The following is a 72089-nucleotide window of genomic DNA, read 5'->3' as shown; positions in this document are numbered from 1 at the left end:
TTGGAAATACTCACGGGGGAATGTTTGCTTCAGAGATTGTCCTCCAACCCAAATTACATTTCAACATAGTCTTGGAATAGTGGATGGAAAAATGATTCTTTATTATATTGGGCTCAGACTGATGTCCTAAAAGCCAAGCCTATATTTTGGTGCAGTAGGGAACATTCCTGCTCATCATGAGGAAGAACAGATGGGCAATGAATGGAGTAACTGCCTAAGAAATGTCCTGCTTTTCTTAAAAGTGACAATTTGGGAAAAAAGGCTGCTGAGTGAGGAGGCAACACCAGAAGGAAAAATTCCTGTCTTATGATTGTGTACAAGCACCACTGGCAGCAGAGGCATTCACCCATCCTACCAGTCTAGCTTGGAGTCAGGCTGCATCGTATAACCTCCTTTCTCAGTGACAGTTCCGGGGTTAAAGCCTGTAAGATTTCAGTAGACCATAGCAGCATCTTCACCAATGCCTAAATACTTTCCTCAGTAGCCAGGCAATGCCCAGGCACTCAAAACTGGTGAAACACTACTGCAGTGATTGGATTTTTTGGGAATGTAGAAGAGGAATGAGCCTCATGTGCTTCAGCATCTGATGCCCAGCTGGAGACAAGGAGTTTGGTGAACAATTCTCCTCAGGTTATGGTAAACCTACGCAGCTGTAGTACCCCCATTTCACTGGAGGTGAAACAGGGCTGACAGTGGAAGTGGTTATAGGAAATATATAGTGAAGAGAAGGTGGCCCAAACAATGTTTTAAACTTCTGCAGGAGAGCATTACATCCAGGCATTACATACAAGCAAAACTATAAATTACACTTTCCAGGCTAGCTCTAAACAACCAGATTATCAAAGAAGCAGTAATAACAGTTAACTCACCTCTTCAGGTCTCATTACCCAGTGGCTGGCAAAGTGGAAGCCCTTTTTTTGGAGCTTTGTTCCCCAGATACATTTTAAAAGCAATCTGCCTAATTAATACTAGTTTGTTTTCTGTGTAGATAACATTGAAAGGCTTGAGGCTTCTCAGCCAGAATATGTTAATTAGAAACTGAAGGGGCATTTTGCAAGGCATGATTCACTATGCTTGTATAGTGAGTGATAGTGTGCATTGGCAGAATGTATGAAATTTGGCAGCAAAAAGGAATTTGTGCCTGTGCTATCTTCCCCCAAGTATTCTCAAATTCAGGAAGGTCAGAAATGATAGAATTAGAGATCTGGAAGACCAGTGATACATCATCAGATAAAGGGATACAATCCAACATTGCAGTATACTTTCATGAGGATGATATTATTTGCTAACTCAAGGACCCATGGGTCAGAGAGCCAGGATTGTGCATCCCATTCTGCAGCCTGCTTCACACTGAAGGGAGATGGGTGCACTACCCATTCAAGAGAGTGCTGAGCTAAATGGATAGACTACTGCAATGAAGACACCAAAGTCAGCAGATCTTCATAAACCTCTTAGGATCCAGGTTTTATATAAAAGCAATAGCAAGCCATATAAAAAGTCACAAGCTGTAGCGGACTCTGAGCCACTGAATAAGAAATTACAAGGTTGAAGATGAAAATACACAGAACATGTCTTATATAAAACAAGTATCTTATTTTGAATGACTTACCTATTTTTGAATGACCTACCTCCTCCTTCCTCCAGTGAGCTCCAGCTGACTGTTGCCTATTCCCTACCCATAACATCCAGAACCTTCTCTGAACTGTCTCTCTAGGTATATATGGACAGGTTCATCCAAACCCAGAAAAGGGAGGAAAATAGTAGTGCCTCCAGACATGATATGGTGCCCTAACACTTGGGCGGGAAGCATGTGCTATGCTGAGTAGTATTGGTGACAGGAGGTGGGGGAGAACAGTCTTAGTTTTTCCCAGAAAATTCATGTCTAATGTATAGAGACATCTCTTGCTGACAGAGCAGTTTGTGCCGCCCCAGACAGAATAAAAGCCTCATCAAGGCTAGGACATGCTCCTTCACCCGCAGCCATCTTGGAACTGCTCTCTTTTCCTTTCTGTAGCCTCACACACCACTGGAAACAAAGAGATAATCAGGAGGACAATGTCTTCATTTAGAGATTGATAGTTCCCCCTCCTTTCTGGTAAAGGCTTAGGCTTGTGGCTGAAGGTCAGCTGGGATCCAAGGGCAGCCAAGTAGCTCTTTCAATCCACAACGGGATGGAGCAGCCATTTTAATAAAAGGGAGAAAGAACTGTTTCCTCTGTGGCTGCAAAAGCTTGTAATTGACCTGGCAGAGCATGCAAGCCCTGGTTTGCATGGGAAATGCTCTCTTTTCCCTTACACACGTGCTCCTTTGTAATACTGCTGGGGGCTGCTATGTTGCTGTCTGAAGTATCCAGCTCTTAATTAAGTGCAGCAGGGTCTGTCGACAAAGTGAGACTGAACAGGAGGCTGGTGGTAAAGCTCTCACCAAAGACAGCTCAGACAATGCATCCAAACCTGGGAGAAAAAGCAGCTAAACCAGGGTCTTGTCTTCTCACCCCCCAAGCACGCTAGAAGAAGACTAAGAAATCCATGAATCCAAATTGCTCCCTCCTCTGTTTTTGCTCCCCACATAGCCTGGAAAATGACCTGGAAGAGGCTGCAAAAGTGACATACAGAGAGCTGCAGATCAAGGTGAATGATACCTTTAAAAAGAGGAATTGTTAGTAAGACTTTTGTGTTATGATTAGCCCTTTACTGGGCTCCCCTCCTTCTTGTTTGCTAAAGGCTGGACAGACACAGAGGTGAGAAAAGGCATCCTGTCCAAAGAGCTAAGTATTAGATGCAGTGGACAGGTGTATATAGTAACAAAAGGACACAAGGATAGTTTCTTGTTCTGTAGCCCTGATAGTACTGAAATTCAACCGTAATGAAAAGTTTAAGTGCACTGAAATGGAGATGGAGGAGGGAGCATAAACTCTCAGTATGGGGAAAATGAGCATGAATTACCTGGTAAAGAGACACTGACTGTGCCAACTCAGCATTAGATGCTTACAGACCCTTACATGGAAACTGCTGACTCAAAGGAGGTGAATCTGAGAAGTTTCTAAGTCAGTGTGTTAGAATTCAGCATTCATTAGATCCTGGCTTTGCTGAGTCCTTTCATTGTGGGGAGAGGCATCACTGCTTTGATTCCAAGAGCTACTCAGGAATCTAATTTCCACTTATTTCTTCTTCCTCATTTCTTTTTCTCTGATGCCTCACTTCCTCTTCAACTCCTCTCCTATTTATTTTCTCACCATCTGTCCCCAAACACTACTGTTGTTTGCCTGCTGAAAAAAAAAATGATGCAAACGTTGACAATTTATGCGTATGTATCTTTTCTTCCTTTCTCTTTGTGATATACTGAGTCATGTAAAACAGAGCTGGAAGAATGCGCCTGCCTCAAGGCAGGATTGTCTTTACCTAAATGATTTGTCTAACTTGCTATTAAAACTGTACAGTGATAGAGATTCCACAACTTCCCTAGGCAAATCTATTGCCTAAAAATAGACTTCTGTTTAATAAACAGGAGTCTACAAACTATGATCTGTAGCAAAGAATTATCTTATGTGCTCTACAGTATCAAGGCTGGGACAAACAAAGAGGCCAAAGTAATCTTCTGCCATCATTCGGGATCGGAAGAAGTCCTTAGAGCATAATCTTACGGGCTTAGTCACAGCAAGTCTCCTGGCAGCTCTGTGTACTGAAGTTAAACTGCTTGAGCTGGTTCTGATATGTATATGTAAGACCTCACAGTAAACAAAAAAATCAGTATCTTATTTACTAAGATTACAGTTCTGAGTTGTGGCTACCTCCCTCCACTCTCAGACATCTACAACCACACCCACACCTTCCTTGGAGATGATCTGGGGTTTCAGTTCCAGAGGAGCAAAATCTGGGACAAGATGAGATAGGTTTTCTGGCAGAAGACTGGATTTGGTGGGTGGTTGGGATTACTTTTACCCCAACATAGACAATTAGAGGCCTTCAGATTCTTTGGCATTCCTAAAGAAAGCTATTATCTGACAGTCCAGAACACTGTGAAGGGCAGGAGGCTGAAATGCCTGCATTTGAAGGCCTGACTCAGACAACAGGAGGCATCAATAGAAACATGGCTTTGCAGAGGCTCATGGAGCCTGTCTAAACTTTTTTATCAACAAATGTTTATCTGCAAATATAACAGGAGATCTCCTCTTCTCTGGGCTGAACAAACCAAGTGACCTCAGCTGCTCCTCTTATGTCTTGTCTTGCAGACCCTTCACCATCTTTGTAGCTCTGCTTTGGACACAGGTTTGTGAGGTCTCCTGGAACCCTGTCTTCTTTATGACTTCCTGAGTATTCTGCTCCACAGCAGTGTCTAATTCCTGACTTGAGCTGTATTGCTCAGGTTACATGAGGTACGACCTCCAGGCATCATGGTGGGTTAGAACCACAGCATCACTGATGATTTAGGAATAAAATATGAAGCATTTCCTGCACCCAGTGTTATAGAGAACACGGTCTTTCCTAGGTGAAAACTTTTCTAATGCCTTCCCCCATATCATTCTGCTGTTTAAAAGCATCAAGACTCCATGTGCCATTGGTCCTCGATCCTTTTAAAAGATATTTTTTTTTCCTGCACAATTCAACCAAGCATCAAAGGTGAACTGTGGTTTCATGTGCTATGAGTATTTCAATCCTTATATGTAGTGTTCTGTCCTGTTATAAAAGAAGTTAAAAACAAATCCATATTTTCAAAGAAAATGACTCCAGTTCCTATGTACATGGTCTATGCCTTGCTTAGCCCAGGATTGTGCAGCAATTCTAGAGATACTCAGAAGCATCCCCTCATTAAGTGCCTAGGTCAAATACTTAATGTGGTAAAATGAAATCAAACCCCATCCTGCTCATTAGTCATAGGTGTGGGTCTTAGACAAAGTGTGACCAATGAGATGACCACCAGGTCCTAATTTATAGGGTCTTTATTCCCATTCCATGTGATTCACAAAGTTGTATGACAATCTATACTGTTCACGAACATATATCCATTTAAATGAAAGCCCTATGTTTATTAAAGATAATGACCTTTGCCTTAGAAACCTTGCTTTCTTTTTTGGCAAAGCCATTTAACCCACCCTCAGTGAGGTGCAGGATTGCTTTTGGCTGACTTAGAATCATAGAACCATAGACTTACTTTATACTTTTGGGCTATGGAATGCAGGTAGGTTTCTAGGATGAAAATGGCTGACACTTTCTCTACATATATACCACTGGCTCCATTGCTAGCATCAGTGATGGTGGAACCATTGACCTCAGCGGAGTTTTTCCCATTTACTTTAGCAGCAAATTTGGCTCTCTTTCTATGCATATAGAGTTACAAACCTCAGAGTGGCCTGAATTCACCTTGACTTTCACTGCACTTAAATGAACATCCATAAAGGGAACTTAAGAGGAGTCAGTGCATTTTCCTGTCCAGAATAAATGATTAGCTCCTTTCACCCAAAGGAACCAAAGACCGTACAAGAGCTCAATGATGTCTGCCTAGTAACAATTGTAACAGATGCTGTCAAACAGTAAGTCTTTTTGGAATCACAGACTGAAGTTTCCATCCAGGTATTTCATTTTCCAAACAAAACCAAAATTCAATAGATAAATAAAAGACAAGCAAATATATCATTCTTGTAATTATTATTATCCGTCATTCTAGATCATATCTTGCCATCAATGTTGTTAAATCTTCAGCCTCCTGTCCGAACATGAGGGAAGTGTATTGGAATATTTATGGCAGCTGTTAAGATAAGGCAAAAGGCATCCAGCTGTGAGTCTGAATGGCTTTTTTTTTGCACATGGCATTGCTGAGATGGCCTTGATATGCTGCTTAGTGTTCCCAAATTAGCTCCCAGCAAAGAAGTTAAGCCTCTAAGCTGAATGATGGTGAGTGTCTCAATGTTCTAACTTTTGCTTATCCTGGGAATTGAGGTAAACACTTCTGGCTGCTTGGACTGTGAAAAATACGATTTGCCATTGAAATGTGTCTGGGTTAATTATCTTGAGGCCAACATTCCTAGCTCCAGAGTGATGTGATCCTCCAAAGGGTGTGATCTCAGACATATCCCTTTCCCCATAAAAAGAGTACTGAGGATCTGAGCCTCATATAAATAACAGTGCAGTGTCCTATGCCTAATGCTGTTGGAAGAGGCTCTTTGGTCTCTGAGAACTTGGATCCCATGAGGAAAAGTTGTCTGTTTGGCTGATGTCCAATGCCAATCAAGTTTGCACAGGCTGGGAGGAATCTGGCACAGCTCATGACTGATCCTGAAGAGGAAGATTATTGCCTAGGAAAGGGTGTTGTGTTGGGCCAATGATGCATGGCCAAGTCTGATGAATTAATAGGATGAGGAGGAGCTTAGTTGAGTCTCTCTGAAATATTTCAGTCTGTAGACTAAGGTAGTTGCTTTCCATGGTGCTCTAAGCCTGTAAATTCCTTCTGGCCTGAATATTATTATTATTTTTAAGCATGTAGACTAAACACAATCCATACATTTCAGGGCTGCCCAATGAGCTATTTTCCCTGCATTGGGAAAACTGGGCCCTTTGGATTGTTTATAGCCAACTTTGTGCTTTGGATGGCTGACTTTGCAGGACCTCTCTTGTTTTTTGGTGACACAAGAGAGGCAGCAAGGAGGTCACTGCATCCCCAACATGCCGTACTTTATTCTTAGTGACTTGAATGAGCACCACACATAAACTCTGCTGGGACAGCTAGTTTCTGAGAAGACAAACTCCTATTTTGCATGGAGTGGCACAAATCCAGAGTCAATTCACTGAAATCAGCAGAGTTATTTTGGAACAGGACTGTTGTCACCAAAGAGAACGTAGCCTTAGGTCAGAATCTGAGTCAAACAATCCTCAGAAGATGCAGAGACTAGACAGTATTTACTTGGAAAGCCAAAGCATATTTGAAGATAGTTAGACTTAAGCTGTCTGACCTGACACAGTTGAAAGTAGCACCAGTTGTTAGCTCCAATCTGACAAGAGACATATAGGTTCTCCAGCTAATTAACAAAAACATTGATCAATTCACCATCTACCTCTAATGACTCCCTTAATAGCTCTCACAGGGTCACTAGGATCATCTGTTTTCCTGCTTTTATTACTGGGGCCAGGACAGGACATTTTCTATGACAGACAGAGCCTTAGGTAGAGACAGGAACTGACTATGGATGAATGAATAAATGGGCATACGGGTGGTGAAAAGGAACAGAAAGAACAAGAGAGAAATCAATCCCTTCCACAATGCTTTCAAAAGGCTCTTCTTTGCATAAAGATAACCTGTCCCTAATACATCCCCTCAAAAAACAATACACAGACAAAGAAACAAACAAAAGAACAACCAAACCAACACATCAGAGGGAAGAATTTTCCATTCTGTTATCATATTCATGATGCACATGGAAAAGAAATAATCTCGTTTCACCTTGGCAGTATTATTTCTTTCCAAGTACTTTTCTGATATGTCTCCTATATTTGGTTCCACACTGTTTGTGTGACTTCTGGACATCTCTGTAGCTAGAAAATCTTACGTAGTCATGTTGTCTTCTGCAGCAGAAGATCTTACTTGGCTTCAGACAGTTATAACTCATACCAAGGTTTGCCCTAGTTCAGACAATGACTTTCAGAGTGTAACAAAATATTCCCCATGAATTTTTTAATTGGATGGGCTTGAATTTTTTATTTGAGTATCATCCACATGTCACAGAGGTTTCTAGGAAAACATTCACTTTTACACCTTTTTGTTAGTACATTGACTTTAGGGTTGATGAAATTCTTACTCAAACCATCTCTATCCAGGAAGAGGGTGTCTACATCACTCCCACCCAAACAACTCAGGAATCTATGGCTGAGGGTGATATCTGGTGTCCATAGTGTCCCTCATTTGTCTTTTCATATCTTTGTTTTGGAGCATCAAAGACTCAGGGGATGTCCATGACATTAAGCAGTGTTTGGTTCAAACCAAACTGGAATGATTACCAGAGGAAATGCAGCAGAAAAGAGGATCTGGAAGCTGATGTTGTGAATCTAAAGGACTCCAGTGGATAAAATGAGGCAGAAACATCAAGATCTGAAAGATACAGGGTAAGAAGAAGGAAGGATACAGAGACAAATAGACAATGCTATGTAATCTGCTACAGTATAACAGAATATACTTCTTCTAGTGTGGCTGTTTGTGGTGAGCAGGGTGGAAGTAGAATGCTTTGAGCTGTCCCAAATAAATGGGTTTGTTCTGTTGAATGGGTAACTATCTGATGGCCAAAAGCATCTCACAGTTCTAAAATCTGCTTGCTTGCAATTTCCATATTTACTCCTAATCACGGAAATATGGATCAGAGGGGCAACTATAGGTCAAAGGAATAAGAATCCTCTATGCTTTTATGAACTGTCTTCAAATACTTATGGAAAATTAAAGCTGTGATTTCAGTCACCTAACAACTTATCTCCTGTCCTATTTATCATTTCATAACAACTGACCCCAAAGACTGGTGTCATGTAAGGTAAAGATTCCACAGTACGTGGCACATATATGAAGAACTGTTATGAACTTGGAGTACCATGAGTCTATCTCTCTTCTTCACAGTGAATGGTCCTAGACTATATGAAAGTAGTGGAGAAACTGATCAGTAGAAACCATCATATGTGTGCATTGCATTATTAAGTTCATACAATTACATACCCCTCCACACAATACATCCAGCTACCCACCAGCAGTTATACTACAGAATAACTGTCACTTCTTGACAACATCTGTTCAAGCATGTTTTCTCCAGCACAGATGACTTTGCCCATTAAGCTTGGCCCCAGGCTTTGAGAAATCCTATATCCATCTCCAGCTCCACCTCAGTTTTCCTGAACAGCCTCAGAAAAATCATTTAATCTACAAGGATCTCCCATCTGTGATACTTATTTCTAGCCTCCTAGAAGCTATGCCAGGATGCTGGATGTGTGAGAGAGTTTTTGCAGTGGTACAGTATGCAGAGGTTATTGTGACCTGGACCTATCAAGGTTTTGCAGGTGAAACTTGGCTGTGTTTACACCTGGCCTGAAAACTGCTGAACAGGATGAGATTGGGTAAAATTTGAGTTCAGAACTGGATGGCAAAGTGTTTTTCTTCTGGTAGTCCATTATGCACCCCTCAGGGCTCACTCCTACATTTTCCAGAGCTGTTCCCAGATGTTTATAAAAATCCCATGAAGTACAAAATTGACACAGCAAAGCTGGCTGTACAACTCCCTTTAAAAACCATTTTAAAACTGTGTCACATTAGAAATGGACAGCAAGACAAGATTGCAGAAACTTTTTAAAAGATTTTCCTCTTCTCCCTGCCCCTATGAGGAATGCCTCTTTCTCAGATATTAAATATCTCTGGTTCTGGAAGGCTTAGGCTAGAAATTTACAGGAAGGAAAAAACATGTCCTTTGGGTTATAAAGTACTTAGTAGGGACAGGCAGACATTTCTTCTCATTGGGTACCTGCTTGGCTTAAAATAAAAACAAAATATTTCAGATGATTTTAAAGTGAGATATTTTGAATGAACTGAAATTATTATTAAAGTATTTTTCAAATAATTCAAGTATTTTTCAAAGTAATAAATAATAACGGATTTTTTTTTTAGGAACAATGTTCAAATTTTTTTCAGATTTTGAGTGTAATCAGAAAACCTATATTTAAGTAAAACCTATTACTTTTCTTCATCTTCTAGTGAAGTTGATATGGACTCTTTAGGTACCACTGCAAATCCCTGATCAGATCAATGAGTAATTTTTATTGTCAAATTAGGAACATTCTTAATGTCTTAATAAACAGAAGTATTAAAAAAAAAAAAATTAGTAAAAACTGTCCTCATTAGCACCTAAGTATCAGGTCTTCACATTTTGTCCAAAGGCTTACAACAAAATGCTTGCAGCTTGATTTCTAGATTCATACTGAACATATTCAGTACACACATCAGTAGGTGTTGGATCTTTGTAAGTCAGGCCACCTTCTGTAGGCATTCAAATATGGACATGAATGCCTACTTGTAACACTCACGTCAAAAGCTATATACTCATGCTTAAAAAGAATTCCCTAGAGCCCATGTAAAAGAAAACAAGCAAACAAAACAAACAACAACAAAACTCCCACAAATTAGGAGAGAAGAAATCAAAAAACATCCAAAAAATCAAAGCAGAGTGGTGACTAATGTCAATTCTGGAAGTGCCAAGAGGTAAAGAGTGATGTCCAAGCCAGAGACTTGTTATTTGCTCTGTTGCAAAGGTGAAGATAAAGTTGATCCAGTTTTGCTTAAAAATTATTTTAATAAAACCCATTCACTTGCTGGCCTGTTGGCTTGGCAGCCACTGCTTAATGCTGTCAACTGGAACATCTAAGTTTGGAAATAAACTGAAGTTCCCAGGACCTAGGCTGGCAGAGGGTAAGTGCATTTGGAGATGCTGCGCTTGAGTCCCTTGAGGGGGGAAAATGCCTGTAAAGATCTTCAGAGCAAGGAGATTCATGGAGTCTTGTTACAGTAGGCTCCCTTATGACTCATTTGTCTGCCTTTCTGGCTATGGGGAATGGCTTGACTGGATTGGGCCATGAAGGAAAACAAGGGCAAGAAACTAGGTTTTATTCTGGGCAGTAGGCTCTAGACAGGCATTTTATGCCAGACTATGGGAGAGAAAGAATAGTTCTTAAAAGAGGGAAATGAATTAGGGTTACAAATAACTCAAGAAGGACTTGTGTGTTAACCCTGTGGATGCTGTCATCACTGGAAGCGTCTAACTGAAGTGTAGATCTTGCTCTCTGTGACTGCAGGTGTTGGAAAGTTGTTCTGTCATAGTGTGACATTAATGACCCAGATTTTAAGAAATGGAGGCTGTTGAATGACACTTTGTGTCAATGTGGTTACCCATCCCTTAGGAACCCAATCAAGATTCACTACCTCGTTATGCTGAGGGCTCCCTGGAGTCCTTGGGTGGAAATGCTATTGGCTTACACTGGGCATGGGACTAATGTGAAACATTGCATTCAATTCAGCCAGATTGCAATGAACCACTTTTCAGTAAGCTGTGAAATTCTTGCTGGATTCTTCTCATGAATGGGACTTTGGTCCAACCACAAGAAACTCTCTGAAAAGAGAGACTCTCTCTGCCTTTTTCTAGGTCATCCAGCTAATTGCATTAATTTTAAACTGTGGCCCTGTTTGTAAAGAGGCAGCAAAGACAGTGATTGTTTTTTGCCAGCAAGATTTCTCAGTTTCTCTTTCAGGAGAGCCATCTGGACTCCAGTTCATATTTTCAGTGCCACTTCCTGGCATCTTACCTATCCCCACTGCTGGGTTTCTGTGGAAGTGAAAATCTTTGGCATGATTCATAATGTTAACATTAAACCCATCAGTGGTACTTGGGGCAACCCCGTATGTCTTTCCTTCTATTGCAAATTTTGTTTCCTCCCTTACAGTCTGAAATATCAAAGCCATTGCACTCCAGCATTTCTTCAGAGAAATATCATTCTAAAAGGGCTGGAAACCACTCCACCTTCTAGTGCTGATATTCCAGGGTCACTCATTATCTCTTTTTTTTCTCCCTCAGTGGTCAAATAAGAGTCTGTAAAAGAGAAGGAAAGAATCCCAATATCTTTTGATGCCAACTATAAAAAATAAAGGTCAGTTGCATCCAGATATTTCCCTTCCTATCACGTTCAAGGCCTCCCTTGCACAAGGACCTGGCCTTGCTCTCTGTTTCTGTGCTTGTAACCTACAATTACAGCCTCTGACCTCAGGCCACTCAAGAGAAATGAAGCAAGAAGGGACATCTTGCCCGAAATTTGGTAGCATTGAGGTTGGTGGCTTGGGGCCTTATCGGAATGTCTCAAAAACATTTCAGAAATTTAATAGCAGGAGCTGAGTTTCTGGGGTCGGTGTGAGAAATAAGACACTTTCCTATGAAAATCAGCCTCTGAGGCAGAAGTCAGGAGATGGGATGGATTGTTTGCAGCATTATTCTGTAGGATTTGGTGGGGTTACCCAGAAGGAACTGGCCTCAAAACTGGCCCTGTGTTTCTTGCAGAAAGATTTCACCACTAACACTTTGCAGAATTACATCTACCAGTTATTGGCTGCCATTTCCTAGCAGAAGTAATTTATACCTTTTTTTCCCTTCTAAAAAAAAAAAAAAAAAAAGAAAGAAAAGAAAAACCACTGCCTTTCTGAAGGAACATCAGAATGTTTAACCAATAAAGCATTTTCTTTCCTTCAGGGGAAAAAATTACCCTTCTATTTCATATAGATTTTATGTGCATTTTAACCTTTCCAGGCTTATATTATAGAGCCTGCAGTCCTACTATGATAAAGCTGACTTGTATCCTGGAGTTAAGGATAATACTGTAAGACTAGGAGCTCTGAAGTCCTTGACTCATTTTGTTGAGGTTAATGAAGTGTGTCCCTTTAATGTCAGCTCAAGTATGGCTAATGGGGAAAAAATAATGTCAAAATTAAGCAAATTACAGGAAGAGTGACACTTAGTAGCAATGTGAGGCTTATCCTCGAGACAAACATCAAAACCTGCTGTTTGTCATTTATGCTATGTGTTATTTCAAGTTGTTCTGAGATAAGTACATGACCAGATCAGATTCTTCTATACTCTGTCATAACAGGATATCAAGCCTCCACGTAAATCTTTCATTTAAATACATACCCCTAACAATTGTAGTTCTATGAGTCCACTCAGGACTGTGCTTATGAAAAGACAGGTCCAAATGAGGCATATTCATCGATGTGTGAAAACCTTGTTATCTAAAGTCTGTCTCATGTTAGCTTTTCCTTGTTATTGTTTCAGCAAGGACACAGAAGGGGTGATCTGGGTATTGGCATGTCCTATTTTTTGAGCACTCTGCAGGTTATATTCTTTCAACATACCTAAACTAGAGTATCTGTGTGAACAAAAAGGTTGTAAAATTAAATAGCATAAAGTAGAGTTCCCAACATTTCCCACAAAGCCTCAGCAGATGGCAGGAGTCAGGTTGCTCTCGATGCAACAAGAAAAAGATGATTGTCATTTTATTTTCCAAGAGATTCCTCCTTATTTTCAGTTTACAGTGAGCAAGTTGGATTTATCCAGGGCCTCTCTCTCTTGGATGAGTCATACACATGGATTTTTGTGCATACAGTTTTGGATTAATCAGCAATTTCACTTTGACTCACTCCCTTTCTGTTCTCTCCTCATTAAACATTCCGGCAAATGACTTTGGGTTCAATCCTGTGCTTGTCCAATCCCACAAATTTTGGCATTCTCTTAAATGGTGAAAAGATGAAACCCATTTCAGGCTGCAAACAAGTTAATTTAGAGAGAATGCTTATGAAGACCAAATTTAAAATGAACCATGTGGAAAAGCTGCCCAATCAGAATGGATAAGTCCCAGCAACAAATAGCCCATGAACAGGCTAGGGAAAAGGGCCATTTATTTGAATGACTTCACAGCTGGACTCACACAATATGTATATTTGAAGGCAAAAATGAAATACAAGTCATCCAAGAAACAACCTGCTATGAATCATTGACAAAGAAATGCATTTGCAACAAAGAGTCTCAAATAGCAAAATTTTTGCACTAGGCAGTGTGTTGTAGATTCAAATCTTACATGAGACCAATGCTTCTGAATGGACCAAGAATCTAAAACATAGAAAAAAAGCAACTCCCATACCTTTTAGCTGCATTGTATTTTGGGAAAAACTCAGGTATTAACTCTTTCCTTTATGTGATCTCTCTGACAATTTTTTTGAAATGGCACTTTTGCAAAACCAGTGTCCTTTTTTCTCCTTAGGAAAGGCCTGGGCAGCAGTGGCTGATGCAGTCCAAGAAGTGCAAGCAGAATGACTAAAATCCTGTACATAGCTCTGAACACATAATCTAGACTCTAAGTCACTGAGCTGGCTTGCCAAAAGGACACAAATGAAAACCAACTTCAGTTCCTGCTGGCAGCAAGCTTGGAGGAAAGATGATCTGTTTAAGTCTAGTCTCTTTCCTTGGGCAGTCCCTTGTTCAAAATAAAAAAATTAAAATAATGTCACAGTGCCAATATGTTTACTGAAGAACCCTGCATGGCGCAAGCACTGTGCGGTCCAGGTGACTATGAGCCAGAGTCTGCACTTAGAGCCATGGCAGGCTATTCCAAAATCTTGCTCTCCCTGCACACTCCTCTTCTAGAGTCTCTGTACTTCCACAGTCTTCTGTGATGCAGTAGGAATGGCCCTAATGACCCAAAAACCTCCAGTTTAGATTTCAACCAAATACATTTCTCCCAAGAAAGCAAAGGAAGGAGCCATTCAAAACCAGTTTATCCTTTTTAGTCCACTTTTATAAAGCAATCTATCTCTCTACCTTGTTCATCTTGAAGGAAGGTTAGGGTTAAGGCTGGATGTCATTTCAGGTCCATTTCTAAAATCTCATGGTCACTTGGGAGCCCAGTATATATTTATTTATTTATTTTGGACTGGGAAAATGCAATGTGTTTTTTCCCAATAGATTGAGGATTTTTCTGGGAATGAGAGGGTGTTGGGTTGAAATGTCACGGATTTCATGGTAAGTTACCCAGGTTTTCTTTGTTAGGGATATCTGATATATTTGTGTGTCTACGGAATATTTGCCATCCTCTTCTATGAGGCATTGAAGCCAGGCTTCCAAATGCTGAGTAAATTTTTATTCCTTTTTCATGCCCAGCTTAATTTATTCCGTCAGCATTGGCTACATAAAGACATAAATCTTCTTATGGAACAGTACAAAACAACCAGCATCAATTTGTAATTTCTAATGATTGAGCTGCAACTGGCAGATGGCCAGGAATTAGTGCATTTCATCTTTTCCTCAGGCTTCATATAATAAAGTGAAATAATTGGGGTAATCAATTTTGAGGAGAAAAAAAAAAAAAAAACCTGCACCTGTTTTGCTCACAGCAGAATTTGGAGACCGGAACCCACCAGTTGGACTCCAACATCCTGGTCAGTAAGAGGCCATGATTTAATTGAAAATAAAGAGAGGTCTTGAAGTTCATAGGGAAAGGAAACATCTTGAATGTTCACCAATGTCTCCAGAGCTGCCCTCAGTCATTTGTCACTGGAGATCTGCTGAAGGACAAGGTCTTTCATGAGGTTTCCAGCTCCATCAACTGGGTAGTGAGACAGGAAAAAAAAAAAAAGAAAAAAAAAAAAGGGAGAGAGAGAAGAATCAGGTGTCATTCTTTCTAGCTTTGATCTTCAAACTCTGTGTAGTGCTAAGAACTTTAGCTACTCCAAACATTTGCTTCAGTGGAGGGTGGGATTTTATGAATTCAGGATGTTTGAGGGAAGAGACATTTCTAAAATAAACATCTTCCTAACAAAAGTTCTCTTGAAGTAGTCTGGATTACCTTCTACCCTCTCCTCTTTCATGCCTCCCTATGAGAAACTACACCAGAGGGAACAAGCCTATATTGGGAGTGGCTTCCTCATGGTATTCAGACGGTGGCTGTGGGGAAGCAGTAGCTTGAAATAGAAGAGTCTCTGGTTAACATGCTGAGGAACTAATCCAGAATGGATGTGAGAACACATTCAGATCCTCCTCTCCTATACTGGCTGGCAGACTCAACAGGCTGCAGTAGACTTAGGTCTTTAATTCCTCTGGGTAAGTACATGCTATTGGGGGTGGGAAGGGTGTGCATGAGTCTCCTGCATCAGTTAGAGAGCTCACTACCTTTGAATGTACATTGCATATCCACCGCGTGAATTGGAGGTGCAACTGGCAGAGGTAACATGCTGTTACTGTACAAGAACAGATGGTTAAAGAGAGATGTGATACATTTACATCTCTTTGCTTGCCAGCAAAAATATACGGATATTCAAAATCCTGGCTCTTCTTCCTGGTTCTGGGAGGAAACGTGGCCTAAGCCAGTACACTCAACATGATCAATCACTTAGATTTAGTATGTAATCTTTCTAAAAGGCAGATTGTCATAAAAGAGATCTTAGCTCTGTATACATCTCTTATAAAACCTTTCCATAAACTTATTTTTAAAATGTATAAATGGGTTCTTATCTGCCTCCTCAGGCGGTGATATGGGGCTCCCTTAAATAGAAAACTGCAAAAATGAAGAGTTGAGACTAATAACCATGACCTTCACTTAGGCTGGCAGCTCACTGCACTTTTTTTTTATCTCAGAGAACAAACACTGCTGTGACCACCTATATTGCTGTTGTTTGCAGTTATGTCTTTCTGTTTAGGGTTTCAACTTATCCGCCTGCCACATAAGAAATTTACAGAAACATTTTGGACACAATGTTCAGAGATTTTAATGTCTGGGTGACATTCAATTTTTATAAACTTTAAGGACCATAAGGACATTGCCATATCCAGGGGTTTAACCCCAACATAACAGCACCTTCCTCTTCCCCAGCTCATTCCCTCTCAAGTTTCTTCCTGAAAGCATTAAGATTTCAGACTGTTTCAAGAAAAACAGTTAGGGAAAAAATGTCTGGTTTAGAAGAGTAATTTATTTTCCTTCATTTCGTTTTCAGAAATGGCCAGACATAATGTTAAAACATTAATTAAAGAAAAAAAAAAAAAAAAAAAGGAAAACCAAAGGAAAACCAGCCTGAGTCACAGCATAAACATGGAAAGTTTCAGTCCAAATGATTAAAATTTGACAAAGTAATAAATCCATGAAAAGAAGACCTTACACTGGAGAGTGTTAAGAAAAGTTTAACACCCATATTGTTATTCTCAGAGTTAATTACATAATGCATTAATAAATGGGTAGAGGTTGTTATTCACATAGGTGTGTTTGGCCAGTACTGCACTTAATGACCCTTAGGAATTCACTTTCTTACAGCAGCTGCTGGAAGAAATGCTATCTGCTGGGCAGACACTGCTGTGTTGTTTGGAATTGTAAGAAAGGAGTAAGATCCCATGTAAGGTTATGAACCCCTTTTCACCTTGTGTTATGCATCATCAATCTTTAAACATGATGTTCCTGTTCATAGTCAAGCAAATACCATACTGCTTTAAAAGTTTCTTAAAAAAATAATCATCAAACCAGTTATAAAGGTAGTGAACAGAGAAGCCAATTCATTGTAATAAGCTCAAATGAGAGATAATGATCTAAATACCTCCACATTTTAGGAAAATGTGCACCTGGAATCTACCCAGGGCTTTCACAATGGGCTGAACCAGCTCCTTCAGACTCTGGGAAAGTTCAGACCCACATTCCCACTCCCTAGCTCGGAACCATCTCAGCTTTGATCTTGTATATATTTCATCAAGTTGCACACCACTGGTTCCCAATTGTGGCTCAGGTCAATTGCGTCATTTAAGGAAAGTGTTACAGAAGGTGTGGGGAAAACAAACATGTAGAGAGTCCACACTCTCTACAAACATCCACCCCCCCACCCCAAAAAAAAAAAAAAAAAAAAAAGGGTAAAGAAAAGAAAGAGAGAAAGAGGGAGGGAGGAGGCAGCATGTGATATCATGTGAACCATTTTCAACCAAGCCGTGTTGCTGCAAGGGTGAAAAAATGCTGCCTTCTTAAGATCTATTCATTCTCAGCCAGAAGTTATGGGCCCAAAGAGGGGATTTCCCAATGAAATTCTGTGGCTTGTGTTATGCAGGAAGTAAGACCCTATGAGTTTTAATGGTCACTGAAAACTTTAAAGACATTTCAGCATGCTTGCAAGATACATAGTTTTACTGAGCAGGCCACTCCAACCTACGTTCTGGCAGCTGGATAATTTCCATTGGCCTCACATTTGCTTGAGTGAAAATGAAGATTTGGGCTTCTGATTCCCAGTTCAGACTAGAACCAGCTTGAGTCTGTGGCGTTGTTTCCAACAACATTATTTTTTTGGTTCTCTCAATGAGTTCAGCCCACATACTGGTGATTTGGAAAAATGAGCCAGAACAAATGGCCCAGCTTGGGAGTGTTTTATAAGTACTGATATGACACACAGGAACAGGAGTTTACATGCCTGGAGAAGCATTAGCACCATAAGAGATCTTCCAGCAAATTTGCCTTCTATCTCTTCAGGGTACTGTGATTATGTTTCATGGGGCTCCTGTCAAGACCTCTAAATTGGCCAGTTAACCTAGACATAATCCCACCAGAAAAACAAACAAACAAACAAACAAACAAACAAACAAACAAAAATAATAAAACCATTAAATTTTAGAATTCAAATATTTCACAGTTTGAACTCAAAAGAAGGAGAAAGAGTTCAAAGAAGTGATTTTTAGAACCATCCACCCAATTTGTTATGTCATTTCAAGAAATACTTTAGGTCATTGTTTTCAATAGACAACAGAGGAGATGGACCCTTCACTGGTAAGCACTGATCACTCTCTGTCTGTGCTGTGCTTCTGTTTCTGCAAATGAGGCCATGAATGTTTACTAACATCTGAGGAGCTTGTGGAGCTGCACCGGGAAGGGCCACAGTGGCAGAGCTCTTCTTCCTCATTTCATTCATCTGGATCCCATCATAGAGCATACTGTGGGCAGTATGCTCCCTGTGCTGTTATTTCAAAGGAAGGTAGCCCTGCATTCATAGTACAACCCAGCTCTAATGACTCCTTGGTAAAAAAGCAATGGGAGTTTCTTAGTGGTAAACAGCATTAATCACAATTTCCCATCGGTGCAGACTATTATGAAGCGATTAAAGACTGTTACAAAGAAGGAGGGAGGGTGTCATGGGGGTGGTATTTGTTTTGACAACCATTCATTTCCCAAAATCTCTGGGAACCATGTTCCTGGTTTAAGTACATGGAAGTCTCTGAGGTCAAAGGACTGAGGCAAAATATTAATAGTTTCTCACTCCCTTGTGTTACAATCTTCTTTCTCTGTCTCCATTAGCCAGCGTCAAAAAGTGACACTGTTAAGGGTCTTTCATAGACCCTTACCTTTCCCCCAGAAGGTTGTGTCTGTCTACTGCTGGGACCTCACAGCCCATGGGAAGCTTTTGGAATTAGAGTAAGCAAATGGTTTCTTCAAAATTTGTTTGCCCAAGTGCATTTAATTCTTTTGGCTTTGGTACAATCTTGTATCACTGTTGTCATTCCTCTGTTACCTGATATAAACATTTTGAGACAGTTTCTTTGTCTAATAAAATGCCTACAGACACTGCAGGTTGTTTTGTTCATGCCTGGCAAGTCTCCAACAGCTAACCCATGTCCTGCTCTTTTTCCAGGAACCTTCCTCAAATAAAATTAATTGTTGCTTAGGTGTACTTTTGTCATCAAGCCAAAACTATAGGGATCAGAGCCAATTAATGATCAGAAGTAAACAGAGCCACAGTGATAATATTAAGTTCATTCCACTGTTGTTTGGTACTTCCTGGTTGCCACAATATGGAGTCAGGGATTTCCTACCCTTCCTAGCCCTTCATATTCTTTTCTTGTTGCAAATACTTCTTTAGCCCTATAGTTTTTCCAATAATAATAATAATAATAATAATAATAATAATACTTAAAAGCACAAAATTGCATTTTACTTCTTCTCCAAATATGGAATGTATCAGTTTGGGTGTGGTGGTATTCAGCAATTTTACATGGTTTTGGTGGTAGTGGTACTTAGCAGTGCTTGCAAGCAACTTGGTATAAGGAAGACTCTGTATGGAGGCTATCCCACTGTGGTATTAGTAAGTAATTAGGATAAGTAACTTCTCACTGTGCAGGAGATGTTGTCTTCCTAGACATGCTGGGGGAGGCACTGGGGGGAGAATAGAGACAAAAATGCTATTTTCATCTTACAGAAAAGCAAACAAGACAGGAATGTGATATAAGATGTCTGAAATGGGGCTTAGAAATCACAGTTAGAACTCATGAAATATAGGAAAAGGCATGATCCACATATGTACTCTTCCTCTGGGATCTCCAGCCAACAGCAGGAGTTGAAGATAGTCAGCATATTGTAGGATTTAGCTCAGACTCTGTTTTCCAGAAAAGTAAAGGGGATTGAATATGAAATTTGTAATACGTGTTTTACCACTGCAGGAAAAGTGCAGAGGACACTGCCATGCAGGCAGGTCTTGCAGGGAGTGACTGTGGAGGAAAAAACATAATTGTGAATAGGTGTAATACACAAAATCAGGAACAATTAGCAGCAGGGGCAAGATTTAATGGCTTTTTAAAGTTTCCATCACTCAGTCATAGGGAGGTTTTTCTAACATAAACCAGTGACAAATTGCTAGTGAGAACAGAGCCAAAGGAATGGTTCTGTTTCAACATCAGGAGTTAATCGACCCAGCATAATCACACACTTTGGTTATATTTATCTAATATAATTCACTGAGAAAAATTCTTGAGTCAAAATAGCAGGTTTCCAGAGTCAGTCAGGGAGCCTGTTAAATAAATACCATGTTTTGAGGGGAAATATATCAAAAGGAAGTTTCACGTTTCTCAAGCGAAAGGTCTGAGCCCTGGCATTTTTCTCTCTGCTGTTCAATTCCACAAACATCTGAAATAAGACAGTCTGCTTGCTACTGAAAACTCCCAATGAAACTTGAAACTGAGGGAATATCCTACAAGGAAAAGACTGGATGCTCTGGTGTGAAAAGCTGTCTTCAGCTTGAGGACAGCACAAAATCTGCCTCTTGCATGGCCTTCTTCTGATTTTCTGCTCCAGGGCAAATTTCAGTTCTGAATTACTGAGTTTAGCCAGTTAGGCCAAACTAAGGACATGAAAAAGACTTATAACAATCAAATGGCTTAGCCAAGAAAGAGTGTTCTTTAGATTTTTTTTTCTGGTTTTAAAAGTTTATTTCCCTAAATGATCAACTCTCACCATCTCTGCTTCCAGAGTTGTTTCTGAGTGAACCCGATCAGATACTGGGAATTATTGCGGGAGTTATAAGAAATTCCTTGTGATAATTCACACTCTTTTTCTCAGGCACCTGAGCTAGCATGAATATCTTGTCCTGCACCAGATTAATATATATGCTTTGAGTCTCCCAAGTAGAGATAAATGACCACTTTTCTGCCAGGCACTTTTCCAGATACATTTATCTTCAAGAATCACTATCAAAAGATGCAAAAAGAGAAGGTTCTTTCCTTCATTTAGGGGAGCAGTGTTTATTCTGAGAGCATTTTTGGTGGTTGGTTGCTTCTTACTATTTAGAATTTATGAACAATTAGTCCAGTGAAGCTGGCTTGTCGAGATCACTATTTCATCAGTCCCATTGGAGTCAGTGGCTGAAAGGGCACAACCAAAGACAAAAACACTCCATGTAGCATCTCTGTGTTTTAACTCCTTTCATAAACTCAGATTATGTCCAAATTCAGAGATGGGATTTAGGAGTCCTGGACCTTTAACCTGGTCATTTCTATGTTTTTATGAATTATATGTTTCTGTTGAGAAAAAGACATCTCTTCTGCTGGGATTTCTGAAATGTTTGACTGTAATCAAGATGTTTTTGCATAGGTATTATTTGAAAGATTCCCTGAAATGTCTATCCTCCACCCTGAACCTAAGGTAGTGCCTAAAATTTCAGACCAATTTCCTCTGCTGGAAAGTATTCACATCCAGAATAAATATGATCTCTTGTCTGAAGGATTTTCTAGGAGCAATGCAAGTGAAAGCTGAGCAGATGATTATTTCCAATGGTGTCTTAGATCTTGTACAAAACAGAATAACAGAGTGAAAGGAATTTTGGAGAGATTAGGAAAGAAGTATCACTAAAGGCTCCAAATGAAGACAAATGGAGTGGGGAAAAGCACTATCTGGGAGACTGACAAGGATACCAGAGGGAATGGAAAACAAGAGAGACAGCCAAATCAAGTAACAGAGAGAGTGTGCTACTGATGATCCAAGGACTTTGTCAAAAGGTTGCCAAGGTCAGAGAGACCTGGAACAAAGGGTCCAAGGGAGAACCCTCCAAAGCACTGACAAGAAGGGAGAAAGATCTGTAATTCAGGGAGACACTGCAGGGAGTCTTGCCTTGGACTCCACAACAAGGAATACAAATGATGTCCAGGTTACTTTAAGAAATACAAGAAACCTGTTTGGAGAGGAGAACTGTTTTTTTTTTTTTTTTTTTTTTTTTTTTTTTTTTTTGAAAAAAAAAAAAAAAAGAAAAGTGGTAAGAAAATAAATGGTTTTGTCAAATGCATCCTTTGGCAAATTTGCATTTGAGAAAGATATATTCAGAATGTTTTACCTCTCCCAAATTCTTGCACAGTTCCTGAGCAGCAACTAACCTGAGGGCCTCTTGCCCATCAAACTTGGAAATAAATGCCTCCTTCAGTGGAAACAAAATGTTTTTTTCTCCCCTCCTCTGAGTTATCTCAGTAGGTTTATTGCTATGAAAGGACTGAAACACATGTCTTTTCAGCTTTTACTTAATTTTGCACTTGCTGTTTGAGAGCTTGTTGTGTGAGTAAAGGATAGCCAAGGAGCCTTGCCCGAGGCTTGGTCCTTTGCCCTTTTTGCTCATGGTGAAGACCAACGTGGTGTGCAAAGGGCTACCTAGAGAGAGGTCTTTGGCTGATGCAAACTCCTCAGCAAATGCTGTAAAGGGTTAAATGCAACCCAGTGGGGAAGGAGAAAAGAAGAGAAGGCTAGCCAAGCTGTTTCTTATGCAGCAGTGCCAAAGCAGTTATTTATAGCATCCTGGACCAGAGGCTGCCATTTTCCCTTTTCTCACTCCCTGTGAGGTGAGAGGCATTTTCACTCTCCCCTGCTCCCTCTCTCATAATTTTGGCAGCTCTGCTCCTTGAACTTGACCAAACGCAGCCAACCTCAACACAGCTGTTTGATAAACAGAAACAGGGGCAGCAGGCTGGGCTTTGAAGAGGCTTTTGCAGAGCAATAACTGAAGGTTTGAATAATGGTGCACAGTTGGCTGAAGGCTCCTCTAGTTTGGAAGGACATCAGGCAAAGCAAGAGTTTGTCAAATAATTAACAAAAATTGAGAGGAGAAATACGCCAAGACAAACAGGGGCCTTTGAAATGGTGCTCACTTCATGGCCTCTCTTCTAAACATTTGGTTATGCACATGCACACACACTCATACTGAAGGAATCGCCTCATACATGTGTGTTTAAACAAGCTTGGTACCATGGTGAGACCTCAGAGGAAGTTCTTGACAGACCCTGTCAGAGAAGAAAACATGACACTGGTGAGAAAAATTGGCTCTTTACACAGAAATCTAAACATTTCACCCACCTTTTTGCTACCACATTTTGCCTGCCTTCCCATGCACAATCTACAGACATAAAATGGGGCAACAGTAATGAAGGGAAAAAATGAGCAAGCACCCAAAGTTAGAGGGAAGTGAAAAAAGTAAATGATATGCTAATACCTCCAGCCCCCTTAGAAATATGAAAGACTTAAGAGGATTTGCTAGCTTACCTGTGAGTATACATGTTCCTGTTCTCTGATGTGGGGAGTATTCAAGAAAAGGAAATGTCTTCCAGTGTGATGGGCAGTATGGCTGTATTTTTTTTAAGATATTCCTTTCATGAGCTGGGCTTTTGGGATTACACCAGGATGTGGAAAATGTTTAAGAGGAAAGGCTGATGCTCTCAAGATGGGTCAATACCTATATTCTGGAGCCTTTGGGACATTTACCTCAGAGTTCAGTTCTAATTTGATAAATTGGCTGGCCTTTTGTTTTAGATCTGGCCTTGGACATCTGCTTCTAAGTGAGTTTCAGCCCCATTCATTTAGACATCATTCTTTAAAGGTGAAAAAGATCTGATGAAACCCAAAGCTCATGTTAAGCCATATTACCCCAAAGAAAGCTTGTTCCTAAATAAGTACTGTTGTACATTGCCTGGTCTTTTTTTTTCAGTATCTCAGGAAGTGGATTTCTATTCTCCCCTTTATAGCATTTCCCACTGATCCAGGCCCCGACACCAGAAGCTTTGGCAGACTGTTTTTCCCCCTATTCACCTACATATATAAATATAAATATATATATATATATTTTTTTTTTTCATTGGAGGGTACAGGAGGAATGAAGGAATAACAGACTACCCCAAGGCTGTACTTTTTCCTCAGCTTCTAGCACACGCAGGACTTCACAGTTCCACAAGCAGCTAGAACAATTGCCTTCTGTGAACTCAACTGGGGATTAATTTTGCACAAGGTGTTTCTGAAGGCTTGCAAATAGTTCCTGAATTTCAGTGTCAGTGAGTGCCTCTGGCAATAGGTTAACAAGAGTGTTAAAGAGAGAAGGCTTGTCTTTCCTCACCAGGCTGACAGAGTATGGTCGTTAGCAGTGCCTGCTCTCCACCTACGCAGACCTGCTCTGGAGTTCTGTCTCCTTCACCCAATCAGCCTGTTTCTTTGAAGGCATTTATTTCTGTACTCATACTGGGGCATGCCAAGTAGGTAGGACTCTGTCCATGATGCAAACATTTTAGTTGAGACCCCTCTGGGTTATACTAAATGCTTCGCCTGCTGAGGAAGCACAGGCATGTGTTGATGCACAGCAGAACCTGGGATCAGGCTGTGCATGGATGAGAGCCTGGCAGCTAGGCTTCCATTTTCTCCAACCAGTGATGTTTAAAAGTGTGATCAGAACTTGCAAATGTTTGGGGCCCAATGGGATTCTGGGAGACTTGCCCCTGTACTGTTTGCTCTGGCAAGAGAAACGCAGCACCTGCCATCTGCACTGGTGGCATGGTGCCAAGAAAGGTTTTGTGGGGTGGCACCTAAGGGAAAGACAAAGTTTTACCCCTTTCTCAGGCCTCAGCATTGGGTGTGGACACAGGCTGTGCTGACAGAAGGCAGCTTTTACTGGCACAACAGGTAGTGCAGACGAGGCCTGACACTGGCAGAAAAGATCTGAATTAGTGCCAGCAACAATGGTGGTTTTTTGGACATTCATCTCAAAGGAAGGGGACCAGAGACCAGTGATTTGCCAAGAAGCCCTCAGATGCTAACCGCTTTCAACACCTCTAGGCATGAGTTGGATTTAATCTGGCAATTTCTGAAGTAAAGCACTCCAAAACCCATTACCTCCTCTCTTCACAATCTCATCAATAAATAGTAACTAGAGGTGCAGCCCAGCATGAGGGACCAAGCCTGTGACATGCAAGAAGGGGCTGTTGCTTCATGACAAGTCTGATAGTGCCATGTTTTTGGACTGACTCCATTAATATGACAAGGGACTAGCAAAAAGGATGTCTAAGTGCTTTCCCTCTCTCCCAGATTTATCCTGGGGGCAATTTTTTTCATCCACAAGAACCCTGTCTATGAAAACATGTGAAACAAATGTGTCATTTCTCTCTTCTCTCTCTCCCCAGTCTCCTCACTGTAGTCTGGCAAAAGTCTTTTTATGAATTTAAAAAAAAAAATAAAAAATTGGTGCACTTATTTGGATATGCTTTTATAAGCAGTATTCCTTTCTAGGGCAGGTGCCATACAGTGTAGATTTTTCAATGTGATTTCTTTTTGCCCTTGTCACAAGGAAAATTAGACTCCAGGCACCTACAGAGGTGGTGATGTGCTTTCTTTACAGTGGTTAAACAAAAATCTTTCACAAAATTTCAATTCAGTGGTTACAAGACTGAAATCAAAGCCTAGTGTTGAACCAGAGGGGGCTCCAGCGTGGCTTGGAGTAAGTAAATGAGCCAGTTGGGAAACTTGATTGAAGACAGTGAATTCACAAGCAAAACAATTACATGGAGCTCTTATCACTTACATGTGAAACGTGCTGGCCTTGGAGCCCTCTCAGCAGGGAAACAAAGGTAGACACCTAAAGCATACTTCTCTAGGGAGATACATTGGAGCACCTATAGAGGACTGCCAGCCCTGGAGGATAAGTGTAAAAAACCCCACCTGTCTGTAAGTCATGAGGTGGATATGTGGTATTCAGCACTGCCAAGAGACAAGTACAAGTGTGGTTCTCTGTTTATGTATGTTAACAAATAGCAAACGGAGTCATAAAACCATGAAAACATAAAGAGACTCAGTCCCTGCTCATGTGTGAACTGGTAGCTGAGAAGTAGAGAGAAGACCTCTAAATCTTTAACTGCCTTTCCCCCAAAGCTGTTGCAGCTTCTGCAAAGTCACCACTGTTGACAGAGCCTAAATCACACCTGCATTTGTGTCCCCAATGGCTAATGGCTAAATGTTTCCTAGTGGTGCTAACATGAATTCACCTGCTTCTGGGCAGCTGAGGAGCTTGCTGAGGACCATGGCAGAGACACCCCATTTCTTTCTCTCTCAATACTATGACGAATTTGTCTGAAGAGGACATGACACAAAACGTTGTTATGTGCATGGGAAACATTGTGGGGGTATATTCCACTATTCCAGGTTTAGCCCTTCCTAAACCCAAGCTTGGGCATTTCAATCTTGAATCTTGACTCAGGGAGAATGCTTAATTCTCTTCTCAAACTGTTTTCCCCCTGCGGTGTAGCCCTAACCTGTTTACAGGCAGTTGTCTCAGAGCATCTGTAGGAGACTCCTGGGCACCGATGGGCTGAAGAATTTTTGAAACACGAGATGTGTGTATGGCAGGGGAGCAGCAGAGCAAGCCTGGCCAGACTGGTGCTTCCTTTGGGTCAGCGTGGGGACTGTGGCTGCAACGTGTTGGAAGCCCACCAGCCAGGCTGTCAGTGACCAGTTGGAAGGAACAGAAGGATCTGAAGGGTTTGTTCATGGGGTTTGTTGCACTGTGGAGCTGCTGGCTGCAGAAACAGCTGGCCTTAAGGCAGGGTCATCCAACTGGCTGTTCAGCACAGCCAGCTCTTGGAGCAGAGGTTTCCTCGGAGAGCAACCCTGGCTAGCGAAGTCTATCTGATACTGCTTGCTCTGGATAATCACTGAACCTGGATTTCAGGTTGGATTATGTGTTTCCCATTAAATTTGTTCTGTCTTGCGCTTTCTTACATGAATGGCACTGCAAACGGTACCTCTTTTTCTTAAATGCCTTTCCAGATTTGCACCCTCCCACCCCTGCAGGCAGGCTGCCTACTCATATTTAAAGGCACAGCACTCAGAAACCCGAATTAGAGCTGTGCAGCCCACGCAGTCATGTCTGCAGGACAAACATGTGCATCAGTAAAGTACAGAAGGCAATGAATAACTTTTTTCCTTCCTTTTTTTTTTTTTTTCTTTTTCTTTTTCTTTTTCTTTTTTTTTTTCTTTTCTTCCCTTTCAGGTGCTATACGATGAAATGAAGATATCTAAGAACCACAGGAAGCATTTATTTTAAGTACAGGCTAATGCCATGAATGTTATTTGCATGACAGCCCAGTGAACCGCAATATGAATAAAGAAAGGAAAAACTAGTGTTTTCCTGACCAGTAAATCTCTCTGTTGCTTTCTCAGGCGTCCTATCAATGCCAATTTGCATTTCTTTGCAGACCGTTAGTTATGTCAGTAAGTAACAGACAGCATCAGTGAGGGTTCAGAATTGCGTGAGGGTTTGTGAATAGACGCTGACATATTTCTGGGGGGCAGGAGCTGGGGGGTGCAGGAGCTGGGAAAGGAGGTGTTGGTCTGGCTGATATCTTTCCCTTGATATATAGCTGGTAATTTAAGCCCATCAAAGTGAACTCAGTTTTGATATCCTGGAAACAATGCTCTCTTTGTTCAGCTGCAAAAGAAAGACAAGCAAGCAGAAGCAAAATATTCTAGCACAAATATCCTGCTGGTTATCAGGCTGATAGAGAGAATCAGGCAGAGGATAACCTCTGTCTGAAATGGTCAGTGTCCTGGCAAATATCAACAGAAGTAACTCGAGTTCATCAGCCTGCATTTAGGAGCAGATGCAGAAAGCCCTGCCCAGACACAGAGTGTTGTCTTGCATTAAACTCTCAACCACCTGAGTACCTCAAGTGAAGTGTGATTAAGTGTCCTGCTGACCAGCTGCTCCGTCCAGCTGAGAGTAAGCTGCTTTTCAGTAGCGGGTACAATCTCTTCTGCATAATGTCAGGTAGGCATCCTGCCAGGAAGCTGAAGATAACCATCCCTCCTCTTGCTGAGCGGGTCACAGACCCTCTCTCAGCATTTATGGCTGGGAGCCTTGCTGGGTCTTGCTTCTCATCTGAAAACTACTGTCAGCCACTGCTGGTCTAGGGATGCCATAAGCTCCTATTCTCACTGTCAAGGTTTTCCTTGAAGGGTTGTCTGGTTGTCTGCTCACACCTTGCCCCAGTTTCACTCAGCCTGTCCTAGGAGAGGGAATTTGACAAGATCCCAAGTGGCTGGTGTCTCTGTAAGGATCACGGAGAAAGTGAGCCAAGAGTGGCCACCAGCTCTACTAGCTCATCCAGAGCAGGTGATTTGGAAGGCCAAATGGTACTTTCATGCTGAAATGTCAAAAAACAGATGATGAGTTGGTTCTGTACGGGATAGGCATGCAGGGAAGTTAAAAGGCAACCCTCAAAATGATATAGGGTTTTTCACATGAGCAAGAATCCCTAAAAAAAAAGGCCACCCACAGAGAAACAGAAGGCATCATTTCCATTAACCAGAGTGCTAGTTTAGTTTCTAATGTTCAAATTGGATGACAATTTCTTCTGCATCCTAAATTACAGAGAGGATGTAACTTCTGGAGGAACTGGATTTTGACATCCCCACCCCATTGTTCACCCCTTTCCTTCAGGCAAGGAAGACAGCAGCAAGCACCACTCAGCTCATGCGTGAAGGGTCATCCGATACGAGGAAGGTCCGTAGCTGTGTGAACGTGGTTTCTCTGGTATGAAAGAAGAGGCCCATTAAGATTCAAGCCAGTGTCAACATGACTCATTGGCTAATACATCCTTCACTGCAGGGCTCAGGAGGTCACTGTAGGTTCAAGTCTCACACTGGGACTTGGACTAGTGCTTCCTTCTGTGGGGAGGGGAAGGGAGGTGCTGCAATTCTGGAGGTGCTTCTCATTGGAGGAGAGAGAGATTTTAATCAGATATCCCTGCTGGCAACTATTCCAAAGGGGAATTAATTAGACCAGGACAAATTCATCTCTGGTGGAGGCTCCCTTAGCTTCAATGGAGCTGTGTTGGAAATGATTGTGTTGGTATTTTGGAGAAAGGCTGAGTGCTATTTCTTTCATTTTGTTGTTGTTGGTTTGGGGTTCTTTTTTTTTTCTTTTTTTTTTTTTTTTCTGGGTGACCTGGTCTTCTGGCTTGTGTCCCCCCTGGCAGACAAAGAGGTTCAAGTAGCCAGAGGTGTATGTGTTTGTATGAGTCCTTGCAGAACTGCTGCACAAGCTTCTGGCCTGGATAAATTACCACTTCATTGCTTTGTAGATCTCTTTCCTTCACCTTTCTGCTAGGACCCAGGGTTGTGGGGAAAGGGGTATACTGTCCATCTGTCTCTTTCTCCATTTCCCAGCCATGCAAACCCCTAACATGGATGAAGTGATGGGACAGCCACATATGTCTCCTGTTCCCTGCACAGCTAGCTTTTTTATGCTTTTCCATCAGCAACTCTGTTTTTAACACTGCTCTGTCTTTGCAGAGAAATACATGAAGTTGCAGCGTCTTGGGGAACTGTGCACCAATAGCCATGGGCTCAGCAGGGGATAATATCAGAGCAGGTATATCCTTCTTTCCTGTAATTTCAAACATCTTGCTGGAGCTTGGTTAAATGGTCTTTTGCAGAGTGATGACAGCTGAGGAACACACAGAAAAGACAGAGTTCTTCCACAGCCAGCTTCTAAAGGCTTAAATCCCTTTTTCTTGCTGAAGCAGAAAGGAGTATTCATCCCTTATGATCAGCTCAATTGGAAGTGAAATACAGCCGCCTCTGTGGTGAAAACACAGCGCTGTGGACCAGAGAGGGAGGAGAGTCCTCATTGTGAAGAAAAACTAGTAGCAAATTTAAGGGAAGGTGAATGTCAGTGTTGTCTGAGCACAGCTGGGCTCATTCTCCTCTCAGAAAGAGGCCTCTGTGGAGGTCTTTAATTCCAAAAAGTGTGCAGCACCTGGTCTGAGGGCATCATCTAAAATGTGAGAAAAGTGGAAGCTGTCAGAATCTCTCTTTGTGGAAATATTCTGAAGTATGAAACAGGCTTCCTTACAGACACAACATCTTGGTGTAGAGTAACCAGTAAAAAGTATCCAGCCCATAGCTTTTTGCTTCTTTCTCCTGAGTGGCCCCTTTTATCTATCCCCTCTAAATGATCTGAGCAAGCTGCTTCCACGATCAGTTTGAATTTTCTTCTTTCCCATTTTTCAAGCAAAAAACATCCACCCTCGCTGTCAGTTACCCACTAATAACCTCGAATCGTCTGCTGATCAAGTTTGACAGAGGGTGAAAAGCAGTATTGCATTCCTACTGGTATTGTGAAAATAGGCAACTAGGGCAGAGGGAAGAGAAACCCTCTGAAGGGGAAAGTTACAGCAGGGAAAACACTATTTTTAAACAACACAAAATCCAGCCAAATAACATTATGCCCCAGAGTCCACACAGTCTGTTCTGCTCTTCACAGGACTGATTGTTTCTGAATCAGATGCGCAGCAGATTTGACTGGTTGCTGCCTGTCTCATTCGTCATCTTCCTTCTAAAAATCACTTTTGTAGGACCAGGAGAACAGAAATAGTTCAAGAGAGCAATCCAAGGGGCTACCACTCTGGGAGAGACGTTGTGTTAACCTAGCTGGCAGCTAGCTCATTTAAGGGAACAATGAAGTGGGTCAAGTCATCAGCTCTGAGGTCATTTGAGCGCAAAGAAGTAAAGATGGGTCAAGTCATTTATTTGCATTCAATTTGTCAGCACATACAGGTGATACTGACTGGATAGTTTTAAAATCTCCCTTTTAAATCATCAGAACTGAAGGTACATAAACAGCCTGATGATGTTAGTGTAAAAAGACTCATTCTAAGGCTTTGGCAGACCCTGCTGTCCTGTCTGATTTTCCACAGTATGGATAAAGGAGGATCTTCAGCAAGGCTTGCTCTGAAAGAGTTAATATATTTTACAAGGAAAGCTGCCATCCCTCAAGGTCATTTTATCTCTTAGTTACATGAATTCTAGGAAAGCAAAGATTCCTTCCAAGTAAGTTGCTGGTTTATCCAAGTGATGCTGTTACAGAAATTGTTGTATAAGATCCAGGTTTTTCCAGGGTATAGCGAGCATGTGTGGTGTTTAGATTTAGGCTGTGTGCTGCCAAGCTACTGACTCCCTTTTTTCTTCCCTTTTTCCTCCTCCCACCTCTCTGCACCAAATCACACGCTTAAGAATAATTAATAAGAATAATAAATAAACAGATCAAAGTGGAAACATTCCCAAAACCTGTTATCACACAAGCAGTTTCAGCCCAGACCATGCTAGTTTCACATCAAGCCTTGGAATTGTCAATTCTCATTACTTGCCAGTGTTGAGTGCGGGAGGAGAGAATTTCAATCTCTGTTTTCCAGAATCAAACCCTCTGTTTAATGCGGTGGGGAAAGTTGAGATGAAATATAGGTCTCAGGGGACTCTCCCTGTGTGAAAGCTTATTACAGCTGTAACAAAACCTTCTAATCGGAACGGATTCTGTTACATGCATGATATTCTGGTCTTGGGTGCAGGGGGTTGGGAGGTGGACAGGGAAGAAGAGGAATAGAAGACAAAAAGCTTTAAAAGCAAATAAATGAGAAGTGCATTCTTTCCCTTCCTCCTCCTCACTGCCTGCATTTGCTGTTTACACAGAACATTTTCTCTTTTGCATTTTGCCAGGGGTCTTGTGAGATCTGTAGGAGTTTTGCTGGGTCAGGCTATTGAATGGTACTGTACAGCAAAGCAAAATTTGCAAACTTGGATTCACCTACAGGAGTGGAAAATAGTTTAGTGGTGTTTAAAATATAGAATCCATATTATCATAGTAAGAGAGCCTAATGAGCTATCAAAAAACAATATTAATTTACAGCTGAAGACAGGGAACTACTTAAAATGTGTCATGATATCCAATACAATAATAAAGCTGCAGACAGAATAAACCCAAAGGTACAGTCCCTGCCCAAAACAAAGTATCTCTGAGTCTGTCTTGGCAATATATAATGCTTTCTCAGTTGTTTCACTAAAGCAACTGATATAACAATTAGTGCCAATCTCTGATGTAGACATGTACAAGTTATTTTCCCATGGTTTGCTTCAATGAAGCTATAAAAGAGATGCAGAGAAAGTGTGAGAGGAGAAAGAGGAAGGTATAGAAAGATGAAATACCTTGCTCAAGATCTGGGATTAAGGCACTATTCAGTGCTATGTCCACTGGTTTGCACTACCTCAGAGCATCAGTTTCTCGTTGCTTGTAATGATCTAACAGGATGATGTACACCTGAAAAATTACTTTGGGTATATTGAAATGCTGTAAGTTCTCTGAAGCAGGATGTAGTCCACAGATCAGAGATAGCTTGTCCTCAGCTAGAAGAGTGTGTAAAGGGACTGCATCACATAGGGACTCCTGTTAGGACTTGGAGAAAAGAGGTGTTAGACAGACCCTTCGCTTCTGTATACCTCCCTGTCCACAATTTGCTGAATGAGGCTGAGTGTACTTTTGCCTGCTAGTGGTGAAGTAACTACTCAGTGATCACAGTACAAGGTGCTGGTCAATTTGAACACCGTGGGAGCACTGGGTGATTGGAGCTGGATTAAGGGTGTGCTTTTCAAATTCCATTTACACCATGCTAGAGGCTTGGTGAGCCACTTCAGCTGGTGACAGAGATGTCTGAGACAAAGATGTCTTAGCACATGAGTCAGGGTTTTCTCTCCCCAAGCCAGTCGGTGTGTTTCTTCTGGAGAGGCTTGTCATCATGGGACAAAGGCTGGCATAGACTTTGTCACTGTCAGATTTCCTTTCAGAAGGGGCTTGCATTCAAGTCTTGTGCTCAAGCCTTCGCAAGTAAGAAACAAGATATCAGGCTTAATACCCCTAACGGTTTTCCTTCCTCTCTTATTTGGCTTAATGTGATGTTTATCTGAATATTCAGGATTTTTCTGCAAAACTTTTCTGGGGCAATTCCACCTCCCTGCTCTTTCTTTGTTTAGACATTTTATTGGAAAAAAACATGCCACAACATCAGTAATGTTTATCCCAGCAATGAAAAGGTGTTTCCTAACTGTTAAGATTTGGATTCCCGTCTGCCCCTACTCGTCTATGGTTAGCTCTTCTGGACATGGATCTTCTCTTGTTTCTCATAGGTCTTTTGGTTTGCGTGAATTTGGGGAAAGTTTAGGAAGGTCCCTCTCCAAAGGGTTCATGTGACGTTGCCAAAATAACAGCAAAAAGTACTCTGGTTTCAACAGCAATCTTGCAGTGATGGTGATCCAAGGAGGAGATCAGAAAACATCTGTTTATGTGCAGTAGCTTGAAGGAAGAGATCTCATCTTCAGTTCTCCCATGAACAAAGCTTCATTTTAAAGTTGCTCTCTGCTGTGAAATGAAGCTCAGATAATGAACCTTTCCAGCCCAGCCAGAGCACTTTCCAAGGTATATTTTTAGCTCTACAGTGCCAGAGATTAACTGTACATTTGTCTTAATGGTATCACCCTTTAGTGTTAATGGAAGCTATGTGTGTAAATCCCTGACCATCCAAATGAGAATACACTTTGAATGATCACAATAAATCAAAGTAAATGGAAGACCCCTGCAGGCCAAATTCATCCCTAGAGCAGCTCCTGAGGCTTTTAGGAACCTCATGCCAATCAGGCACTGTAGCACAGCAAGGACAAACACAGTAATCATGTCACCTGCTGTATGATTTTAAGGTAGTCATGATGATGATCCTTCTAACTGAAGTACAGTAATTTACCCCTTAAAAATGACTTGCAAAGAAAAAAAAAAAAACAAAACTTATTTTGTTCATACATGGAGAAACAGACTTAGTTGTTTCTTTTTGAATAAGTTTATTGGCATGTTTATACTTCCCAAACAAATGCTCTTTCTGGTCTATTTTCCTCTCAAGAAAACAAGATTATGGCAAGATTATGAAAATGAAGGTATCAAGAAAGTGACACCTACTGAAGAAGGGAAAATATATTTACTTTCAGCTGCTTAGATATCTTTGGACTGATTAAATTTGGTGAGAATGTGTCCATTTTAAACACAAAGCTTATTAAATTCTAAGCAATAACTCCAAAACCCTTTTCCAAGAAATACAGGGAAGAGAGACATAAAAGAATAAAGAAACATAGTGTTCCTGAGTCTGTAAAATGAAACAAATATCATACAATACATTATATAAAGTCCTTTGTGCTTCATTTTGCCACTATAGAATTAAAGACAGACAAACCATTGTCCTTTTTTTAATTTACAGGCTTCTTTTTTTTTTTTTTTTTTTTTTTCTTTTTTTAAGGTACAGTGCAACTTAAAGGACACTGGTAGAAACAGGAAAAAGTAGAAGACAAGAAAGGAGTTTTGTCTTCCAAAGATTCTGCAGCTATCCATCTGTAGAAATGACATAGAATTATATTTCAGACATCATCAGCAATCTGCATTTCTTGAAAAATACACGAATTCCTATTGCCCACAGTTCCCAAGTAGAACTGCTTGAACAGAAAAATGAGAACTGGGAAATTAAATTAGCTTCTTGGTTTTTATTGTGAAATACAGCAAAATGCAGAAGCGAAGGCAGAGATCACTGTTAGCTGAAAAGTGAAAATATCAGTACTTAAATTGTTTTATGCAGACACATAAAATTGTCCCCTTTTGAACAAATGACTCAGAAGTCCTCCTTCAATCTGGCTGGTGTAGTGACCTCTCTCCCTTCCCATGTCACTTTGGTCTGGTTGGTTTGAGGATTGATGTTCATCTTCTGGGAGACGGCCAATGCTTATCATCATTTTCCCTGTGTTGAGGAGGATACATCCAGCTTGGTGGCAGCATCCTTAAATAATTATTCATTACAGTATTGCAAGGAAGAAAGAGGAAAATCTGGCTCTGAAAATCTCCATCCAAGGTCTTTTGGATCTTGTAGATCAGATATAATGCAGGTGATTAGGGGGTTAGAAAATCACCAGCCAAGTGTCTGTTAATCTCTGATCATTTTAATGAACCCAGTGTTCCTACAGTGGGTAAGTCTTGCCTGGAAGAATGAATAAGGAAGTAAGACATATGTAGAAGGAAGGAAACAAAGGTCAGACATAATCTTCATTTGGCATAATCTTCTGTATATACTGCCTATTCCTCTACTGGATATTGATTAGAGCTGATAAAGGTGGAAACCCTCCAGAAACACTCACTTTTCTTGTATGCATGCTTCCTTGCAAAGCTTTTGCTTTTGGTAGATGGGAAGGGGACCCGGTAATCAATTTGATAGTTTCAGATCCAGCATTCCATTGAGCTGTCCTTCAATGTAACTCTAAAATTAATATTTACGTTACTGACTTCTTTTCAGAAAGATTGTGACCATTTTCCATTACTGGAGCTTCTCCATTCTTGTTTCTTCAAGAACTTCTCTGAGCTTCTCTGTGCTGTGAAATCCCTCCAGTTTCATGTAGAAAGCTTTAATGCAGTTTCTTACTTATCTAGGCAAACCTGGGCCACCAAGCAGTTCATGACTATCTGAATTCAGAAGAAATTAAAAGTTGCTATGAAAAGTGAGAGGAAACCCTTTCACACTTTTGAACAATACTCCCTGTGTTACATCACCACAGAACTGGAAAAAGCCATTGAGTTAAGATCTAAATCTAAACCATGCCCACCATGCAAATTGTTCAAATCTGACCTACAACTCTGAGATAAACAGAAGTCCAATACCTGTTTCCGGAACTCAAAGTATTTTGCTAGTCTGTAGTTGTTTCTGTCCTCTTTCTCCATCTGTTTCTGTCCACTCCGAGTGCAACCAAGACTGAAAGCCCAAGAGCCAACAGCCCAAAAGGGCAGTTCTTGGCCCAAGTGACAATCAGGAAGAGCCAAATTTGTCACGAGTCTAATTAAATTTCCAACCTGTTCTACAGTGAGAGGAGAGGATCTCAGAAGTCAGCTGGGACTTTGACAGGGACCTGCATTTAAACAGAAAGAGGCTGTGCCAGAAATGAAGTTAGGCGACTGCTGTTAGTGTCCCTCTGTTGACTTCATTGGCATTGAGCTTTAAAAAACAGACCAACACAAAACTCTTTTCTCAATAACCCAAGACCTCAGTGACAATGCTAAGAGAGTGAGCAAATGGGTCTTTTTTGTCCCCTCCTCTGCAGAGGGCATGCAGCTTAAGAGCAGCTCTTCTGTCCTGCCCTCCCCCTTCGAGCTGGCAGCCCCACCTGTTATGAGCCAGGAGTAATCAGAGAGACGAACAGCACAAGCGGTATTTTTACAGGATGAACCCACCAGGTCAGCTGGAGGCCTGCTGTAACCCAATATCGAGTTGTGACTGCAGACAGGCACTGTGCAAGACTTGGGGGAGGAGGGTGGTGAAGGATGGGTGGAGGGAAAGCGGTGCAGTCCCAAGGGATGCAGAACTTAGTTTAGGAGACTTCTGGTTCCCTTTGGTGCCCCTGAAAAATGAATAGTGGGGATTGTTTATGAAATGCATGAGCCAGGGTTTGTTTAAGGGGGGAGGATAAGGGAAAGCAGTGAGGCAGGGACAGGGGTAATGGTAACACTACTTGAACAAAGAGTGCACAGACATTCTGTGCCCAGCCCATGCGGGAAGGCGATAAAGCAGAGACACATTTCCTTAATTCACCTGCCTTTTTTTTTTTTTTTTCCCTCTCTCCTTTTGTGTGTAGCAAATGGAGACCCATACCAATTCAGACTTCTCCCTCCTCACCCCTCCTGGTACTGTCAGCACTGGATCTGCCCAAGACTTCCAGGCGAGCCTGTTGTCTGAACAAGATAGAGTTTACCCCTGCCTGCCTCTCAAGCAGTCACTGACGTGCTGCTGAAGGGGCTGCCTGGGGAAGAAACACCTGCAAGGAGCCACAGCTGCAGTGGGAGCTGCTCTCCTAATGCTCTGTTTAGGATTACAGCACTCCAGAGCATCACATTACCCCAGTGGCTGCACTGAAACCTGGTATTAATTCACATTAGCAAGGATCAGATTTAGCATGTTGGGAGGGGGAGGACTGTTGTTATTTTTTCTAAAACTGCTGGAGCAAACTCCTAGGACTGGTCTTTCATTAATCCTGGCAATGGCCAGAGGAGCTTCTTTGTTCCTCTGTACCACTGGCCACTTTTTTTTTGTCTCCTCTTTCACAAATGCTTCTAAACACAGGCACTTGTTTCGTGATGGGATTACTTGCTTATCTTTATTTTTGATGCACCAAAGTTAGTAACTTTCAAAGCAAATTTCTTATTATTGTGGACTCACATTGGATTGCATTGCGACAGAATGGGATCTTCCAATATTAAGAAGACAGCTGCGGTGTGGTGGAGGACCACCTCTTGTCTGTGCTCATGATGGATTATCCCATGATCAGAAAAAAAGAAAGAAGATCTAAACAGTAAGAGCACTGCAACTCTGAGACAGATTTTCTTAGGGAGGCTATGGAGTCTTCATCACTGGATAATTTTAAGAAAGTCTGTACAGTAAATCTGATCTTGTCTTTGGGAAGGAACATGCCACATGCCCTGTAAGGTTCCTTCCCTTCTCCCCAACCCATAATATTACCATATTATGGTAATATACTTCTCATCCCCTTCTGTCCCCTCACAACTTCTTCATTGTGTGTAGTTAAGGCTGCTTCCATCTGAGAAGCATAGGCATTCCCCAGGCTTATCTGTTGCACCTAGAGTGGTGTGTTTAGCTGTCCCTCTAGGGCCTTGTGACACCATCCTGGTGTTTTTCCGAGCTAAGGGCCATTCCACATACATATGATTGACCCCTGATTTCATCTGGTGCCTGTTGAATCCGCAGCAGCAAGAGCCGCTGTTCAGTACAGCTAGTGTTAAATATCACCCAAATGCCCATCTACAGCCTTGGAAAGGATATGAAAAATTAAGTGAAAAAGAAGGATTTGAACTGAAGCCTTCAAAGGCTGCAAATCCCAACCATGTTTGTTCATTTTATTTACAGTTCCAGAATTACTTTGAAATGTTGTTCATATCTTCTATTCTGCAAGATTTGGAAACATTCAAATGCTTAGCTAGAGAGGGGTGGACTAGAATGGTGTGGCCAGAGAAGAGACAAGTCTGGCACTGTATGCAACACCAGGGGTGAAGAATGAGTTAGTAGCACAACATCTACTGACCCTTGCATGACATTTCTTTGTGTAGAGGAGAGAATACTTCTGCCATTTGTTAGAATGGCAGCCTTGTGCATGGAAATCTTCTGCAGATCATCTAGATTTTTAAAGCCAGAAGAAGACATCTGAATATAGGATTTCACCTCCTGTACAAATGTCGGCCATCAAACTTCAGCTTATTACTGAGCCCGAATATTTTGTTCCAGAAATGTAGCCAGGAAGTGAGAAATCAAGTGCTTTGTATGGTTCTTTATTTCACTTCAGCTGCTGATTCCCTTTCCCTGCTGCTCTGGTGTGGTTCCACACTGTCCTGACAAGAACTGTGTGTGCTGCAGGGGAAAGTCAACCTTCATAGGTCTTATTGGCATCTCAAGATCAAAGTACTGTAAGAGCGACCATCCATCTTATCTCGTACGTGCCACGCTGCCGCTTGCAGATGGCAAACATTGCAGGCAGCTTTGTCATCAGTCAGCTTGGGATCATGTTTAGGGAACTGGAGTGATGGACTGTCAGAGCCTGGCTCCCTCTGGAATCAATGGAGAAAAGTAGCTGCTGCCTATATGTTAGTGCATCTATGACAGACAGCTTTTGCTCTTTATTCCTCTGGTAGATCTCTGGAGCCATAAGGAGATCTTCCACTGAAACTTTGTTTTCACCTTTATTGCTTTCTCTTTCCCTCTGTGTTCTCACACCCAAACTTATTGATATTCACTTTAATTCTCCTTGGGAAAAAAAAAAGAAAAAGAAAAGAAAAAAAAAACCTACCTTATATATATATATATTATTTTTTTTTTTTTTTTTTTCTGAGAACTCTAGGGATTGTACTGTAGTGTGTGCAAGCTGAAGGCAAGACTCTGCCAAAGTGATTTATCCCTTCAGTGTGTTATCACTCTGTGGACAACTTGGCTTCATATGGGACAGAATTAATGGGCCCCTGGTTTGAGTCCCACGCAATTCAGCTTCTCAATGGCCACTCTGTTTGGAAACTCTGGATATTTCTCAAAACCCCTGGAAGTAATTAGATGACTCCAAGAAAATCCAAGGAGGTAGAGAAATCTGCTGGGGCTGTCCAGTTGTGTTCTTCTAACCTGGGCTTGCATACATCCAAAAATTCATACCTCCCCTTCTGTTTTGCAGGCCTGGCAGTTTGAGTACACTGTTTGCAGGGCAAGGAAGGGCCAACAGAAGAGATTTAGCCATTAGCAGGGTGTACGTTTCTCTCAGTCAACATCAGACACAACAGGGCTTTAAACCATCCCACTTGTCAATCTGTTTGTGAGAACAGAAAATATTCCCAAAACAGAAAGGGAGGTTCGGCAGAGAGCACTGAGGGAGCTTTTCCGATGAGATGCAACTGCAGCTCCAGTTGCTCCTGATCATTTAGGATCAGTTGGCATTTTCTGTAAGAGAAGTAATGACCAGTGTCTGGGTAAGATTCTTGTTAGATCAGTTACTTTGATTCTGCTTTAATTTTCTGCTTTCCTGTCAGCTGCAGGCACATGACTTTTCTCCTTCCTTTCCTGATCTTTTGTAAACATTGTGCTGTGAAACAGCTACTTCTACTCCTCCCTAAATTTCATCAGGGAGCAAATATCTCCCTGATATGGCTCTTGGCTGCATTTTCTCAAAGTCAAAGGTGTTGATGCATTGTCTCTTACCAAGCAATACTAACAAAGAAAACAAAAATGAAATGTAAAAAGCAGCATAGGGAAAGAAAATCACAACAACAACAAAAAACTATTACAGAAATCGTGAGCATCATCTAAAAATTAAAAATAAAGAATATAAAGGAAATAAAATCATTCTGTTCTTTTTCATCAGGACATACACAATCAAGTAAGTTGCCTGACTGTCATTACAGCATAGAAAATCCGACATCTGTACAAGTGATGAAATTTCATAACCTCCCCTGTATAACCTTGCTTGATTTTGACACTTGTGACTTATGATAGGTTTAGAGGTCAACCCTGAAGCGTGAGTATTGTTTCAATCATGCTGCTCCCTCTCATGAATTACGTTTGCAAGGGCTTGGTCACAGTTATCTATGCAACAAAGAAATATTGTAGTAGGAGTTGTAGCATGGTAGGATAGTTACTGTGGTGATGTAGTTAAAATGCCTGGGAGAGAGATTTTCATTGTCAAAAACTCTCCATAATAAAGTTTAATGTAGTCCATGGGACACTTTTTTTTTTCTTAGGATTTATGAGTGGAGCTTGGTGAGTGATACATATTTTGGTCTGGTCACCAAAATGGAAAATCAGAAGGGAAAAAACAGTCTCAACCAAAACAATAATCTTCTGAAGTTTTGGTTGAGAAGAAAAGGCTGATTTTGGATCTGACTAAATGTTTCATTGCACTGAAAATGGAAGGCTTTTTACACTTCTTCGTAGCTTAGATCTTTCAATTTTTTTCCTTTGTTGCTTTTTAAATGCAATGTCTATTATTAATTGTGGAGTCACATTTTAAAACCTCTCTAAAAGTTTTGTTCTGAAAATGTCTGAGAAATCTTGAAAGATGTCAATACTGATATGTTCCTTGGTCAGAAGTATTCACCACACTCTGCCCATTTTGGTGATCTCTTTTAGTCCTACCCTAACACCATTTTTTGGCATATTCACTATTATTATTAATAATAATAACAATAATATCATCACCCAGCTGTGCTTAGAAGGCCTGGGCACCAGTCCCAGATCTGCTATGACAAATCTTTTCAACTCTCTGGGCTTCTGTTTCACCTCCCACTCTTTGGCTCTCTTATCTAGTTAGATTTAAAGTAGTAGAGTCAGGAGCTCTCATATACTGAGTCTCTTCTTTACACACCAATGCTTGGATTACTGTTTGTAACAGCACAAGCAGTGTTTTTTTTGCTCCATGTTCTCCCATCTACCAGCCCACTGTAGGGAACTTGGAAGTGTCTCTGCCTCTTAAGACAGCTAGCTACATGGTAGAAGGGAAGCAAAATCAAATAAGAAAGTTTTTTGTTTGCACTCTGCATGCAGAGATTACATTGTTTGTCTGGAGAGCGTGTGTGAAATCAAACTTTGACCATAAGCACTGCAGCCAATTTTTGCTCACATGTGATTAATTTATTCATGGAACAGAAGACCTGAAACTATATAATATACATCCAAAATGCTGGTTGCAAGCAAGACCAGCAAGGATCTGAGGGGACATGTGTGTAAATATGGGAAATAAATCTGAGAGAAGGGAAATAAAAATGTTTTTTTTTTTTTTTTTTTTTTTTTTTGTTTGTTTGTTTTTTTGGTTTTGGTTTTGGTTTTGTTTTTTTTTTTGTTCTCCTTCTTCTGCAGGATGCTGGTTTAGAGAGGCCTTACTGCATAATAGCATATCTCTGAGTGGAGAGAGGGACTACTTTTTTGACTTAAGTCTTTCTCCATATATATCCAGCTATAGTGCTATAGTCGAGGTTGGGGAGTGAGATATATGGGAGAGGGAACCAACATTAAACAACGTTTAGCTTCAGGATTGCTTCAAAAGATGCCTGACTGCCTCATCTCTCCCCTCTGTACTGTATGACTTGTCAATGTGTTTGCAGAAGGGGCTTGGACCTGCTGCATAACACACTCTAAATCATGATGCCTTAGCAAGAAGCTGCAAGAAGTTTTTGCAGAGCAGGAGAGTCCGTTTGATAGCAGGTAGCAGGGTTGACCTGCCCTGGGTCTCAGACCTTTTTTTCCTGACTGTGCTTCTCAGAAAACAAGATTAAAAATATATATTTTTGGTGCCAAACCACATGGAGGGTCCACTTCAGTGGGTTCTGTGACTTATCCCAGCTGCCTGGAGCAGCGGCTTCTGAATCCTGCTTCCCATATTGCCTCGGAAGCACTGGACTCTTAAAATGAACAGAGCTCGTTTATGGATCTTCAGCGCTGGCTTTGCGGGGGAAGAGGGAGGGGGCTGCCTCTCCAGAAAGGTTGCTGTCCAAGAGGCTGGGAACGGAAGCAGGTTCACTGTGGTGTGAACAAAGGCCTGCAGGCACACCAGAGAGCATCTGCTCGCCAGCTGATGGTAGTGCACCTGCTGAACAAGTGCAGCCGTGCTGCTCCCCTCCCCTGCCCTGCTCACTGCCGACCCAAGGCCAGGCTCCCCAGCCTTCCTTGTGCTAACCCTGCTGAACGCCAGTACCAGCAGAGCACCTGGCAGGAGGCAAAGCAGCTGCAGAGACTCTGTTGTTAAAGATGTGACAATGGGGTGAGAAGCTGCTCTAGCACAGGGATACATCTTCCGGATATTTGCCCTGATGAAGAGGTTTTACCTGAGCATTGGTTAAAGCCTCTGCATCCATTCTGAAGCATGGACCTCAACCCCACAGTGTCAGATGGTGGCTGTCTGTTAATTGGTCACAGCATTCCTCCTGTGACTGGTCACCAGGCCTGGCATCAAAAGGGTGATTTTGAGCTGAAGAAAACTCTTTTGTGGGTTCTGTGCTAACAGTGACTGAAACTTGCTACTGGTTCATTTCAACTATATCCACCGAACCATAACTCACTACTGCATACAAGTTCAGCAGGAACATTCCCAAAACCCCCGTAGAAGAAATTTACGGTTGCTCAATGCTCTGTTACTGGCGGCCACAACTGTGTGCACTCCACATGTCTTTGTAATCACTTAATGACTCATTTCCTTAATCTCTCATTTCCTATAGCCTTATTACAAGCAATTCATAAACCCAGATCCATAGCTGTTCTCTGGCTGTAGTCAGGAAGCACTGAACCGACTCTGCATCTGGTTGGTTGGCCGAAGTACCCCTCTCTATTCCCCTCTGAAACTTTCCACTGGACCCTGTCTTTTGCTGCAGTGACACCTACTGATGAGGTAAGAGTGTATTAACTACACGTTCCCTTGTTGCCAAAGCCAGCCAGCAACCACTTCCTGGCTCTAGCCAGATGTTTCTGCTCTTCTGGAGCAAATTTCACACTACACCGGGAGAAGTTTTGCACGGTCTTGACTTTAATGCGTCGGTGGCCAGAGGACCTGAACAGAGATCAGTGCAGCAGGAGGAAATGACTCTTCATGTCCAGGTTTTCCCATTCAGCCCTCAGCGAGCCATCAACCAACTGATGGCCTTGGAAAGCAAGACTTGCAAGAAGGTGTTCCCTGGCGTGTTGTGTGGCATTGTCATGGAAAGCATCAGGAAGAACAACCAGCATGCTTTTAGTTTCCTCTACAGGTTTCTTTTTGCGAAGAAACAACTACTTCCAGGAAACTCATACCCTTGATGCCTCCACATAACACTTGTGATGACTAGAATATGGGGATTGGTTATGAAATCAGCCTGAGCTCCACTGCTAGATGCAACCAATCTCAATGATATCTTTTTTAGTGAAAAACATTTTCCTTCCAAACCCCAATCTCTTCCATAAACAACTCTTTGTAAAATTTCAGCTTAAGTCAAAACACTACAAAAATGACCTGTAGAACCTGAAGAAGAGGTGGGATAAGGTCAGTACTCCAGTAGTGTGAGAAGAGAGTCAAGGAAGGGGGGAAAGAAATAAGGACACTTCTTAATGTAGAACCTGGCTTTAGCTCAAATCATCATGAAGTTTATCCGTTCCCCAATATGTCTAGACATTGATTCAAGGGACAGAGCATAATAAAGGAATTAGGCTAAACTACGTTAGGAGGAAATGACAATACATTCCCCAGTCTCCTCCCTGCTTTGAGATCCCATCTAACATTCACTAAAGGTTTTTATCTTAAAACTGAAGCAAGGCAGCCAGGGCCAACAACAGTTGTGCAACAGTGCTGTAAATCCATGATCTCTGAGCCTGTGTGTGAAGGAAAGTGTTACAGGAATTGTAAGAAGACTTTGGGACATAGCAGATCTGCATAAGAAGAGGGTTGAATAAGAAGCTCTGTATCTCATTAGAAAACATGGCTACTTTTTCAGCCATTGCTTTGTAGGGTCGGAATGCCTGAATACAATTTCCCTTGTCTTTCTGATGGAGGAGCAATGAATCTTCTCCAGCCACCTCCCACTTCACCATCAACACAGCACAAAATGGGCAAATACACTAACAAAAATGAACTATCCAATGCCTCCAAAGAAGTTTGTTGAGCATTGTAAAGCAAAGCAGATTCTGTCTGCTGGCCAGCTATAAGACTTTCGCTTACAGGTTCTCCTATTAGAAAGGACATCAGTTACTTGTGACTCTGAAACTGGCTACAGCATGGCACGTGCTGTATGTAACACCACATCCTCCTGGATGGATCCCGAACACCTCTTCTGCACACTCTTCATGGAAATTCCGTGTATTCTGGGCACAGGACCATTCATCTGAATTCTTGTTGTTTTGTTATTGTACCTTGTTCTGGTCCCTCCAGAAAAGAGGTCCCATTTTGAAGACTTGAACACTTCTGAAGATGGGAGGTGCTACTAAATAAGGGAGATTGCAGAGGCAAACTTTTTCATGTTGGATGATGGCAGGAAGCTTCACATTGAGGGACCTGGGGACAGCAGTTTGAAAAGGTCTTCAGCTTTTTAGGAAATTCTATCGTGATTGACAGAGACATGAACCACATTTACCCATAGGGTTTCCACAGAGGCCATAAACATAGTCAGCAAGATCCTTCACAGATACCACATTTGTCCCCAGTAAATATGAGCTGCCAGAGTTCAGGTAAAGAGAAAGATGTCCTTGAGGCAGTACATAGAGATATGTAAAGATATGCTCAGATAGCCGAGCAGCCTTCCAGAGTCCCATTTGTTAGAATAATGCAACAAGACAGATCATGTAACATGAAAATCTTATCTAACTCCCTCTGCACACAACCTGACCTAGAGCTACAAAGAAGTCCAGTGTTGTCAGCTGAGAAACCACAGTGTTTGCACTGAGATCTTGCAGTCCCCCAGTGCAGGAAGCCATGGCATTGCAACAGATTATCTGTGATTCCCAGTTTTTGCAGGCACAAGAGGTCAGTGCCACAGCGCCTGCAGGGAATGTGACTTTTCAGCTGTCTCGCTCTCCCTGGTACTCTTTGACCTTTGTGCAATCTGATATCAAAGAACCAATTATTCTCAACACTCATATATTTTCTTCCATAGACTCAATGGCACATGGTTGCCGGGGGCAAGACATCATGCTAATCAAGGCAATAATTCAAGGGAAGGCAGTGGGGGACTGACATGATCAGGAGCCCTGGGTTCTACGTCTGCCTCTCAGCCATGAATAAGGACTCAGTCATGCCTGCTTCTTCCTTCTCTTTCCCCACAGTCCTCTCCCCCTGGTCCTCTCCTGATGTAAGTTATGGAGGAATCAAAGGAAATACTCCAGTGTACACTTACTCTTTCTTGTTATAGTCAGTTTTCCTACCGCCCATGAGTCTCCTCTTGATAGAAATACCACTGTCCAGTTCTTATTTCTCTTTCCAATCCTCAACATTCAGAATTACCTCCCCTCTATCCTTGTAGCTGTGTCAACTGGAGCCACTGGAAAAGTGACAATAGGAAAGGAACACTGCTTTGGTGGGATGGGGGAGGAAAGAGGAGGCTGTAGTTCTACAAGACAAACCCATGCAAACATCCCATTGCTTATCCAGTATCTGCAGCCTGCTTTGACCTCACCATCCACCACCACATGCTGTGAACCCTCAGCAGCAGGACTAATGAAAGATCAAAGGCCCTTCAGGCAAGGGTCTCGCTTCCAATAGCAGGCATAAGGAGCTGCCTATCAATTTTTTCCACCCATAAAATGGAGTTAATGTGTAAGAAAATTCATTACATGTTGCAAAGTACTGACAACTTGGTTAACCAGAACCACCAAAATCCTGAAGCTAAAGAGTGAATGCATTTCCCAGTTGCTCTGAGTGTCAGCCCAACCTCGGGTTGTCTGAATGTATCTATCCCAGGTTATATCTGAGCCCAAATAGATTAGATATTAAGTTTAAAGTAACTCAGAGACCCACTCTCCAGGGCTAATATTGTACCTCAACATGACCTCAAAGAGGCTATGAGGAAGCAAACCCACCTTGTCAGCTCCTAGAAGGAGAACGTTTTACAGATATTTTATATGTTTCAGTAGTGTTGACTGTTCTGTCACTAAATCTCAGTGGCTTTTTCAGTGGCAAGTGTAGAGTGCTGAGTGAGTGTGCTGGAAATTCATTCATCCCCTGCAGACAGGTGGGGTTAATTCAGACCAGCACAAATCTAATTGGGGGATGGAGGGTGGGTGGTGAATAAACACATGGAAGAAATAGAAATTTAACTGCACAGTTAAACTAGACAGGTAGGACTACGTTTCAGTATAATTTGTTTTCCTATAATTGATTCAGATTTCCTTTTTTTTGCAAGCTAAAAAGAAAAAATACAAAGGACCTGCAAGCTTCAGATCCCACTTGTACTGCATGGAGGTGGTGGCTGCTCTTTAAAAGAGCTCAGGGTTATTTGGTGTCTAATCCTGGAGTGAAAATCAGCTGAAATTTAACCCTAATCACTATTGGTTATTGGCTCAGTTCAGTATACATGAATAAATATAGAAGAGTACGAAAATATTCAAATCTTCTCAAGGAGGAGAACTCTGAGGCAGGGATGGTTTGGTTAAGAAAAAAACTTCTTTCCGGAAAAAAAAAAAAAAAAAAAAGATTAAATGCTCAGATTATACAATGTTCAGATGTGTATATAGAAGCAGAATCTTCCTTGTTCATAGAGGGATAGAAATGTTTCCATCTTTCTGCTTGTAAACAGAAGAGACAATTTCAACCTGAAAAAGCCTGATTTTAGATGAACAAAAAGTCAGCACTACTCTTCCCCAAAAAAAGAATTGGCAAAATATGACAGCAGAATAGAAAAACATTAAAACTAAAATGCCTGTTTGTCTCCTTCAAAATTAGGGTCCTTAGAGAGTTAGAGCTGCTGTACACAGAAAGTAAAAACATTACATATTAATGCTTTAAAAATAAAAATAAAAATGGTGGAGAAAAAGGCTGGTGTGTCTTCTTTGTAATTGAAGCCCTGAAAAGATGGATATTTGATAGTTTATGAGAAGTGGGCACCACCAAAACAACTGTTTTTTTAGTGTTTTTTCCAATCTGCTCACTTTCTAAAAAAAAAAAAAATGTTGAAAATGATTGCTCTGGGACTCATTGCCACCAGTTACTGTGGAAATCAAAGGTAGAAGTGGATTAAAAAACAAATGAGATAAGTTCATGGAGAACAGGTCCATTGGTAACTAAAAAATAAAACAGTCTGGATCCAGCTTCCAACTCAAGAGGTTTCTAAACAAGTGGTTGCTGAGAGGATATCGTGGGGAAACTTGACATGATATCTGACCTGGTTTTATGCTTTGCCTTTACCCATATACCATGGGTCACATTGGAGACAGGTTGATGAGAGGGGGTGTGCTGGGAGAGATGGCTCCTCTTCTTACCTAATAACAACTGACTGGATATCATTTCAGGGATGAACCCGCACTACAAATCAGGTACTTTGATTGCATGGGGTAAATATTTAGTGAGTTTTTCCCAGCCCTACTTTCTCTGGATCTTGGAGAAAAGTGGGGAGGAAAAGAAAAATGAATTTTGTGTTTTACCTTCAAAATGTCCTCCTGGAAGAAGATTGATTCAAGTTGGAAGTTGGAGTACAACTTTCAGGAGTTTGAATTCATGATCCTTGTGGTCCCTTCCAACTTGGTATACTCAGAGATTCTGATTCTAGTCCAGCTCAAAATGGAAACTGGGAAACTAACTTCCCAGTAAAGGGAAAACTAGCTTCCTCTAAATGGCTGTATTTAGAGTTAGGGGAAAAACAAAACAAAACAAAAATGGTCTTCTACAGGGTTTTGTTATCTTTTTTATCTTCATCTTTTTTTTTATTTGTATTCTCATGGACTCACTACTGTGATATCTGAGAAACTACAGCTCTGGCCACTAGATCCACCTGTGGAAATGATGATATACAGTAGTTGCTGGGAATAGCAGGAGACAGGGCTTCAGTGACAGACAGGCTCTTTTAGTCTTCACTTCTTTATTTAAACCCAGCTAAGGAATTTCCTTACCTGTTATATTTGTAGTCAGAGATATCCATTCAACATTCATGAGGTTTACTGGGGAGTGACATGGGACTTGTCCCTGGGGATAGAGATATATTTCGAAACCTTTTGTAACTGGAGGGCCCATTTTTCTGAGGTGATGCAGGTTCTGTGCTTTTTTCAGCACTTGGCCTCTGCCAACTACTATCATTTAGGGAAAAAAACCACACGCACAAACACAAAAAAATGTTTTACTTTGCTCCAGTTGGCCTTAGCCCACCAACCGATTCCAGAGAGAGTCAAAACCAGCTGTCAAGTAGTGATAGATTTTTTTTTTTCCCTTTCCCTGATCATTCCTGGGCTGAAGCTGAACTGATAACCTCAGAGACTGTCTTTTCTGGCTGGCTCCGGACCAAGAATGTCATTTCACAAAGAAGTGCTGAGGTTTCAGAAACAAGGTTTCACTGCAATGTGGAATGAAGCTGGGATGTTTTAAACACTGTCAAGAGGCAGTGAGTGCCCTTCCTGAGTCCTGCCCCTTGCCGAATTCCCCACCTTCCTCCTGGAGAGCAGAACACCAATCTGCAGTTGTGCAAAACACACCTCCGGAGTGGGTTCCTGCTCATGTATAAAGTCTGCATGCCCCAGAATTCATTGGATTGTGGAGTAGAGGGAATAAAATATCTTATTTCTCACATTCCAGTGAAGATACAGCTTTCCTTTGGTAACAGGAGTGAGACACCCCTGGGACAGAGGCACTAGAGGATTGTCCCCAAGGAAGCTACCAGCTGCTTTAGCTGTCTCTGGCCCCTCTAACTCATCCTGCAGTGACTCTGCCACAGACTTCTGCTTCTTCAGCTATGTTTAAAATTTATGTGGTCTTGTTCAGCTGAGGTGGCAGTGCTGTCTAGCAGAAACCATCAGTGAACAGGGTCTTCTTCTGAGACCACCAAGGTAAGTGACCCTGGTTTGCACACAGAAAACAAGTGAAATACAGCCAGAATCTGAGCTTGAACCTCCCCACTTCAAATGAGCACCTACTATCCCTCCTTTCTTGACCACAGCTGACACTGTGTGTGAAAGACACTTATTTTTCCCCTTGAATCAGTACATTTCCACACATGCTTTCTGTTTTCGTAACAGAAAACAACAACAAAACTGTCACAAGATCCCAAACAAAGTCCACTGTCAATCATGGCAAGATGTGTCCACCACTTCCATGGAAATTGCTTTCATGCTGCTAGGAAATACCCTCCCTGATGATTAGTTAGCTACAAAGCCACTTGGGCCCCAGTGCAAAGAACTGGACTGAGATACAACTCAGCCTAAGAACACAACAGCCATTTATAAAGCTAATAACCTTCCAGGGGACATACAGAAAACCCTCAGCTGTACTGTTCCGAGACTTGGATGTCCCTCTCAGTACCTTCTGTTTCTTCTTGTACTCTTTCAGATGGTCCTCAATTTTTTTTTTTTTTTAATTTTATTTATTTATTTTTATTTTTTATTTTTTGGCAGGAGACAAACTTGCAGCAGAGCAATGCAACCTGCTTTTGTGTTAAGTTACCCAAACACACACAGTCTCATCTCTCCCCCCTGGTGCCAAGAGGCACAAGGGAAAAGCAGAACATTGTGGATTACCAGCTTAATCAAACAGACATGCTTGTGCCTGTGCTGAGGGCTTCTCTACTCTCCCATGTATGGTGCAGCTGAAGAGGATCCTGAGGCTGCAAGTAAGCCAGGCGCTGAAGGGCTTCCATATTTATATGGACACATAGCTGAGTGTCTTGCATATGTTCCCTGCTGCTGATCTGTACTCCATTAGTCTGCTTAGCCGATCTGCACAACAATAGCCAGCCTTGCGTGGTATTGCCACATTTCCAGACAAATAAAAATGCAACTAAAACTTTGAAGGTTTGTTTATAGCTTGAATTTTCCCCCAGTGCATTTGTTCTTTCACTTGTGTGCATGAGAATGCGTGTCAAGAGAGAAGGGAATGAATCCTAAAAGAAATCAAACAGTCTGTGGAATGATGTCTGCTGTTTTATCTACAGTAGCTCATCAGCCCCATTGGAGACACCCAGGTCTACATGGCATGGCATATGCGGGGGGGGGGGGGGGGGTTGTGAAAGAGAGGGAGGAAAGATAAAAAAGTGCAATATTGTTCTTCAAGTGGCTCATTTCCTTCCTCTCAGATACCAAACAAAATTTTAATGATGAAACCTGCTAACAGCTGGGGCTAATTTGGAGGTTATTTTTATGGCAAGAGCTACAAGACAATAAAAGGCCAGCCCCAAATGTGGCTCAGTTCAAGCGCTTGTCCCAACAGATCCTCTAAAATAGTCATGATCCGACCTCCTCCATGCCAATTGCGTCACCTCTGCCTGGTAGCCGTGTGTCATGGGGATGTGTGTGACCACACGCTAGGCCTCTCCAAAGGATGCTGAGACCTCTGCAGCTCCTCGCTTAGCAAATTACAAGGAGTGGCCAGGATCTGTAGGGTTCATCTGGGGACTCCCTAGAAGTTATGCCACTGCTTACATCTATATGCTAACAGATTTTGAAAATTTTTCCGCTTTGCTGCTGGCTGGCCCTTTCCATCCAGGGTCTTCCTCCATCTAATGTCCCAAGGTTGCTCAGGGCTCATGAGTGTTCCAGAGCCATCCGTTCCTATATGATGTGAGGCTATTGCTGTGTAATGACACAAAATGAGGTTTTGTTAAGGGCTATTTTTTTAAGGTTTTGTAGGATTACCTTCATGCAGACCTCAGCTTGGGGGGTTGGTAGAGTTGGATGGTTTGGTAAAGCAGATTTTCTAGCCCTTACACTAACTATGCTCAGGTTCCCCTGGAGAACCCGTGGTGGGGCATGGAGCAAACCAGGAGTCCCACCAGCCGTCAAGGGGGTCCCTCACCCCAGGAGCTGGCTTTGGCAGTGGGGAAGGAACGTGACAGACACAAGCTTAGCATTCTGGCGCTGCTTCGAGCTTAAATAACCACCATAGGTCATTAAACTAAAGCCATCAGCTCCGGGGATAGAGGAGGGCACCAGCTGAAGGGCAAAGAAAGCCTCCTTTCACAAGCGAGAACCAGCGCCTCTTGCGACGCTGCCATATAAAATCACACAGCACCTGTTAGATCTTTTCTCGCTTCACTCTCAAGGCGCAGGAACAGCTTGGCTCTATAAAAGACCCGATGTGTTTGTTTTCATTCAGAAGAGCTAATCCAAACCCCTCTCTTCCCAAAGGACAGGGAAGGAGGGGTTGGGGAGGGGGGTATTTTTATTTTTTTCCTTCTGCTGGGGAAACAGGTTGGAGCTGTTAAAATAATTGGCAGCAGTAGATTCCTGCAGATTTCTTTGGCTGCATTTTAAAATGGAGAGGTTTTCTTCTCCCTCCCTCCCCTTGTTTTTTTGTCTTCTGATTTAGCCATAAAATTGCCACTTATGACATTAGCAGTTGCAGAAGGCAGGAGTTTTCCTCATTAGAGCAGCTCTGCTTGCGGGCTCTGGTAATATCATTTGGTGGGAAGAACCTTGCCAAAAGGCTATTAAACCAGCTGAGGACTCACACGGCAGTGTCAAGAGGTTGCTTTCTTGGTTACTTTGGTAACACACAAGCAAAAGCTTCCCTCTCTTTTCAGGACAGGGAAATGGATTTAGTTTTAGATCTACCTCCATGTCCTCTGTCTTATGAAGCAGTTTGCAAGCAATCCGCTGAAGGGAACACAGCATGTGTCTAGCCTGTCTCCAAAGGCTGTGGCTTTTTGTGTACCTCATCTTCTGCCTGCCTCCTCCTGAAGTCCATCAGGGGCTGGCAGCATGCAAGCCTATAGCTTTCCCAGTCCTCAGAGAACACACATCACACAGCCCCAGATGCTGCCCACCTTAGAGAGTGTCACCTCCCCCAGGACCAGACCCTTTCAGCAATGGGCAGGAAACAGAAATTGTCCTTTTACCCCAATTAGAACATCAGCAGGGACCTGATCTTAATAGGATTTTCTTCAGCACTCCTGTTGCTCTTTTTCTTTAATACGAAAGACTTGAAAGGGCACTTCAGCCTCCAGCAAATTAGAAACTGTGTTGCTAGAGGACATAAGAAGCATTTCTACATCACATTTCTCATGTCTCCTGGTAGATGCACCCATCTCTGATGAGACCTTGTTCTGAGTTGATTGAGTCCTTCCTTAAACATCTCCACTCAACCCTAAAAAATAATTCAGAAAAAAAAAAAAAAAGGCAGGAGAAAGTCCTGCCTGACCACACTACCAGCATCCTGAAACTCTTTCTGGTGAGTTTAACATGCCTTGTAAAGCTCAGGGAAAAGGCAAGTCTGGAAGCTGATCACAGAATCACAGAATTTCTAGGTTGGAAGAGACTTCAAGATCATCACTCCTGCATATATGTGCCCTTGTCAATGTTGCTTCATCAGGTGTAGATTTAGACTGTTGGGGCCACAGGAAATTGCTGGCCAAGCCGCTGGCCTTTCTGCTTTGCTTTTTACCTCTGTTGAGTGCAACCTGGCCAGCCAAGTGTTTGTATTTGTAATTGAACAAGTCTTTCTGAGAAATGGACCTGAATCTGACTCTGGGAGCTGAAGAAATCTTGCTTTGGGGACAAACATGAGTGAAAAACCATGTTCCTTAGCCAGCCCCCTTCCTCCATGAGGCAATATGGGGCAAAGCCCAGGAGCTGCAGGTGGCCAGAGCTGCAAAGCTCAGAAAGGCTTCCACTTAGTTCCTTGCTTTGAAATTCTAGGAAATCTCTCATTGGAAAATACAAGGCCTGAGAATGTTCATTTAAAGAGCACCTAGGTACTTGTTTATCACTAGAGATGGCACAATGTGTTCAGTGGCTGTGTTCCCACAAGACTCAAACCTCTCCCTCCCAGGCTAGCTCTAGGCAACATCATATCAGACAGCATAAAAATGACTAAAGCTTTCATGCTGATGCTGCATCCAGCATGACCATTGTAATCCTCTACTTTGTTATAGCCTCTCCAGAGCCACTTGTTACAATTCCATGAGGTCACCCATCCAGTCAATATTCTAAAAACAGGGATGCAAACGTCACAGAAAATGGGTCAGAAAGGCTGGAGAGTCCTGTGCCCTTTTTCTCCAACAGCTCCTCCTACCCTGCCTTGAACTTTCCTCCTCTTTGGCAAGAAATGTCAAAAGTCATTTCCATGGCTTTATGGACAGTTCTATATAAAACAGTGACTCAGGCTGAACTCAGTTACTGGCAGAAATGTATCAGCTGCAAGCCACTTCAAAATAGTGAAATATAATAAAAACAATTAAACAGAAAAATGCAACATTCTGGGAAAAAAAAAAAAAAAAAAAAAAAAAAAAAAAAAAAGAAAAAAAAGAAAAAAAAACACTTTTGGATGTAAAGTCTTCCAGACATGTCAGCAGTTTCTGCCATTTAATTTTAGAGATGGGCCAAAAGATTGTTCTCCCTCAGAGCCCAAAGAATGATTGGAGGAGGGGATTCTGTCTATTTCACAGTAAAATCTGGTAGAAAAAAAAAGGGGGAGAGAGAAGGTGCAGGTGAAGGTGCAATCTACTCAATAGCTCAGCACCAAATTCACATTTGCAAGCAGTAAGGTCTATAAAGGTTTCTGTTCTGAATGCCTGGAGGACATATTTCTGATCATTATAAAAAAAAAAAAAAAAAAATTACTTGTTCTTGGTCACTCTAAGTTACAAGTCTCAGGAAAAAAAAAATAAAAAAAGAAAAAAGAAAACTGCTAGTGATTTTAGATGTTTTTTTCTCCTCCCAGAAATTAAAACCAGTGCCTGGACTGGTGCCTTTGAATTTATTTATCTTTTTAAAATTAAAACAACCACTTAAAAAAAAAAAAAAAAAAAAGGCAACAGCTACTGGCTTTTACTTTAGCTAAAAGTTTCTGGCAAGTGTAATGCCAGGATTTTTTATTTATTTATTTATTTATTTTTTAGTATGGGAACTTAGGGGCAAGTTGGTGTGAGAAACTTTCCCAAAGAATCTGTGTAAACCACACCAAAACCCCACAAACTCAACCAGTCTGGAGAGGTCCGGGAGTGAGAGGAAGGCGCATACACAGACAGGCAGGGGACATCAGTGGTTTTCAGCTAGCTGCCAGCAGCACCGACTGACAGCTTCTCCATCCCCTCAGGAGACAGGGGCTGGATTTGGGGGCACTGGAGCCAGCACAACACCTGGTCCCGGCAGCCTTTGGCTTCTTCCCGGAGGAATTTAAGGGAGCCCGAGGAACTGAAGCACTCTTCTGTTGCGGGCAGCCCGGGCACCTGCCTCCTGCAGGCCGATGGGGAAATCCCAGCCAGCGCGTCTTAATGTTTCAGGCAGGTGTCCAAACCTTCAGGCCAGAGGGCAAGTGAATCCTTGAAACTTTAGTTTCAGGAGAAATCCCCATGGAGTGTAAGACTAGAATATCTCTGCAACCACCTGTGAAGAGGTCTCCAGAGGGAAGAGGACAAACCGGGACAAGTAGCTTCAATGATGTGAATTAGCAAGGAGTGGTGGTATTGTTGGAGAGCACAGTTTTGCCATTATTTTATTATTATTATTTTTTTTTTTTAAATAGGCAGTTCTCATAGGAGGTCTACTTGCTTCATGCCTTTGGACAATGCACTGCCCTCTGCTCTGAACTCCTCTACCCTAGTCATGGGAACAGGGGCATTTTGTGCCAGCACTTGGTGCGTCATTGAAGAGCCTTCCTTCAGGCTTGTGCAGGCCATTGAGTGCCTCCACCTGCCCCTGCAAAGAGTTTTGAAGCTTAAATGCCCTCAATGTTATTCTTGTAGGTACCATCACTTGCCTTTTCACCCCTACTCCAGGCTGGAGAGATGAACACAGTCCTACCTGCTCGTGCTAGTGCAAGCCCCAGTTCACCACCTTTCTCTCAGAGGTTGTGGTACCTCTACCCAAAGCCAAACCTCACCACTGGCTGCCATTTCTCTCTCCTCCCCCTCTTCCTCGTTGGGCTTGTTTCCTGTTCTCAGACATTTGCGGCAAATGCATGTCTCTTGCTTTGTCCTGTAAACTCTGTGTGACCATGGGAACGGTTGCTGACCCAGCTGGCAGCCTGTGTGCTCTTCTCATTAAATTTTGGCTCTCGCCTCAGCTGGATCTTTAGGCAACATCCAGGTGAGCACAGCTGGGAAAGCACTTTCATACATCTTGAGGATGCATACGGCATGGCTTCCCAGCCAGCCTTTCACTGGGGGAAGCTTTGCCCCTTGTCTCTGCTAAAACACCATCCCTCTCCCCACTCTACTGCACCACCTCAGATCAGTCCTTTTTCTAAAACTGCCCCCCCCCCCAAAAAAAAAATAAACTTTTTTGGGGGATGCACACTTAGAGCTAAACCAGAGGAGGTCTGCAAAACGGTTAGTGCAGGAAAAGCCTGTGCTGAATTAGAGAAGGCCAGAATTTACAGTCAACAGCATTTTGTGGAGCCTGTGCTTCCTATGGAACCTGTCAGTGCACCTGAAATATTTTTGCCAGCCAGAACTAGTGGTTCCTGACTTTGCATGGAAACTCTCAAAGAACCGTCACATTCCTCAAAAGGCCACATCTGTTTCTTAGCCCAGCCAGGTGATTTAGTGCCCCACAGATGTCTCCCAGCATCAGCTGGAAGCAGGCAAACAGCTCCACCTGTGGTCAGCACCCAGCTCTTGTGCTTGGCACTCACAGGGGGACAGGAGGAGGGACTATGGTTGCTGGTGTGATGCTGGCCTCACCTGTGCATCCCCCAGCCCAACTACGATGGCACAACACCCACACTGTCTCAGCAGAAGGAGGATGGGAAGAGAGGCAAGAAGGCTCACAAGCTGGCCCCATGCCATAGTTATACCCAAGGTTGGACAGAGGTGTGGGGCAGCCCTCAGCTCTTCCTGTGAGTGGGAAGCAAGCCACACAGCCCAGCTGAGGGGAGCAGTACCAGGTCACTTTGGCACTCAGCACCATGCTCCTGAGGAACCATGGTCAGCTTGTGATTTTTTTTTCAGGAACCTCTGTCATCCAGACCCCTGAAGTACCTGGTGGAAGTGGCTGGTGGTGTCAGGAGGGGGGAACACTTGGGAACCATTGTTTTCTGGCAAAAACAATGGAGAGGAGAAGAGCTGGGTTATCTGCCTGGTCGTCCTAGCCTACTTGGTGTGTCCAATACAGAGCTGCAGTGAATAAACAGGGTAGAAGATGGCACCAAGGCAATGGCTTTGACCAAGGATATGTATACCTTTTGCTGCTTTCAACGAGTGCTGGCATCAGACCAGAGGAGGGATATGAAACACAATAGGGGCTGGGAGATCCATTTATTTATTCATTTATTTTTATTACTGTATGAGAGTTGTTGTAGAATAAACTCTCACAGCTGTCCCTGGGGAAGACTGAGTGGAGGACTGCAAAGCAAGCGGCTGTGTGCACATGCACGCGCGGGCATGAACAGAGCAAATTGCAAAGTGTCGATTGCATTTTGAAGAGCATGGTTTTAGGCCATTCTGGGGATTTCCCTGCTCCAAGAGATAATTTAATTTCCCTCCACAGGGTGGGAAAATTCAGCAGGGGGTTGCTCAGGATACTGAACCAAGCAGCTATGGTGTGGAAGCAGGGTCTCCCACCTGTAGCAGATGAGTTGGGTGCAGCCATGCCAAGATATTTAGGCACACTAAGTGTACTTTGGTTCCCGTCTTCCGTGGGTTTCACCTTTGTGGATCTCATCTAGACAGAGCGGGAGTCAAGTCTGTATGCTTTATGTGCAGCAACAGCCCCCAAATCTCCAGCTAAGGAAGGAGAGGGTGGGAGAAGGTCATCTTCACGGGTTAAGCTGGAAGCACAAGAGCTTTCACTAACAGGGCAGATGGTAAGGCCAAGCTTGCCAGAATTCTATTGATTTCTAACAGAAGAGAAAACATGCTTTTCAAATCAGAAATCTTCCAGATTTGCAGTGGGAGGGGGGGGGGGGAGAGGAAATACAGGGGGGAGGGAAAAAGGGTGTCCTAACTCCATGAAAAATAATAGGGAAGGGAAGGACTTCAGAACATGAAGAATCCCTGGCACCAGTTCTTGCAGTCCAGTCTGTTGAGTGAGTTCTGAAAAGAAGTTTACTTTGTTTGCAGAGTGAGGAGATAATTGGAGAGGCTTTGAAGAGAAGGGTCTGTCCTGGTTTGTGCACTTTAGTGCACTGGCCTAGGATTGGAAGATCTCTATACTGTTCTCTGTCACTAGTGACCTTAAGTAAGGAATTTAAATCACCTATGCCACAACCTTTGTTGATACAATAAGTGATAACTGGATGACAAAAGCATTTTGGTTTATTAGCCAAGCTTAAACATCAACATTAAAAACAGGTAGACTTTTACTTCATCTAAAATATTTCCATTAAAGCAACAACAACAAAAAGCAGTTTGTTTTATTTGGAGGTCAAATATAAATATTTAATGCAATCCAGTATAAGAGTTTTTGTTTAATTTTCAAGGTCTACAAAGGGGTGGGGAGAAAAGTGTTATCTTTATTTAAGAAAAGTTAATTTTAGGTAAATATAAAAATAAAAATAGGAAAAGCAGAAAATAAAAGCAGAAATGATTTTGAGATGTGAGGTGGGTTTTTTTTGTTTGTTTGTTTTGTTTTGTTTTTTAACCTACAAAATTCCACATTGGCAACATGTAAAAATGGAACAAGAGGAAATTAATAAAGAATTATATATACTGATAATAATTTATCACTGCAAAACCAACAGCACCTCCTAACTTTGCAGGAGTTTGGGGGAGGTAAATGCAGGCAGACCTATGAAATCCTCTGAAACTATGTGACAAGACGCCAGATAAGTGTCTCAGAAAGACAGGATTTGATTGTCAGGGGTCTGTTCTCACGGAAAATAAAAGGCTTCAGTTTCTGTACAATTATGTACAGACAAGACATGTGTTTTCACTGCATGGCACCAAGCCTGGAGTATATTTTTTGCTCCTGATTTACAAGGAAAACTTGGCATGAGGGTGACCCACACAGCAAGAAACGGGCAGATTTAAGACAGATGCATGGAATATCCTTTCAAATTCATAAACCTTTAGTGTCATGCTCAGTTGTTTTCACGTTGATCCATCTACATAATAGCCTCCACAGGAAGGTTCTGAGCTCAGACTGGGTTTTTTAGGTGTTACCACCTTGGATTTATAAAGGGAAAACTGTCTGTCTTTGTGCCCTTTCACCTACACCTGGGATTTTGCACTAGCAGGGTTTTTGGACTACCATGGTCTGCAAGAAAAGGTGAGGTTAGGCTGGGAATGGAGAGGATTCCCTGCTTCTGCCTGTGATTACAGCAGCTGTTGAGGTTTGTGCTTTGGATACTTTTTCATATGCACTGCCTCCACTTCCTTCCTTCCAAGGCTTCAGGAGCAGGAAAGTGGGAGATGCTCTTGCTTCTCAGTCCTATTTGGGACAGTGGGAATTCAGAGAAGTGGGGATTAATTATGTTTATCAGCAGTACCTGCATGCCTGTGCAGCCCCGACAGTGATTCAGAGCAGCTGCCAGGCTGGTAGGTTGTCAGAAATGAGGTTTTAAACTTCACTACACTGGTCTTCCCACTTCTGCCTTCAATGCTGACTCCTTCTGGACATTTTCCAGCTGAGTTAGCCACATCACAATCAGTCCATGACCAGCAGCACCTCAAGGCCCTGACAGCTCTTCTCCCTTGCAGACTGGTTCTTCGAGACACGCTGCAGTATGTTTGCACCACCAGCCTTCACGTCTGTAGACCTCCACTGGCAAGCAGCCCATTCACCATCTTTCATGAGTGGTAACATAACCAACACAGAGAATTAATGTTGCTCATTTAAAGAGGAGGTTGGCAGTTAGTACCAGGAACAGCTGTGCCCTTTTCAAGATTTAATCAAGGTCTACAAACAAGCCAGAAGAAGAGACAACAGCCTTTGAGTAACAAGCTGACTAGGCTCTGACATTTTCCTTCTGTATTCCCAAGGAAGACCCTTCCCTCAGGAAAGCAGACAGGCAGAGCTACTCAGAGCTGGAGATTTTACGTGAAACCATAAAGTGAAAAAGCCACTGTTTTCAAGCAGGTCTCCAGGTGGTCTTTGCTTCTGAATGCCACACAAAGCTATGTCACAGAGACATGTGTCCTTAAAGAGGTAAAAACATCAAGTCTGTCTCACTGAGGACAAAAAAAAATTCCAATTTATTTTTTGTCCCAAAACATTTCTAATAGTAGAAAGTCTCCATCCTGGCATTTGAAGGTTGGAAGGACAGCCTGACAAGTTTGCTTGTGTGCATTGAGGGTGACCATGGGTATGAAGTATCACATACATAAGCACATATCTATGTATGTATATATATATATACACATATATACATACATATATATATTGCAACTGTGATGGGATGAAAATTCAGGCCCTCAATATTTATAACTTTGGCTCATATCCCAAGCCAAGCAGCCCTATTGCAGAAGCTCTATTTGTGGCAATGGGATCTACACACTCCATTTTAGTTCTAATCCTAGGCGAGCTGGCAGACATAAGGTTTTATGGGAAGCAGAACAACTAATCCATGCTGAAGTGCAATGCAGAAAGTTTCCTAAGTATAGCGTCCCCTCAAAAATATGAGGGCTCAAATTAACCCCCTAAATCCTCTTTATCAAAGTCAGCCAAGCTTGGGGATGGTAAATTGATTACGTGGCAAACCCCAGCAACCCAGGCTCTTAAAACAGTTGGAGCACATGTTGGAGAGGGCTCTGAGGGAAGTGTAGAAAAAGGACAGAGCTAGCAAAACTACTGACACAGAAATCTCCCAGAGTTCAAACTTTCAGTGTAGTTCTGCTGAATCCACAACATTCACATCAGAATTTGGGAAGACTGGGGTCTTGTGGGGAGACTCTGATTCTTTTGGATGAACAGAAAGGTGCGTCCCTGGCTGAAGCAGACCCTTGGGTTTTTCCTGAATGTGAATTATTATGGCCCTGAACTGTAGTTTGCTACCCCTTGGCATTATTGCCTAATGCAGTGTGTACTCTTTGGCCCATGATATTCCCAGCCCCACTCTCCCATCTGAAACCATGGCTGTGTCTAGCTCCTGGGCTGCATTAAACAATCAAACAGGGGTTTCATTTTGCTTTGTGAGTATTGGCAGAGAGCCAAGTTTAGAGTGGAGGTCTGGTTACAAACTTTCTTACAACACAGAAGTGTGGCCAGATCCAGGCTTTATGTTTGGACACATCTCTCCCAGTCAAGGAGAAATTTCCAGTTGTTTGGATGCTGAGTCAGCAGAAATGTTGGGAATTAGCAACGTTTTTTTGTTTTTCTTCCCCTTTGAACTTTGAAACAGGCTCAAATCTTTTTGCAGCTTTGGCCAGTGGCTTACATGGCCTCCCAGCTGAGATTTCTAACAGGAGATTGCCAACTGTACTGAGAGTTTTCTGTGACCCTGACAATTGGCCCAGAAAGAAGGGCACTGAGACCCATCATGCTCATTTCATATGAGATCCTGGAGGGACTTACAACCAAAGGTTCGTCTTACCAAAGTGCAACTCAGAGATGCAAAGCAGCAAAGGAGGGAGAGGAACTCAATAAAAACATCTTATGTATAGAAACTCTTGGACAATATTTCTCTGCTGAACAATTAGTAGTATGTTGGATTTTTTTTTTTTTTTTTTTTTTTTCCTTTAGTGAGTAATTTTGGGAGAAAGGCTATTATCTAGAGGAAAAATGTCTAATAGTGCAAAAAACAGATTTTGGCACACGAGTTCAGCCTCATGAACCCCAAAGTAGGAACAGGTTCCCTAGCTTCTCCTTTCTTAATGGCCACAGAGTACAGAAGGACTACTGATGGCTACCACAGGAACTTCTGCTTCTATAGCCCCGATTCAAACATGATCCTGAGAATAGTCATTCTGACAAATATGCCTACATGCCTAGTACCTTTTCTAACTTGGAGACCCAGAGTAGTTCCAAACTCACCTAAATCAGGCTGTCATCATTTAAAAGCTAGGAAAAAGATGCATTAGGGAAAAATGCTTCAAGGAAATTAAGAGTCTGTTTAGTGGGCTACAAACAACAACAACAACAATGAAACAAAACAAATCCAGAAAAAGCCAGCCCAAACTAGCAAAATATAGTACATAGGGAAGAACCTTCTTAATCCACTTTATCAGTGATCCAAGACAAAAGCCCACAACAACTTGCCTCTGAGATCTGAGAACCTAAATGTGTAGGAGCACTGGTTGTAATTTCCTCCAAACTTAAATAAGCATATTAAAAAAAAAAAAAAAAAAAAAAAAAAAAAAAAAAAAAAGTAAAATCTTGTATCCCTTTTACATTCTTTTACCCTTATTGCTGCTTTCCTTTCTTTTTTCACATGTGGGATTTTTCAAGAGAAAGCATTCTGGGAACAGAGGAGTAGTTGGGGCAAAATACATCATGAAGAATTTCCCAAGTCTCTGGTGGGGTGGAAGTTTTGTGAACTGAAGCCCAAACAGTTTTCATGCACCCTCAGAAACCTATAAATGTTTTCAAAGAATATTTACTAGCAACCTTTTCACTAAGATTTGCCAAACTCATTTGAAAAGGGGACCAAATTCCAAATTTTCTGTCAGAGGAGCAATTCCTAGCAAGGAAGCCACAAGCCCCTTTGAGCTGCCATGAAAAAAAGAAAAAGGAGGAGGAGGGTGAAAACGCATCTGTAAACCATAGTCTGCAATTTTGGCTTTGGAGCTCAAGATAATAAGACCACTGACTGACAAATTCCAAGAGTATTTTCCTATTTATATTAGCTTGTATTTATTTGTTCAATATGTGAGGATGTGATTCTTTGCATTAATCATTAACTTGGTAGAGCTTTTCCTGCTTCCTTGCCAAGATTGAAAAAAAAAACAACAACAAAAAACACACACCTCCAAAGTTTCCATGTCGATATAAGTAGCATTGCATGGAATAAGCCCCCCCTGTAGGAAAGGGCAGGACAAGTTGTCAAGACTGTTCTGTAGTCTACAGTTTTACTGGGTTTTATTTATATCATTGTTGCTGGGAGATTTGTGAAAAGTCATGCAAATAGTCTTCTCAGTGAAAGAAATATGCCATTTGAGTTGGATTTCAGAGAAGGCCTGGAGAAATCTCACTCAGCCTTGTCAGCCCTGTGCTAAGTCCTCTGTGTGGAAAAATTCAGGTTATCCCTTTGGTTTGAAGGTTAAGTTGTTTGAGACCCAACCTGGACCACAGCAACAGCTATGATTACGACACACTGTGTAACTCACCTGTCTTCTACACCTATAGCAGTTTCTCTGGAGATGTCCACTAGCCTAATAAGATGCCTAATACCATACCAGCAGGCTCCTAAGGCCCTGAGGATACTGGGACATGTTCCAGTGTATTGGGACACAAATCACATTTAGACCTCAAAGTGTTATATCTGTATGGAAGAATAGGCAAGAGGTGTCATAGAATTGGTTTTCATTTCATGAAGAGTTAGGCCTTTCTGTGTTTAGTGCTGGAATTAATAAGTATGTCCACCCACTGCAAACACAAACAATTGCTTCCAATGGTTCCCAGCACCAGTAGGAAAAAGTGAGCAATTGGATAAATGCCTTCCAAGAAACTGTAAAGAGGAGGGAAGAGAAAAGTGAAGGTCCTACAGTTGAATCAGTTTTTATGTTGCCTCAATAACAGTAGAGTCTTCAAAGAAAAGAGATTCTGCCTTCCACCTAGAAAAAATCACAGTCCAGGAACAGAATCATATTTGGATTAAATTGTCAAAAACAGTATGTGAGATAGTAGCTAAGGGTCAATCAAAAGATGGGGTTCATCTGGGTTGCTTAAGCAGAGATGATTCCTCTCCTGAACAACACATGAGGCAACTGCAGAGAGAGAGAAAGGAAGACCTATGAACTATCGGTGTGACTCAGTCTGCTGAATGGAACAGCTTTTGAAAATGGTTCTTGGGGTTCTTACCAATTCTGTTAACACTGCTAAAAGTTACATCTCCAGTCTTCCTAAGCACTGCACCAGCTTCCTCCCCTCCATTCCTATTTATTTTGTGACTTCAAACAGAAGGCCTATAAGAATTCATCAACTTTCAGGGCCAGAAGGAGGGAAGGTAATGTTTTCCATGTATCTTTTGTGTTGCTGGGTAGGGATGGCTTAACAACTGATGATTTCTTGTATGCTTGTGGAGCAGGTGAAACAACAGTACTCTCTACACAATGAAGTCTTCCCTTCCTAGCAAAGAGAGACACGTGTCCTGGCAAGCATTGCTCAGGCAGTTAACCCACCAGCTTAAAATTCATCCTGCACTTTGAAGTGAGTCATCCAAGTGGGGAATGGAAATCTCCAAGGTACACAGGCCTTCTCCCTGCCCGTGTGGGATAGCTCACCGCAACATGTTCTTCAGAAACAGGGCCAGTCCAGGGCTGTGTGACTCAAACAATCAGGTTTCCATCACCTCCCCTGGGAGACCAATCCAATCTTAGGAAAGTTTTCCTCAAGCTAATTTTTCCTTTGCTCAGCCTCAACCCACTGCTCTTAATTCTCTACATCTTGCGTTAACCCCCCTCCACCCTGGACCTCCCTGAATGACTGATCTTTCTTCTTGGATGATCTTCAGATATTTGCACATCATTATTTTTCTCTCCTGCTAAGTGGTCTTTTAGCCCATAGTAATGCTTTTGTGTCATAATGTTTTGGGTCCTGTGTTTATCTAGAGTCATTTTCTCATCTTCATTTTAAGAAAAAAAATGTCAAAAAACGTAAATGGAAAGCAAAATCTACCAGATTTACTCACAAGTCAGGATGCCATCTGCCAAAGTGTCTTCCAGAGTGCTTTTATTTATGGCTGACTTTCAAAACTTTGCAAATGAAGCAGCATAATGGAAATGTTGGCACCACCTTATCTTTTTCTACACTAATGTAGAGCCATATGAACACACTAGGGATTCATGGGTGTAATACTTTGACCCTATGGAAGCCCAGCTGGGAATAAACAAACACCCTTTTGTCCTTTTTTTTTAAAAAAAAACACTTCATTGGGTTCATTACTAATCATCCTCACGATTACCTTACATATCTAGAATGTCAATCAACCATCCCAAAAGATTCTTATGTCCTAGACACAATCCATCTGTGTTATTATTTTTTTTTTAATATGTATGTGTATGTGTGTGTGTGTGTTTGCTCATTTGTTTGCTTGTTTTAATAGGAGCAGCAAATGCTATATCAGAGGACTCCCACATTAGCATTAGCATCCCCATTAGCAAATGTCAGCTCTTTGAACAGGAAGGTACATTAACAAGAAGGTGTTAAAGATCATGACAGGGCCAATAAAGGAATCTCCAAGGAAATATTTTGGAACGGGTTAGACATGTATGTTTAGACAGGGGAATCACCTTCTGAAAGTGACTTCTCTCCACTCCTTGTAAACAAGTTTGGAAAACTTGTTTAGCCTGCAGTATCTTCCTTGCAGACATCTAAAATTAGGGTAGGAGGAAAGACTGAAGTATGAGAGTTATACTTTAATTGTACTCCACAAAATGGGAAATGAACAGCAATGCTTACTAGGAGGAGAAATATCTTACAAACTTTACTTCAGACATTGAGGCCACAGAAGTAGTTGCATTAGATTGACAGCGTTACATTTCATTTCCTCTTTCTCTCTATGGTGCTTTTAACTTAAGTCATTCATACCCAAAAGGTATGATGCCACGTATAGAAGCACTACATTCCTTCCTCTGGAATGGGTCATGATGGTTATTTCACAACAAACACTCAGGCTATGCAGAAGCTCTGAAGCACAGTGCTGCAAGTAAAGGTATATGATTTTCAGTCTGGTTCAGTGGATTACCCCTAAGAGGGACATGAGTGATGAGTACAATGACATAGTTCATGTCTGCCATAAAACAACACAAAACAAAACAAAACCAGAAACAAAAACAAAAATTTCTCATGCGACATTTCTAACGAAGTCAATGCCTTCATTGGAAAACCCATAAAAGAATCCACAAACTGAAAGGCACTTCACTACTGTAGGAGGGGTGATGAGGTGTCAGTGAAATGGAAACTGGGCAGGATCTAAAAATTAATGATGCTGACAATTTAGAACTTCAGTTTTCAGGAAGTTTGTTTTTCTCCATTTCTCCCCATTGGCTGCAGTGGCCATACCCTTAGCATAAGGCTCCAGACCTCAACTGCTTAGACATTATCGCTTGCTGACGCTTTTTCCTGCAGCATATTGCATTCTTTCTAAACATCTGTTTGCACAGAAAGATGTGTTTAAAAGACTGTGGTTATTCATTTACTCTCATTTTGACATGGCACTGCTGAATGATTATATTAGCAATGCTGATGAGTTTTCTTTACAAAGGGAAGCCCTGTGGAACCACATGAAACAGGCATTGCTGCAATTTGCTGGAAGGAAAGGGAAAAATTCAGACCCCAAAAAAGCCTCAGCTCACAGCATGTCTCCACCCAGCAACAGAAAGGCAGGCCAGAGATCTCTGAGCAAGTCCTAATTAAGGCAGTAAGTTCACAGAGCAACAGGCAGTATCAAGGGGTCAGACTTCCTGGTCTGAGAACGGCATGGCTGAATCAATGCATCCAAAGGTGTAAAGCCCTGTTTTTTCTTTAGAATGGAAGTGCCTTGGGCACAGCACTGTATGATTGCAGATGGGTTCCTTCTGCACTCACACCAGATAGAGGGAGAGGCTGTGACTCATGCAGTAACCTGGAATCCAAGAAGCCTGTGTTCAGCTCCAGGTCTGGTAACCTATTTGCTATATGCAAAAATATCAGCTGTATGAAAATAAATAAATGAATAAAAATGTATTCAGCACGTCAGTCTTTTCTCCTGCACAAAGAAGGTGACTTAAAGCAAACTGCTGAAGATCTTATACTGTGAGGATCTTCCAGCCACAAGTAATGCAAATGGCTTGTTTCGCTGCATAATTGGCTATTATTTGGGGTCTGCAAATTTTCTGTGGCATCTCTAAGAAACAGGCTTTCAGAGCATTCCTCTTATCCTCTTCTCTCTTCTCTTCTCTTCTCTTCTCTTCTCTTCTCTTCTCTTCTCTTCTCTTCTCTTCTCTTCTCTTCTCTTCTCTTCTCTTCTCTTCTCTTCTCTTCTCTTCTCTTCTCTTCTCTTCTCTTCAGAAAAGCTTTGTTTCTGCTGCTTTCATTGTGAATTCATTGCTCATGAGAGGGACTAAGCTGATAGCTCCAACAGCTTTGTTTCATTTTCGGAAGAGCAACTGCAGAGGCGGGCATTGGCTGATCCCCCAGGGCTGGGCTCCAGTGCTCCTGCAGAGAGTCAGCAGGTGCCCATCCTCACCACAAACTCAGCTCTCCTTCTGAGCTGGCAGGCTGGGCTGTGACAGTCATGTCAGTGCTACGTGCCATGGCACAAACAGGATCATATTCCCTGCAGTTGACACCGGCAGGTTTATAGGGAAGGACTGCTTTATATTTGCTGAACACTACTTCAAATCCAGTTCCTGGAGGTCAGGTGGCCATCCAGGGCCAAAATCTGAGTCCCCATGAAGCCAAGACTACCTTGAAAACTTGTCCCCAGTTCAGCGATAAGTCTCCAAATTCTTTTCTGTTCTGTCCTTCAAAGGCTTGGGGGGGTGAGGGGGGGTGAGTGGAGGAGAAGTAAATCTGTTCATTGGGAGCATTTCAGGCTAAAAAACATGACTTGCTTGGGGCTGGAAGACAGATTAGATATCTGCTGGCTTTCAGAGGAGTGAACTGCTTCCTCCCATGGCACCCCACTGACAATCTCAGTAGAGATGAATGGTGCAGACAGATGTGCCCTCTGCCAGCTGCTGCGCTGATGGGAGAAATCACTTCCCTTCATACTTGTCACACCTTTCCTGCCAACACAAGATCTCCCATTGCATGTTTCCTTACCCATTTCAGCCACAACAAGCTGGATTAGTTAATTACTGGAATTAGAATGTTTCTGCAAACTTCGGCTAATACGATTGGAAGCGAGTTGGGGAACTTTCACACAAGCAGCTCTACTGTTGGATGGCTCTGACAGAGACCATGTGTACATGCTTGGACACCTTTTCTTCTCCAAGGTGTTCATGTTCAAATAATACAATGGGTATTGTTCCCTGGGAAGTGCATCAGGAAAGAGTTCTCTATTGCTGATTGCTTTGTTTCTTTTCCAATGGCTAAAATCAGAAGGCTTCAGTGGACTGCAGTTCTTGCTCTTCCCCCTCTTGGATATTGCCTGAATAGAAAGGTTCCCCGTGGAATAAAAATAATAATAATAATAAAGGTTGCACTAATTTGACCACCTTTAGAAGGTGGCTTCCTGGAATTTTCAATATCTGTTATTTTTTGTTTTATAAAAACAGAAGATCCTCCAGGAGCAAGGGCCATCAAAGGTTGCAGAGCTGCACAGTCTGTGTGTTGAGCTGCTTGCTTGCTTGTGGAATGTTCCACTTACAGAAGAAGCACTGAGCAGGAGGGATCCTCTACACACACAAAGGTGCCACATGCAGCCCCATGCTTCATGCAGCTGCGACAGCAGGGAAACGAATGAACCGGTGGATAGTGCTCATGGCAAAATATAAAACACCAGTCTGTATTTGACACTATAGTGTATTCTTGCCTTTATTTTGCCCATCAGGCAACATGTGACTGGGACACTGGTTACACAGAGTCCCAGCCCGGGAGAGAAACCATGTAACCGAGGGTGTGCTGGCCAGCAGGACCCTGGCTCATGGGATCTATTAAAAGCAATTTCCTCCCCCCTGTCATAGCACCCCAGTTCTTTCTCTGTCATGTGCCTTGAAAAAATGTTGTTGCATGTGTCAAAGTGGAGCAATTATTCTACACATATATTCATCTACAAGGACAGCTTGAGTCACTTGAGGCTTCCCCAAGGCACTGGGGTAGCAGCTAATATCTCACAGAAGAACTCCAGCTTGTAAACAGAGAGCCAGGCAAGTCAATATACTCACGCCTCTTGGATACATGTCAGGAGCTCACTGCTTTGTGAGGCTTGGCTAAGGCTCCCAAGTTCTCTCCCAGGGAATTCATCAGAAGAGATAGGATCGCTCTTCTTTGTGTGTGCAAGTTTATGTTTTGCTTTGGACCCAGCATCCATACTGATATCATATTTGATTTTTCACAAATCCACTCCCCCTAGGTGAATGGATGAACCAGAGGGAAGCTAATCACAGCATTTACCTCCCTTTTCTCCTCAGCTGTCAATCACCTCTCTGCTTTTGTGACCCAGAGTTCAGTTCTCTCAAGGTTTATTTTTATTATAATTTTTGTGTTAATTAAATTTGGATTCCAAGCTTAACAAAAGCAAAAATGGTATTGCTGAGGCTGGGAATCAGGAGTTATATCGCTGTTATCTGAGTCCAGCCAGGGGGCAAGTGATACCAACATTGCCAGAGGCTTCAACAGGACAAATAAAAAGGGAGAGAGATGAAGAAAGAGAAAGACAAATGGAGAGGGAAAGAAAATGCAAGATCACTATCAACTTGCAGTTTTCATGGCTTGTATGTTACTTTTTGGGGTGGAGGAGGGGATCTCTGTGTGCTCTGGCACTTCGCAAGTTTTTCTTAAATAAACTTATGTTTCCCCACATCTGTGTGTATCTTACCATCTACATGCCAGCATAACAGGAGAAAAGCCATATGTTCATATCATTGGTCTACTGGCTCTTTACATGCCCATGAATGTAATATTGGGTGTAAGAGGCACAGAAAATAAGTGGGATACCAAAAACTACTCTCTTTGGGTACACTGTGGAAGCAGTTAGAAGTGCTCAGATGGTTTGGACCCCCTGTGACATGTGTTCTGCACACACAGCATAAAGGTTGACTCCAGAGAGCCACCCTGCAAACGTGCCTACCCACCTCACCCTTTTTTTTTTTTTTTTTTTTTTAAGCTTGTCATGACAGATTTACAAGTAGTCTGCCACTGTGTTAGGTGCTGCACAACCTGGAGTAAAAGGGCAACTTTTGTGCAAGAATTACAATGCAGATTAAAGATTTTTTTTTTTTTTTTTTTTTTTTTGAGGGGGAAATGGGGAGATGGAAGGGTATAGGAGCCTTTAAATCATCAAAAAGTTGGTGGTTGAACAAAAGCTCCTAGCTGTAGGTTCTAGCTTCTTACAGCACAACCTTCTCTCTGAGCATGTAAAACATACACGTCTTCCTACACCCATGTGTAGGTCAGAGCAAGGCCAGGAACTCTCCTCCAGACCTCTCTCTGCTACATGGAAGGTGTCTGGCCCCTGGTCTCTACCAGCCAAGAGGATCGTGTGAGCACTCCCTGACCTGCTCCAGCACAGTTAGCCAGCACTGCTCGAGCAGCTGATCCAGGTGGTATGAGCTAATCCAGATGACTTTTGCCTGAAGCAGAGCTGACTGCCAGTAGAGCTGCAGGAGAGGTAATCTTTGGCTGGAGGGCTTCGCCAAGCATCTGCGAGCTGTAATGGCTTCAACTGACACAGCCATTTGCCGGCTGAACATCTGCTGGCAGCTATTTATAAAGGATAATTGGTGCATCGGCATGGTCATGTGCCTGATTGTGCATGAGACAGGGCTCTACTTGTGACATCGCTGACTGAAACTGGGGTTGCCTTTCCCCTTCTTTCCTGTCCTGTCCTGCCCCCAGCCTTCACATTCAACTTCTTCATGAGAAACCCACTGGCTGTGTGCATGGAGTGGAGAGGGGAACAGAAGGAGAGGACTGCAAAGAGGCATTTCTCACCCTGTTCCTTCTTTCTCTCTGCAGTTTGTGTGCATGCACATGGTCTCGTGTGCTACCCGCTGGGGTGAGGCCACGGGGAGGGAGCGCCTCAGATGGAGCTGATCGTTGGAGCATGAGTCCACGGGAAGCTTTGTGTTCAGGTGCAGGCTGCTCCTCTTAGGTAATTGCCCAAGCCCCAGCCAAGACCCTATCTGCAGGGAGCTGTACTTCCAGTCCATAACACCTTGGCATTATTCTGCTCTCATGAGTCAAACTATTGAGCAAGTCAAAAGTGCAGAAACATGGAACGAATTATCTTTATAGATCAGCTTGTTCAATACCTCCAGCTTCCCTGACTCTTCTCCTTGCGGGATGTTTCCCTTTCAAAATGATGGAGATTATTAGGCCTGTGGGCAAGCCATGATAGTTCTCTTTAGAGAGTGCTAGGAGTGATGAATGACTTTTATATGTGTCTTCCCCCCCTCCAAATTAATAATGGTATCCCATCATTTCCCTTCTCCAGATCTTTTTTCCAGACTTTGGTTGATCTCAAAGAAATGTTTAAGGAAAAAAAAAAAAAAAAAAAAAAAAAAGTCCTTTTCTGAGAAGAAGGCTTCTGAAAAATAAAAATAATAAAACATTATCTGTTACTGAGTAGTCCATCTAGGCACAATAATGGAGACTGTTGGGATCCAAACCCTTCAGGAAGGGGTTAATCAGCACGGTGTCTTGGGTCATTGGAATATTTTGGAAGAAAATGACCGTTCATGCAAGAAGGAGACCGGATGGGAGCTGCTTGCTGGATGGTAACAGCACATGGCTCACATAGCGCTAAGCTTGCATCACTCTTTCCGTTATAAATCCTGAGCCCGTTTGGGATCCAAACTATCGGCTCAAGGATGAGCAATATTTATTTTCAAATATTGTGCAAAATACTTTGAGTCTTTTTGGAATCCCAGGGTGATGTTGGGGGGGTGGGGGGTTGCTGGGGTAAGGCATTCTGGATCCTTTCCTCTTTTGCAGAGCGTCCAGACCGTTTTATGCCTGAAGTTCCAGACCAAAATGGGCTTAATTTTAAACAAATATTTATTCTTTCTTCAGTCAGGAGGGCTGAGGCAGAAATAAAAGCATCAGTGTTTGACCTCTAGCAAGCAAGTTCAGGCTGTGCAAAAAATGCATGTGGTGGATGAACCAGACTCCAGAGAGAAGCAGAGAGAGAAAGATAGGGGAGCACTCTGTGGTGGCCTGGAGGTTAAATATTATTAATATTATTTTGCAGGAGCTCTTAAAGGGTACCCTCAAATTGCACTTGGTCTTTATGTGAGTGCAGAAAATGACAGCTCCTCTTCCAAATGCAGCATCTTATTCTGATGTTTGATTAGATGTTGTTCTGAATTAGCCTCAGTTTCTCAACTGGCCAAGGAGCCAGTGGAAGTGGGGTGGTTACAGACTAAGGAAGAGCAGGAAGGAAAGGAATTCCCAACCTTCCAAGAACTATGCCACCTCTTAAAATATCCCACTGCTTTCTGATTTGATTTGAGAATGCCTTTTTTTTTTTTTTTTTCTTTTTTCTTTTTTTTTTCCCCTCTGGAAGACCTGGAGGAAAGCTGATTACACACACCATGGGGAATACAGTTGCTTTTGAAACTGTTACGATTTCAAGATTTGTCATAGCTGATAGTGCTAGTGCTTTTAGTAAGGAGAATCAAATTTCAAGCTCATTTGAAATCTATAGGATGATACGCCTGTTCGTTTTAGTTGCCTTGGTCCTCTGTTGCTTCTGAGGATCATTTTGAGTAAGAGCAATATGGAATATTCAACCTTTTTCTTATATAAATCCTCCACTACTTGCTATCTTATCACTGTTGATTGCAGCTGCAGCAAGGTCACCAAGCTCTGGACTTCCAGCACCCCAAGCTTTTGTACAAAACCGATGTATGCTGCAGTGAGTAGCAATGTGACTTTTACCCAGATAGTAGCCAAGCACATACAACCTACAAAAGAGAGAAAGTTGGTCAGTGCCCCTAGTTCTCTAATCAAAGGAATCACCACTACAAAGTAATTTACAATTTCTTTTCAGTTCAGAAGTCTTCTCTTTAGAGTCAAGGTGAGATTATCCCCATCTTCTAAAGAACTGAAGATATTGCCCAGCTCTGTCTGCATTTCCCAGGGAGAATAAAGAACTCTGAAGGTAATGGGGTCTAGTTCAAGGTCACAAGGCTTACTCTGGAATCCTGTACTAGCTCTTCTTACAAGAACTATTGACTTTCAAAGTCAATGGTAAGGTTTTTCACTTGAGCAAAATTCTTAATTCTCATTATGCCCT

The 72089-nt window shown here is 42.1% G+C and overlaps 2 long non-coding RNA genes across 2 annotated transcripts; both read left to right on the top strand.

Annotated features, from left to right (window-relative positions):
- Nucleotides 1–15508: 15508 nt before the first annotated feature.
- LOC311438971 lies at nucleotides 15509–49965 on the top strand. Its single transcript, XR_014694478.1, has 3 exons — nucleotides 15509–15649; nucleotides 42733–42902; nucleotides 49571–49965. It is a non-coding gene; the product is annotated as an uncharacterized lncRNA (long non-coding RNA).
- A 4360-nt stretch (nucleotides 49966–54325) lies between these two features.
- Nucleotides 54326–55118, top strand: LOC311438819. Its single transcript, XR_014694334.1, has 3 exons — nucleotides 54326–54397; nucleotides 54640–54774; nucleotides 54856–55118. It is a non-coding gene; the product is annotated as an uncharacterized lncRNA (long non-coding RNA).
- Nucleotides 55119–72089: the final 16971 nt, after the last annotated feature.

Source organism: Aythya ferina (genome assembly GCF_964211825.1).
Source record: "Aythya ferina genome assembly, chromosome: 6".
Classification (NCBI taxonomy): Eukaryota; Metazoa; Chordata; class Aves; order Anseriformes; family Anatidae; genus Aythya; species Aythya ferina.
This window is presented reverse-complemented; position numbering and strand designations above follow the sequence as displayed.